The sequence below is a fragment of the Gymnoscopelus microlampas genome (assembly GCF_963454915.1).
Source record: "Gymnoscopelus microlampas genome assembly, chromosome: 4".
Lineage (NCBI taxonomy): Eukaryota > Metazoa > Chordata > Actinopteri > Myctophiformes > Myctophidae > Gymnoscopelus > Gymnoscopelus microlampas.
This window is the reverse complement of record NC_139941.1, coordinates 8,468,522-8,540,610: the sequence shown is the minus strand read 5'-3', so window position 1 is coordinate 8,540,610 and position 72,089 is coordinate 8,468,522.

Below are 72,089 nucleotides of genomic sequence, written 5' to 3'. Positions count from 1 at the left end.
AGTTCAACTTTTTATGTTTTTGTGTAAAATGGACACCCTGCTTCATCATTTGGTACCACCCAAATTTAGAACAAAAATGGGAAAGTTCTCATTCTACTGCTCTGCCACCAAAATGTGGAATGATGACATGTGTTATTGTGTTAATTGGGTGTGCTAGGTTGATTAATTGAATACATACAGTAGGACCGCAATGGAAACAAGGACCCAGGACATTTTTGTGTAATCCTTTTAGCCTTAATGTCTTACTGTACCATGTTCTGTTAACATATCTGACTAATGAAGTATTCAGTCAATCAATCAATCATACATACAAGAGCGTCGCACAAAAGTATTGAAAATAGCCGATCTACAAGCTCGTAGATCAGCTATTTTCACTATAATATATCTATATATTTTTTCAAATAATAATCAAAAGGGAACCGTTTTGTACATACAAGGTTTTCATCCGACTTCAATCAAAAACTGCCTATACGAACCCAAACACCCATTTAGACAGTTCAACTTATTTTACTCCTTTTTCTCTCTCTCTCTCTCTCTCCATTTATCTGCTCCAGATAAAGCTTACACAGCAGAGCGGTTGGAGTTATTTATCGGGGAAAAAGCCGCCGAAACGCTTCCTGAGTTCATGTGCGTGTGTCAGCACCTGCAGACCACACTGAAAGCCATCCAAATATACACCTCCATCACGCACAGACGCACGCACGCTCAGAGGTACGCACACACACGCACACACACACACACACACACACACACACACACACACACACACACACACACACACACACACACACACACACACACACTGTACACGTTTGTATTACCACATTGGAGGACAATAAAATCTTAGGGTGGCAATTTAAAAAATACCATGAATCTGAATTATGCTTAGTTAAATAATAACCCTAAATCCGACCAATTAATGTCTGATGCTAAACCTAACCCCAACCTGTGTCGTTTCCTAATTAAGTCTTAACTACCCAAATATTTTTCGGACAAGGAAAATGGTCCTCAAGACGACTATTTCTCAATTTCTGCAACAATTATGGGTACGTTTTGGCCCTGAAAAGTATAGCAATACAAGTGTGTGACACACACACACACACACACACACACACACACACACACACACACACACACACACACACACACACACACACACACACACACACACACACACACACACACACACACAACGTTGCTGGGACCTGGTGTACTGCTTGTGTTTAAAACAAAGTCTTTTTCACAACTTTTCACTATTGATGCCTTTTCTTTCTCTCTCTGCTGCTGCTGCTGCTGTTTTCTCTGGGCTAGAGCAACTTACACTTCGCAGCACGACGGTGTCCCGTGACTAAAATAGCAGATATACAAGCTCACAACACGTCGTGGATGCAACTCATTGTGAGCTTGTAGGTCTGCTATTAAAACATTATGGCTACAAATGGCATAATCCTGGATTATATTCATATAATATAATAACACAGGTGGGTATTTGAACTAGTTCATATTTTAAGTGAACTTTCCCAACGCTGCATTTACCAATTTTATAACGGGTCATTGTTATGAAGTGCTACGGTTGTTTTTATATTAACCCCTTGTATCCCAGCATCCATATTCTGGGCAGAACAATTAGATTTAGTGTAGACAGAACAAATAAGTACAGAGACAACTCAGGTCCAGTTTTGGAGGGTCTGGAGGGTTTATTATAGGGTATATATAATAATATAGGGTATTATAGTATGTATATAAGCTGTTTGAACTTGTACAATGTTTGTCATTGAATCAATAAGAGACACGTCTTTTAGTTTCCAAATAAGGAACAAAGTGCATCCCTTATCAGTTCAACATGTTTGGGGCTGTGTTTATAGTAACTACAGTCATCATATTGCGTTGCACGCACACGCACACACACACACACACACACACACACACACACACACACACACACACACACACACACACACACACACACACACACACACACACACACACACACACACACACCACCCAATGACTTTGAATGGTCTTTATAACAAGATAAAGATGAGAAATATTTGAAAATTAAATGATTAAATAGTACATTGTTTAGTGCACTAACTGGAGACACCGCCAGGCACCAACTTACTGTGATTGTATCATTATTACCTTGAACATTCATCATACAAGATAAAAGGAGAACAAAAAAAGAATCAATCAAGAAGGGTTTATTTGTCACTCACTTAGTATAATAACTGAAATATTGATGGGACATGTTCAGCAAAGACAGTGATAACACAACAATGCAATATAACAACTAGGTGTAATGAAGTTAAACATACCATGATGACAGGTATGGTATCTAATCTATAGCAGCAATAAGGAATATACAAGAAGTCAGAAGGCATACATATAAAAAACATACTAACTGGCTTCAACACCAGACACCACCTTACCTGTGTTTTCTAATCATTACTTTGAAAACTACATGCACCATGTGTGTGTTAACACATTATTAAATAGTGGTCTTCAAGTTGGTTAATCTTGCTGTGGGCCACCACTACAAGGACTTTGGTGTGAGCAGCATTCTCGTGCTGAGTGTTAACACACTAGTGTCCCAACATCTATAACGGCAATGTGAATATACATGCAATAGGTTCATAGCACCTCAGACTTAATAAAAAACTGCTTAAAAGAACAACAACAATGGGTCATCGTGTTGGATGTTTCTGATCCTTTCCAAAGAAGCGCTTGTCACAATGTTCACAATAATGTGTCATTGATGTGTGTGTGCATGACATTTTAGGCTGCTTAACTGCGTAACATTAATTCCTTATTGACCAAATTAGGATTTCTCTCCAGTGTGAATTCTCTGGTGTCTTTTAAGGCTGGACATCACAGAGAAGTGTTGACCGCACTGGTCACATCCATAGGGTTTCTCTCCAGTGTGAATTCTCTGGTGTGTTTTCAGGTTGGTCATTTTAGAGAAATGTTGACCACACTGGTCACACCCATAGGGTTTCTCTCCAGTGTGCATTCTCTGGTGTGTTTTAAGGGTGGAGATTATAGAGAAGTATTTACCACACTGATCACATCCATAGGGTTTGTCTCCAGTGTGAATTCTCTGGTGTGTTTTAAGGTTGGACATCGTAGAGAAGTGTTGTCCACACTGATCACATCCATAGGGTTTCTCCCCGTTGTGCATTCTCTGGTGTGTTTTAAGGTTGGACATCGTAGAGAAGTGTTGTCCACACTGATCACATCCATAGGGTTTCTCTCCAGTGTGCATTCTCTGGTGTGTTTTAAGCGTGAACATCGTAGAGAAGTTTTGACCACACTGGTCACATCCATAGGGTTTCTCCCCAGTGTGAATTCTCTGGTGTTTTTTAAGATGGGACATTTGAGAGAATTGTTGTCCACACTGCTCACATCCATAGAGTTTCTCTCCAGTGTGAATCCTCTGGTGTGTTTTAAGGTTGGACATCGTAGAGAAGTGTTGTCCACACTGATCACATCCATAGGGTTTCTCTCCGGTGTGAATTCTCTGGTGTCTTTTAAGGTGGGCCATTTGAGAGAATTGTTGACCACACTGGTCACATCCATAGGGTTTCTCTCCAGTGTGTATTCTCTGGTGTGTTTTGAGGTTTGCCATTTGAGAGAATTGCTGTCCACACTGATCACATCCATAGGGGTTCTCTCCAGTGTGAATTCTCTGGTGTGTTTTAAGGATGGACATCCTAGAGAATTGTTGACCACACTGGTCACATCCATATGGTTTGTCTCCAGTGTGCATTCTCTGGTGTGTTTTAAGGTTGGACACCGTAGAGAAGTGTTGACCACACTGATCACATCCATAGGGTTTCTCTCTGGTGTGAATTCTCTGGTGTGTTTTAAGGCTGGACATCTTAGAGAAGTGTTGTCCACACTGCTCACATCCATAGGGTTTCTCTCCAGTGTGAATTCTCTGATGCAATTCAAGCTTGGACATGCGACTGAAGCGATGTCCACACTGATCACAGCAGTGTTGTTTTGGTTTAGCCAAGCTTCTTTGCTCACTCACTGCTGGTAGCACAGGGAAGCCAGACTGATGATTCAACGCTGGATTGCAGGAAGACAAAGGAAATATGCTTGAGAGATGGGAATATATACATAATATATATATATATATATATATAGAGAGAGAGAGAGAGAGAGAGAGAGAGAGAGAGAGAGAGAGAGAGAGAGAGAGAGAGAGAGAGAGAGAGAGAGAGAGAGAGAGAGAGAGAGAGCAACAAACATGACAACAGACATAAAGAGTTGAAATGATCTACATCAAAGCTACAGGTCCTTTTGTTTCAATTAAAATGAAACACAAAGTATATTATTTTATTTTATTTTTTGTCCCACGATTTTGTAACCCTTTTTTCACCTGGTGCCAATTTGCTAAGTGGTCCTGGTCACTACACTCCCCCACCAGCCTAGGGAGGCCAGGGCAGAGCTCATGCCTGCTTCAATGCATGAGAGCCAACTGACCTTCTTGTCACCCGACAGGGGGGAGTTTCCCTGGTTGGACGTAGCGCGTGGAAGGAACACATTATTCCAACCAGTTCCCTGACCAGGGGGAGGCAGTATAGTGACGAGGATTACTACATGTTTTTGTGAGGGTATTAACTACTCTAGGAGACACTGGGAGAACATGCAAACTCCACACAGAGTAGGCCCTTTCGCCAACCCCCACCTAGGGTATGGACGCTGATGACACGGAGGAGAAGACACGCCCACAGCGTCCCCGGCGGGAATCGAACCAAGGACCTTCTAGCTGTGAGGCGACAGCGCTACCGACTGCGCCACCGTGCCCCCCCAACAAAGTATATTATTGAGACAAGTGATGAGTCTTGTCTCAATAATAATTCAACAAGTGATGAGAACTGCTCAATTAAGTAAAGTAAAGTAAAGTGATGACACATTTGTACGACTAAGCAGTGAAACTACAAGTAGAAAGTTGGTAGAGAAAGTAACATACCATTTTCTTTGGGTCCCTCCTGTTCAGCAGAACTGTCCCTGGTTGGGTTGAGAGAGCTCATCTTCCACTGAATTCTGGAGTCCACAGTCAGATATGATCAGAAATGATTGATATCCTGGAGGAGTTGTGGATAAATTACAACTACAAACTCTTCTTATACTAGAGAGCCTGGGGGTGGAGCCAGTAACTGCTCTGAATGATTGAACAAAGAGAACAATACAGCCATCTCTCCACCAATCACAACCTAACATACTTCTACATGACCCTACATGTGCTCCGCCCCTCCCTCCTCCCCCAGACATGCTCCATCCATGCAACCTTCTAGAAACTGTTGACTTTCTGTTACAAGAGAACCAAGAGCATCCATTTGTGGATGAATTGATTTGTAATCTTCATGTAATTCAAATATATCTTAATTCTTATAAGATTAATATAAAATATAGGAACATGACACCCTGTATTTATAAATACACATATTATTAAGTGCATGTACAGCAAATAGACAATCAGTATGTTCAGACTTAAACGATGTTGTATTCACTCATTAATGAATATATGAGTGAATATGAAATAATTCTCTCATCGGAGCCAGGTCTTAAGATGAGATGTACAATGTTCTGCTTATTAACCCCATGTGTCATGGTGAGAGGTCAAGGTGCCATAGCTGACCAATTGTCCAATTATTGTCAAGGCATTTTGCTGTCAAAGTTGTTTTCATTGAAGGATATTTAAGTGTTTTGTTGTTCTAAACCCTGGTGGTGGTGGTGGGCTGCTTTGTGAATGTAATGTGATGAATTAAGTTACCATAAACACATTACATAAATAGTTCACCTCAAACTATCTCTGATATGAAAAGTGAAATATAGATCTAATTTCACCTGTTTCTGTAATGGTCATCACTGCTAGCCATTTATCATGTCCTGCTTTCATTTACAATGAACAACTCTAGTCATGTCCGTGTGGATGAGTCTCTCTCATCTCAATCTAGCTACTCAAGCAGAGCCATTAAGATAGATAGAACATTCAAGTTAATATTTGACACGATTGCTGCAAATTCCTTCATAACAATACAACCTTGTGTGGTGGAGGAATAACTGCTTGCTATATTCTGTTCATAGTCTTCATTGTACATCACAGTATCTTAATGTATTTGGCAAACATCTTATGTTCTCTAGAATTACAAGGTCTTTAGAAATATCTCCCTCACCCACTTCACACCTGCACTGCAACATTCCTTTTGTCTTGTGAATGATGCTTAGCCGTCTTTAGAAAATGACCTATATCCATGCAAATGTGGTCATTGATTACATGATGAGTCATGATGGAATAATTTGACCCCCAAATAACAGGCTTTTGTGGATTAACATGGTCATATTTTGTTTCCAGAAGAACATTAGGGAATGCTAAAGTTAAACGTGTGTATACTGACCCTAACCTTATTTAGGGGAAATCAAGGAAGGGGATTCAGCTTTGTGTTCAAAGCTAAATGAGTTCTGTCAGTTCTGTCAAAAATCTGTTATTTTGACAATGTATTTCACTTGAGTATAGCTACCTTCTCTTTTAGTCTTTAGTCTGGTCTGATTCTCTACAGCACTGTTGTTATTGTTGTTGTTGTACAGTCTTACATTATGTGTCTCTCACATATCAGACATTGCAGGTCTAAACCCTAGTGGTGGTTTGCTACTAGAGAATGACACATGATTGCTGAAGTTAACATACATAGTTCACCTCAAACTATCTCAGATTTGAAAAGTATCACTTAAACCACATTGAGAACCATTGAAATATATAGTCCATTGAAGTTCCTAGAAACCTCAATTGTACGTGTTATGATTAGGGGTGTCACGATTCACTTACCTCACGATTCGATTCAAAATCGATTCCTAGGGTGCCGATTCGATTAAAATTGCGATTCTGCGATTAATTGATATTCGATTCGATTCGATTCTTTTTTTTTTTTTTTTTTTTTTTTAAATCGATTTTAATATTTTGAATCGATTTTTAAAATCGTGGCATTAAGAATCGCGATTTATTCATGAATCGATTTTTTTTGACAGGCCTAGTTATGATTGTTCCGAATTCCTTCAGAACAATACAACCTGGTGTGCTGAAGGAACTATTGCTTGCTATATCGTGTTTATAGTGTGTCAGTGTACATAACAGCATCTTAAGTTATTTGGCTAAATATATTATGTTCTATATAAGTACAAGGTATGTTATTGCTTCTTTAACATGTGATTACATTAAATTGCCAGAAACATAGTAAACTAACACATTGCAAACTGCATCTTGACTTTAAATGTTTACAAACAAGTCAAAAAAGAGACATAAATAGTCCATTGTGAGTGTATATGGGGTCCACTGCTATGGTTTAGAAGTAGTCACAGCATAGTAGTAGTATTAATAGTAGTACTAGTAGTAATCATTACATTGTTTAATCATTTGCTATTGTGTGTATGTTAACTACAGTATTGCTTTATCTGACTTCTCTGGTGTGATGTCCTCTTAAATTATACATAGATAATACATCAGCACCTTGTGTGTGTATACTATGCCCTCTACATATTTTGAATTAAGTTCCAATGTTGATGTCAACATTTAGATTTGCATTCTGGGTGATCACAAGTGGACATCTCTTAATACAGATGTAAATGTCTCAAAGAGGACAAACAATCACCTCCCCTCTCAGAGAGGGAAAGAAGGGTGAACATGTTTGACACCTCTTTGTTTGAACAGATCAAAGCTATGATCATGATGAGTCAGGCTATAAACATACAGCAAAGAGAAGATGTCTCACTTAACCACTTTGATAGATTTAACACATCATTTTTTAAAGTCTTAATAAATGTTAAATAATTTTCATATAAACCACAAACAAACTCAATATATACCAATATAAAAAGCATTTACAAATTAATTTCTCATTAAATTACATTATTTAATGATGAATACAATTTAGTAGAAATAATGTTTTAATGTATTTTAGATCATGTTTAAATGATTCTTAAATGTTCTACAATCATATACCAATGTATATGAATGGTTTGTCTATGATTAGTTATTTATCTACATATAGCTTATCCTACTATCCTACTATAATTCTAGTAACCTCTGTAGTGGTGGTGAGTACGTGAGTGAAGATACCCGGTTCTCCTCACTGGCTGAACCAATTGCTCTGATTTTGCACACAGCCATTGACCATTACCATCTGAACGCAACTGTGAAGCCCGTTTTTCAATTTAATCAAATCTCAGCTTCTTATTAGCGTTTTTGTGTCAAACACTGTCGCCATGGATACGGGGCTGCCCAGCTATGGGACGAACTGCCTCCCGGGTTGCCAGATCATGTGCGCATATCCCCCCACGGATGCGCTGCGCCGACCGGGTATGGTCTAGTACATATAACTCTAGTTACAAATGATTTAACAATCATTTAGAAATGTATACAGGTGGCTTATTCGTGAACAATTTACTAGTTACTAATACCTTATCAATACTTTTTTAACCATGGTTATAAATGATTTATTATCATTTACGGATTAAACAGAGTTTGTTCATGATTCATTAATTGTCTACAAACTGTTTATAAATGTGTTATAACGGGTCATTGTTATGAAGTGCTACGGTTGTTTTTATATTAACCCCTTGTATCCCAGCATCCATATTCTGGGCAGAACAATTAGATTTAGTGTAGACAGAACAAATAAGTACAGAGACAACTCAGGTCCAGATTTCTAAGTCTGGAGGGTTTATTATAGGGTATAAATAATAATATAGGGTATTATAGTATATGTATATGAGCTGTTTGAACTTGTAAGATGTTTGTCATTGAATCAATAAGAGACTTGTAATGGTCTTTATAACAAGATAAAGATAGGAAACATTTGAAAATTAAATTATTAAATAGTACATTGTTTAGTGCACTAACTGGAGGCACCGCCAGACACCAACTTATCGTGATTGTATCATTATTACCATGAACATTCGTCATACAAGAAATAAGGAGAACACAAAAAGAATCAATCAAGAATGGTTTATTTGTCACTCACTTAGTACAATAACTGAAATATTGATGGGACATGTTGCACCACGTGTGTGTTAACACATTATTAAATAGTGGTCTTCAAGAGACAAGAAGGTGGCCGCACACTTGACACTTTGGCTACCACTGTGTGTCTCTTGAAGACCACTATTTAGTTTATTCTGCCATAGGTCACCACTACAAGGACTTCGGTGTGAGTAGCATTCTAGTGTAGAGTGTTAACACACGTGTGTCCCAACATCTATAACGGCAATGCGAATATACATGTAATAGGTTCATAACAGCTCAGCAGACTTAAAAAAACAACAATGGGTCATCGTGTTGGATGTTTCTGATCCTTTCCGAAGAAGCGCTTGTCACAATGTTCACAATAATTTGTCATTGATGTGTGTGTGCATGACATTTTAGGATGCTTAACTGTGTAACATTAATTCCTTATTGACCAAATTAGGATTTCTCTCCAGTGTGAATTCTCTGGTGTCTTTTAAGGCTTGACATCACAGAGAAGTGTTGACCGCACTGGTCACATCCATAGGGTTTCTGTCCAGTGTGATTTATCTGGTGTTTTTTCAGGTTGGCAATTTGAGAGAAGTGTTGACCACACTGGTCACACCCATAAGGTTTCTCTCCAGTGTGCATTCTCTGGTGTGTTTTAAGGGTGAACGTTGTAGAGAAGTATTGACCACACTGATCACAGCCATATGGTTTCTCTCCAGTGTGAATTCTCTGGTGTGTTTTAAGATGGGCCATTATAGAGAAGTGTTGACCACAATGACCACATCCATAGGGTTTCTCTCCAGTGTGAATTCTCTGGTGTGTTTTAAGGATGGACATCCTAGAGAATTGTTGTCCACACTGATCACATCCATAGGGTTTCTCTCCAGTGTGCATTCTCTGGTGTCTTTTAAGGTGGGCCATTTGAGAGAAGTGTTGAACACACTGGTCACATCCATATGGTTTCTCTCCAGTGTGCATTCTCTGGTGTGTTTTAAGGTTGGACATCGTAGAGAAGTTTTTACCACACTGGTCACACCCATAAGGTTTCTCTCCAGTGTGCATTCTCTGGTGTGTTTTAAGGTTGGACATTGTAGAGAAGTGTTGACCACACTGGTCACACCCATAAGGTTTCTCTCCAGTGTGCATTCTCTGGTGTGTTTTAAGGGTGAACGTTGTAGAGAAGTATTGACCACACTGATCACAGCCATATGGTTTCTCTCCAGTGTGAATTCTCTGGTGTGTTTTAAGATGGGCCATTATAGAGAAGTGTTGACCACAATGACCACATCCATAGGGTTTCTCTCCAGTGTGAATTCTCTGGTGTGTTTTAAGGATGGACATCCTAGAGAATTGTTGTCCACACTGATCACATCCATAGGGTTTCTCTCCAGTGTGCATTCTCTGGTGTCTTTTAAGGTGGGCCATTTGAGAGAAGTGTTGAACACACTGGTCACATCCATATGGTTTCTCTCCAGTGTGCATTCTCTGGTGTGTTTTAAGGTTGGACATCGTAGAGAAGTTTTTACCACACTGGTCACACCCATAAGGTTTCTCTCCAGTGTGCATTCTCTGGTGTGTTTTAAGGTTGGACATCGTAGAGAAGTGTTGACCACACTGGTCACACCCATAAGGTTTCTCTCCAGTGTGCATTCTCTGGTGTGTTTTAAGGGTGAACGTTGTAGAGAAGTATTGACCACACTGATCACATCCATAGGGTTTCTCTCCAGTGTGAATTCTCTGGTGTGTTTTAAGATGGGCCATTATAGAGAAGTGTTGACCACACTGATCACATTCATAGGGTTTCTCTCCAGTGTGTATTCTCTGGTGTGTTTTGAGGTTTGCCATTTGAGAGAATTGTTGTCCACACTGATCACATCCATAGGGTTTCTCTCCATTGTGAATTCTCTGATGCAATTCAAGCTTGGACATGCAACTGAAGCGATGTCCACACTGATCACAGCAGTGTTGTTTTGGTTTAGCCACGCTTCTTTGCTCATTCACTGTTGGTAGCACAGGGAAGCCAGACTGGTGATTCAACACTGGATTGCAGAAAGACAAAGGAAATATGCTTGAGAGATGGGAAGAGAGAGAGATGGGAAGAGAGAGAGAGAGAGAGTTTTTGTCCCACGATTTTGTAACCATTTTTTCACCCGGTGCCAATTTGCTAAGTGATCCTGGGCACTACACTCCCCCCACCAGCCTAGGGAGGCCAGGGCCGAGCTCATGTCTCCTTCAATGCATGAGAGCCAACTGACCTTCTTGTCACCCGACAGGGGGGAGTTTCCCTGGTTGGACGTAGCGTGTGGAAGGAACACGTTAGTTAACTCCACACAGAGTAGGCCCTTTCGCCAACCCCCACCTAGGCGCTGATGACGCGGAGGAGAAGACACGCCCACAGCGTCCCCGACGGGAATCGAACCCAGGACCATCTAGCTGTGAGGCGACAGCGCTACCGACTGCGTGCCCCCCAACAAAGTATATTATTGAGACAAGTGATGAGTCTTGTCTCAATAATAATTGAGCAAATGATGAGAACTGCTCAATTAAGTAAAGTAAAGTAAAGTGATAACACATTTGTATGACTAAGCAGTGAAACTACAAGTAGAAAGTAGGTAGAGAAAGTAACATACCATTTTCTTTGGGTCCATCCTGTTCAGCAGAACTGTCCCTGGTTGGGTTGAGAGAGTTCATCTTCCACTGAATTCTGGAGTCCACAGTCAGATATGATCAGAAATTATTGATATCCTGGAGGAGTTGTGGATAAATTACAACTACAAACTCTTCTTATACTAGAGAGCCTGGGGGTGGAGCCAGTAACTGCTTTGAATGATTGGACAAAGAGAACAATACAACCATCTCTCCACCAATCACAACCTAACATACTTCTACATGACCCTACATGTGCTCCGCCCCTCCCTCCTCCCCCAGACATGCTCCATCCATGCAACCTTCTAGAAACTGTTGACTTTCTGTTACAAGAGAACCAAGAGCATCCATTTGTGGATGAATTGATTTGTAATCTTCATGTAATTCAAATATATCTTAATTCTTATAAGATTAATATAAAATATAGGAACATGACACCCTGTATTTATAAATACAAATATTATTAAGTGCCTGTACAGCAAATAGACAATCAGTATGTTCAGACTTAAACAATGTTGTATTCACTCATTAATGAATATATGAGTTAATATGAAATAATTCTCTCATCGGAGCCAGGTCTTAAGATGAGATGTACAATGTTCTGCTTAATAACCCCATGTGTCATGGTGAGAGGTCAAGGTGCCATAGCTGACCAATTAGATGTTTTATTGTCAAGGCATTTTGCTGTCAAAGTTGTTTTCATTGAAGTATATTTAAGTGTTTTGTTGTTCTAAACCCTGGTGGTGGTGGGCTGCTTTGTGAATGTAATGTGATGAATTAAGTTACCATAAACACATTACATAAATAGTTCACCTCAAACTATCTCTGATATGAAAAATGAAATATACATCTAATTTCACCTGTTTCTGTAATGGTCATCACTGCTAGCCATTTATCATGTCCTGCTTTCATTTACAATGAACAACTCTAGTCATGTCCGTGTGGACTAGTCTCTCTCATCTCAATCTAGCTACTCAAGCAGAGCCATTAAGATAGATAGGCCATTCAGGTTCATATTTGACACGATTGCTGCAAATTCCTTCATAACAATACAACCTGTTGTGGTGAAGGAATAACTGCTTGATATATTCTGTTCATAGTCTTCATTGTACATCACAGTATCTTAATTTATTTGGCAAACATCTTATGTTCTCTAGAATTACAAGGTATTTAGAAATATCTCCCTCACCCACTTCACACCTGCACTGCAACATTCCTTTTGTATTGTGAATGATGCTTAGCCGTCTTTAGAAAATGACCTATATCCATGCTAATGTGGTCATTGATTACATGATGAGTCATGATGGAATAATTTGACCCCAAATAACAGGCTTTTGTGGATTAACAGGGTCATATTGTGTTTCCAGAAGAACATTAGGGAATGTTAAAGTTACACGTGTGTATACTGACCCTAACCTTATTTAGGGGAAATCAAGGAAGGGGATTCAGCTTTGTGTTCAAAGCTAAATGAGTTCTCTCAGTTCTGTCAAAAATCTGTTATTTTGACAATGTATTTCACTTGAGTATAGCTACCTTCTCTTTTAGTATTTAGTCTGGTCTGATTCTCTACAGAACTGTTGTTATTGTTGTTGTTGTTGTTGTTGTTGTTGTTGTTGTTGTTGTTGTTGTTGTTGTTGTACAGCCTTACATTATGTGTAAGACTTTACAACTGTGTCTCTCACATAACATACATTGCAGGTCTAAACCATAGTGGTGGTTTGCTACTAGAGAATGACACATGATTGCTGAAGTTAACATACATAGTTCATCTCAAATCTCGGATTTGAAAAGTATCATTTAAACCACATTGAGAACCATTAAAATATATAGTCCATTGAAGTTCCTAGAAACCTCAATTGTACGTGTTATGATTGTATAATTCAACAAGTGATGAGAACTGCTCAATTAAGTAAAGTAAAGTAAAGTGATGACACATTTGTACGACTAAGCAGTGAAACTACAAGTAGAAAGTTGGTAGAGAAAGTAACATACCATTTTCTTTGGGTCCCTCCTGTTCAGCAGAACTGTCCCTGGTTGGGTTGAGAGAGCTCATCTTCCACTGAATTCTGGAGTCCACAGTCAGATATGATCAGAAATGATTGATATCCTGGAGGAGTTGTGGATAAATTACAACTACAAACTCTTCTTATACTAGAGAGCCTGGGGGTGGAGCCAGTAACTGCTCTGAATGATTGAACAAAGAGAACAATACAGCCATCTCTCCACCAATCACAACCTAACATACTTCTACATGACCCTACATGTGCTCCGCCCCTCCCTCCTCCCCCAGACATGCTCCATCCATGCAACCTTCTAGAAACTGTTGACTTTCTGTTACAAGAGAACCAAGAGCATCCATTTGTGGATGAATTGATTTGTAATCTTCATGTAATTCAAATATATCTTAATTCTTATAAGATTAATATAAAATATAGGAACATGACACCCTGTATTTATAAATACACATATTATTAAGTGCATGTACAGCAAATAGACAATCAGTATGTTCAGACTTAAACGATGTTGTATTCACTCATTAATGAATATATGAGTGAATATGAAATAATTCTCTCATCGGAGCCAGGTCTTAAGATGAGATGTACAATGTTCTGCTTATTAACCCCATGTGTCATGGTGAGAGGTCAAGGTGCCATAGCTGACCAATTGTCCAATTATTGTCAAGGCATTTTGCTGTCAAAGTTGTTTTCATTGAAGGATATTTAAGTGTTTTGTTGTTCTAAACCCTGGTGGTGGTGGTGGGCTGCTTTGTGAATGTAATGTGATGAATTAAGTTACCATAAACACATTACATAAATAGTTCACCTCAAACTATCTCTGATATGAAAAGTGAAATATAGATCTAATTTCACCTGTTTCTGTAATGGTCATCACTGCTAGCCATTTATCATGTCCTGCTTTCATTTACAATGAACAACTCTAGTCATGTCCGTGTGGATGAGTCTCTCTCATCTCAATCTAGCTACTCAAGCAGAGCCATTAAGATAGATAGAACATTCAAGTTAATATTTGACACGATTGCTGCAAATTCCTTCATAACAATACAACCTTGTGTGGTGGAGGAATAACTGCTTGCTATATTCTGTTCATAGTCTTCATTGTACATCACAGTATCTTAATGTATTTGGCAAACATCTTATGTTCTCTAGAATTACAAGGTCTTTAGAAATATCTCCCTCACCCACTTCACACCTGCACTGCAACATTCCTTTTGTCTTGTGAATGATGCTTAGCCGTCTTTAGAAAATGACCTATATCCATGCAAATGTGGTCATTGATTACATGATGAGTCATGATGGAATAATTTGACCCCCAAATAACAGGCTTTTGTGGATTAACATGGTCATATTTTGTTTCCAGAAGAACATTAGGGAATGCTAAAGTTAAACGTGTGTATACTGACCCTAACCTTATTTAGGGGAAATCAAGGAAGGGGATTCAGCTTTGTGTTCAAAGCTAAATGAGTTCTGTCAGTTCTGTCAAAAATCTGTTATTTTGACAATGTATTTCACTTGAGTATAGCTACCTTCTCTTTTAGTCTTTAGTCTGGTCTGATTCTCTACAGCACTGTTGTTATTGTTGTTGTTGTACAGTCTTACATTATGTGTCTCTCACATATCAGACATTGCAGGTCTAAACCCTAGTGGTGGTTTGCTACTAGAGAATGACACATGATTGCTGAAGTTAACATACATAGTTCACCTCAAACTATCTCAGATTTGAAAAGTATCACTTAAACCACATTGAGAACCATTGAAATATATAGTCCATTGAAGTTCCTAGAAACCTCAATTGTACGTGTTATGATTAGGGGTGTCACGATTCACTTACCTCACGATTCGATTCAAAATCGATTCCTAGGGTGCCGATTCGATTAAAATTGCGATTCTGCGATTAATTGATATTCGATTCGATTCGATTCTTTTTTTTTTTTTTTTTTTTTTTAAATCGATTTTAATATTTTGAATCGATTTTTAAAATCGTGGCATTAAGAATCGCGATTTATTCATGAATCGATTTTTTTTGACAGGCCTAGTTATGATTGTTCCGAATTCCTTCAGAACAATACAACCTGGTGTGCTGAAGGAACTATTGCTTGCTATATCGTGTTTATAGTGTGTCAGTGTACATAACAGCATCTTAAGTTATTTGGCTAAATATATTATGTTCTATATAAGTACAAGGTATGTTATTGCTTCTTTAACATGTGATTACATTAAATTGCCAGAAACATAGTAAACTAACACATTGCAAACTGCATCTTGACTTTAAATGTTTACAAACAAGTCAAAAAAGAGACATAAATAGTCCATTGTGAGTGTATATGGGGTCCACTGCTATGGTTTAGAAGTAGTCACAGCATAGTAGTAGTATTAATAGTAGTACTAGTAGTAATCATTACATTGTTTAATCATTTGCTATTGTGTGTATGTTAACTACAGTATTGCTTTATCTGACTTCTCTGGTGTGATGTCCTCTTAAATTATACATAGATAATACATCAGCACCTTGTGTGTGTATACTATGCCCTCTACATATTTTGAATTAAGTTCCAATGTTGATGTCAACATTTAGATTTGCATTCTGGGTGATCACAAGTGGACATCTCTTAATGCAGATGTAAATGTCTCAAAGAGGACAAACAATCACCTCCCCTCTCAGAGAGGGAAAGAAGGGTGAACATGTTTGACACCTCTTTGTTTGAACAGATCAAAGCTATGATCATGATGAGTCAGGCTATAAACATACAGCAAAGAGAAGATGTCTCACTTAACCACTTTGATAGATTTAACACATCATTTTTTAAAGTCTTAATAAATGTTAAATAATTTTCATATAAACCACAAACAAACTCAATATATACCAATATAAAAAGCATTTACAAATTAATTTCTCATTAAATTACATTATTTAATGATGAATACAATTTAGTAGAAATAATGTTTTAATGTATTTTAGATCATGTTTAAATGATTCTTAAATGTTCTACAATCATATACCAATGTATATGAATGGTTTGTCTATGATTAGTTATTTATCTACATATAGCTTATCCTACTATCCTACTATAATTCTAGTAACCTCTGTAGTGGTGGTGAGTACGTGAGTGAAGATACCCGGTTCTCCTCACTGGCTGAACCAATTGCTCTGATTTTGCACACAGCCATTGACCATTACCATCTGAACGCAACTGTGAAGCCCGTTTTTCAATTTAATCAAATCTCAGCTTCTTATTAGCGTTTTTGTGTCAAACACTGTCGCCATGGATACGGGGCTGCCCAGCTATGGGACGAACTGCCTCCCGGGTTGCCAGATCATGTGCGCATATCCCCCCACGGATGCGCTGCGCCGACCGGGTATGGTCTAGTACATATAACTCTAGTTACAAATGATTTAACAATCATTTAGAAATGTATACAGGTGGCTTATTCGTGAACAATTTACTAGTTACTAATACCTTATCAATACTTTTTTAACCATGGTTATAAATGATTTATTATCATTTACGGATTAAACAGAGTTTGTTCATGATTCATTAATTGTCTACAAACTGTTTATAAATGTGTTATAACGGGTCATTGTTATGAAGTGCTACGGTTGTTTTTATATTAACCCCTTGTATCCCAGCATCCATATTCTGGGCAGAACAATTAGATTTAGTGTAGACAGAACAAATAAGTACAGAGACAACTCAGGTCCAGATTTCTAAGTCTGGAGGGTTTATTATAGGGTATAAATAATAATATAGGGTATTATAGTATATGTATATGAGCTGTTTGAACTTGTAAGATGTTTGTCATTGAATCAATAAGAGACTTGTAATGGTCTTTATAACAAGATAAAGATAGGAAACATTTGAAAATTAAATTATTAAATAGTACATTGTTTAGTGCACTAACTGGAGGCACCGCCAGACACCAACTTATCGTGATTGTATCATTATTACCATGAACATTCGTCATACAAGAAATAAGGAGAACACAAAAAGAATCAATCAAGAATGGTTTATTTGTCACTCACTTAGTACAATAACTGAAATATTGATGGGACATGTTGCACCACGTGTGTGTTAACACATTATTAAATAGTGGTCTTCAAGAGACAAGAAGGTGGCCGCACACTTGACACTTTGGCTACCACTGTGTGTCTCTTGAAGACCACTATTTAGTTTATTCTGCCATAGGTCACCACTACAAGGACTTCGGTGTGAGTAGCATTCTAGTGTAGAGTGTTAACACACGTGTGTCCCAACATCTATAACGGCAATGCGAATATACATGTAATAGGTTCATAACAGCTCAGCAGACTTAAAAAAACAACAATGGGTCATCGTGTTGGATGTTTCTGATCCTTTCCGAAGAAGCGCTTGTCACAATGTTCACAATAATTTGTCATTGATGTGTGTGTGCATGACATTTTAGGATGCTTAACTGTGTAACATTAATTCCTTATTGACCAAATTAGGATTTCTCTCCAGTGTGAATTCTCTGGTGTCTTTTAAGGCTTGACATCACAGAGAAGTGTTGACCGCACTGGTCACATCCATAGGGTTTCTGTCCAGTGTGATTTATCTGGTGTTTTTTCAGGTTGGCAATTTGAGAGAAGTGTTGACCACACTGGTCACACCCATAAGGTTTCTCTCCAGTGTGCATTCTCTGGTGTGTTTTAAGGGTGAACGTTGTAGAGAAGTATTGACCACACTGATCACAGCCATATGGTTTCTCTCCAGTGTGAATTCTCTGGTGTGTTTTAAGATGGGCCATTATAGAGAAGTGTTGACCACAATGACCACATCCATAGGGTTTCTCTCCAGTGTGAATTCTCTGGTGTGTTTTAAGGATGGACATCCTAGAGAATTGTTGTCCACACTGATCACATCCATAGGGTTTCTCTCCAGTGTGCATTCTCTGGTGTCTTTTAAGGTGGGCCATTTGAGAGAAGTGTTGAACACACTGGTCACATCCATATGGTTTCTCTCCAGTGTGCATTCTCTGGTGTGTTTTAAGGTTGGACATCGTAGAGAAGTTTTTACCACACTGGTCACACCCATAAGGTTTCTCTCCAGTGTGCATTCTCTGGTGTGTTTTAAGGTTGGACATTGTAGAGAAGTGTTGACCACACTGGTCACACCCATAAGGTTTCTCTCCAGTGTGCATTCTCTGGTGTGTTTTAAGGGTGAACGTTGTAGAGAAGTATTGACCACACTGATCACAGCCATATGGTTTCTCTCCAGTGTGAATTCTCTGGTGTGTTTTAAGATGGGCCATTATAGAGAAGTGTTGACCACAATGACCACATCCATAGGGTTTCTCTCCAGTGTGAATTCTCTGGTGTGTTTTAAGGATGGACATCCTAGAGAATTGTTGTCCACACTGATCACATCCATAGGGTTTCTCTCCAGTGTGCATTCTCTGGTGTCTTTTAAGGTGGGCCATTTGAGAGAAGTGTTGAACACACTGGTCACATCCATATGGTTTCTCTCCAGTGTGCATTCTCTGGTGTGTTTTAAGGTTGGACATCGTAGAGAAGTTTTTACCACACTGGTCACACCCATAAGGTTTCTCTCCAGTGTGCATTCTCTGGTGTGTTTTAAGGTTGGACATCGTAGAGAAGTGTTGACCACACTGGTCACACCCATAAGGTTTCTCTCCAGTGTGCATTCTCTGGTGTGTTTTAAGGGTGAACGTTGTAGAGAAGTATTGACCACACTGATCACATCCATAGGGTTTCTCTCCAGTGTGAATTCTCTGGTGTGTTTTAAGATGGGCCATTATAGAGAAGTGTTGACCACACTGATCACATTCATAGGGTTTCTCTCCAGTGTGTATTCTCTGGTGTGTTTTGAGGTTTGCCATTTGAGAGAATTGTTGTCCACACTGATCACATCCATAGGGTTTCTCTCCATTGTGAATTCTCTGATGCAATTCAAGCTTGGACATGCAACTGAAGCGATGTCCACACTGATCACAGCAGTGTTGTTTTGGTTTAGCCACGCTTCTTTGCTCATTCACTGTTGGTAGCACAGGGAAGCCAGACTGGTGATTCAACACTGGATTGCAGAAAGACAAAGGAAATATGCTTGAGAGATGGGAAGAGAGAGAGATGGGAAGAGAGAGAGAGAGAGTTTTTGTCCCACGATTTTGTAACCATTTTTTCACCCGGTGCCAATTTGCTAAGTGATCCTGGGCACTACACTCCCCCCACCAGCCTAGGGAGGCCAGGGCCGAGCTCATGTCTCCTTCAATGCATGAGAGCCAACTGACCTTCTTGTCACCCGACAGGGGGGAGTTTCCCTGGTTGGACGTAGCGTGTGGAAGGAACACGTTAGTTAACTCCACACAGAGTAGGCCCTTTCGCCAACCCCCACCTAGGCGCTGATGACGCGGAGGAGAAGACACGCCCACAGCGTCCCCGACGGGAATCGAACCCAGGACCATCTAGCTGTGAGGCGACAGCGCTACCGACTGCGTGCCCCCCAACAAAGTATATTATTGAGACAAGTGATGAGTCTTGTCTCAATAATAATTGAGCAAGTGATGAGAACTGCTCAATTAAGTAAAGTAAAGTAAAGTGATAACACATTTGTATGACTAAGCAGTGAAACTACAAGTAGAAAGTAGGTAGAGAAAGTAACATACCATTTTCTTTGGGTCCATCCTGTTCAGCAGAACTGTCCCTGGTTGGGTTGAGAGAGTTCATCTTCCACTGAATTCTGGAGTCCACAGTCAGATATGATCAGAAATTATTGATATCCTGGAGGAGTTGTGGATAAATTACAACTACAAACTCTTCTTATACTAGAGAGCCTGGGGGTGGAGCCAGTAACTGCTTTGAATGATTGGACAAAGAGAACAATACAACCATCTCTCCACCAATCACAACCTAACATACTTCTACATGACCCTACATGTGCTCCGCCCCTCCCTCCTCCCCCAGACATGCTCCATCCATGCAACCTTCTAGAAACTGTTGACTTTCTGTTACAAGAGAACCAAGAGCATCCATTTGTGGATGAATTGATTTGTAATCTTCATGTAATTCAAATATATCTTAATTCTTATAAGATTAATATAAAATATAGGAACATGACACCCTGTATTTATAAATACAAATATTATTAAGTGCCTGTACAGCAAATAGACAATCAGTATGTTCAGACTTAAACAATGTTGTATTCACTCATTAATGAATATATGAGTTAATATGAAATAATTCTCTCATCGGAGCCAGGTCTTAAGATGAGATGTACAATGTTCTGCTTAATAACCCCATGTGTCATGGTGAGAGGTCAAGGTGCCATAGCTGACCAATTAGATGTTTTATTGTCAAGGCATTTTGCTGTCAAAGTTGTTTTCATTGAAGTATATTTAAGTGTTTTGTTGTTCTAAACCCTGGTGGTGGTGGGCTGCTTTGTGAATGTAATGTGATGAATTAAGTTACCATAAACACATTACATAAATAGTTCACCTCAAACTATCTCTGATATGAAAAATGAAATATACATCTAATTTCACCTGTTTCTGTAATGGTCATCACTGCTAGCCATTTATCATGTCCTGCTTTCATTTACAATGAACAACTCTAGTCATGTCCGTGTGGACTAGTCTCTCTCATCTCAATCTAGCTACTCAAGCAGAGCCATTAAGATAGATAGGCCATTCAGGTTCATATTTGACACGATTGCTGCAAATTCCTTCATAACAATACAACCTGTTGTGGTGAAGGAATAACTGCTTGATATATTCTGTTCATAGTCTTCATTGTACATCACAGTATCTTAATTTATTTGGCAAACATCTTATGTTCTCTAGAATTACAAGGTATTTAGAAATATCTCCCTCACCCACTTCACACCTGCACTGCAACATTCCTTTTGTATTGTGAATGATGCTTAGCCGTCTTTAGAAAATGACCTATATCCATGCTAATGTGGTCATTGATTACATGATGAGTCATGATGGAATAATTTGACCCCAAATAACAGGCTTTTGTGGATTAACAGGGTCATATTGTGTTTCCAGAAGAACATTAGGGAATGTTAAAGTTACACGTGTGTATACTGACCCTAACCTTATTTAGGGGAAATCAAGGAAGGGGATTCAGCTTTGTGTTCAAAGCTAAATGAGTTCTCTCAGTTCTGTCAAAAATCTGTTATTTTGACAATGTATTTCACTTGAGTATAGCTACCTTCTCTTTTAGTATTTAGTCTGGTCTGATTCTCTACAGAACTGTTGTTATTGTTGTTGTTGTTGTTGTTGTTGTTGTTGTTGTTGTTGTTGTTGTTGTTGTTGTACAGCCTTACATTATGTGTAAGACTTTACAACTGTGTCTCTCACATAACATACATTGCAGGTCTAAACCATAGTGGTGGTTTGCTACTAGAGAATGACACATGATTGCTGAAGTTAACATACATAGTTCATCTCAAATCTCGGATTTGAAAAGTATCATTTAAACCACATTGAGAACCATTAAAATATATAGTCCATTGAAGTTCCTAGAAACCTCAATTGTACGTGTTATGATTGTTCCGAATTCCTTCAGAACAATACAACCTGGTGTGCTGAAGGAACTATTGATTGCTATATTGTGTTTATAGTGTGTCAGTGTACATAACAGCATCTTAAGTTATTTGGCTAAATATCTTATGTTCTATATAAGTACAAGGTGTGTGATTGCTTCACTAACACCAAGTGTCTTCCATTGTATTACATTAAATTGCCAGAAACATAGTAGACCAACACATTGCAAACTGCATCTTGACTTTAAATGTTTACAAACAAGTAAAACAAATAGACATAAATAGTCCATTGTGAGTATATATGGGGTCCACTGCTATGGTTTAGAAGTAGGCTAGTCACAGCATAGTAGTAGTATTAATAGTACTACTAGTAGTAATCATTCAATGGTTTAATAATATGCTATTGTGTGTATGTTAACTACAGTATTACTTTATAAAGTAAACAGTTCATGGCCAGGTTATTGACCACAACAATTTAGGCACACTGTGTATTTGACAACTTAACCAGAATTTACAGTTTAAAAGTAATTAACTAGACTAACTGTACCTATAAAATGTTTGGACTACATAATCAACATTACGTTTTGCACTTGGAACTCTTTAGGAGCAACAAGGGACCACTGCAACCCTATGGATCACATCCATAGGGTTTCTGTTGGTTTACTCACAACCAACAGACATAAACACACTGTTGTTAGGGTTTAGTTCAAAACATGTATTTGACAGAAACACTAAATATGTATTAGTCTGTTATGCAACTAAAAGTACTAGTGATTCTCTGATGGAATTCAATATATGAATGTATTAATATGAAAGGCCCCAGGGTTCATTAAAGGCTGTGTGCCCATCATTATTACATGTAATGTAGTCAATAGAAAGGGTAGAACCAGCTTTCTATGACTGATCACAAACACACTTTTTTTTGTTACCAACACACTCTTCTCTGGTGGCTTCTCTGGTGCGATGTCCTCTTCAATTATACATAGATAATACATCAGCACCTTTAATGTGTATACTATGTCCTCTACATATTTTGATTCAAGTTCCAATTTGAAGTCAATCTTTAGATTTGCATGCTGGGTGATCACAAGTGGACATCTCTTAATACAGATGTAAATGCCTCAAAGAGGACAACAATCACCTCCCCTCTCAGAGGGGGAAAGAAGGGTGAACATGTTTGACACCTCTTTGTTTGAACAGATCAAAGCTATGATCATGATGAGTCAGGCTATAAACATACAGCAAAGAGAATATGTCACTGTATGTCTCACTTAACCACTTTGGTAGATTTAACACATCATTAATTATTAAGTCTTAATACATGTTAAAGAGATTGCCTATAAACCACAAAGAAACTCAATATATGCCAATATAAAAAGCATTTACAAATGAATTCCTACTCGTTACATTATTATTTAATGATGAATACAATTTAGTAGAAATAATGTTTTAATGTATTTTACATCATGTTTAAATGATTATTAAGTGTTCTACAATCATATACCAATGTATATGAATGGTTTGTCTATGATTAGTTAATTATCTACATATAGCTTATTATTATATAACTCTAGTTACAAATGATTTAATAATCATTTACAAATATATACAGATGACTTATTCATGAACAACTTACTACTTACTAATACCTTATAAATACTTTTTTAACCATGGTTATAAATAAGTTATTATAATTTACGGATTTAAACAAAGATTTTGTTCATGATTCATTAATTTTCTACAAACTGCTTATAAATGTGTTATAACGGGTCATTGTTATGAAGTGCTACGGTTGTTTTCATATTAACCCCTTGTATCCCAGCATCCATATTCTGGGCAGAACAATTAGATTTAGTGTAGACAGAACAAATAAGTACAGAGACAACTCAGGTCCAGTTTTCTAAGTCTGGAGGGTTTATTATAGGGTATACATAATAATATAGGGTATTATAGTATGTATATAAGCTGTTTGAACTTGTAAGATGTTTGTCATTGAATCAATAAGAAACACGTATTTTAGTTTCCAAATAAGGATCCCTTATCAGTTCAACATGTGTGGGGTTGTGTTTATAGTAACTAAAGTCATCATATTGTGTGTGTGTGTGTGTGTGTGTGTGTGTGCCCACACACACACACACACACACACACACACACACACACACACACACACACACACACACACACACACACACACACACACACACACACACACACACACACCACCAAATGACTTTGAATGGTCTTTATAACAAGATAAAGATAAGACATATTTGAAAATTAAATGATTAAATAGTACATTGTTTAGTGCACTAACTGGAGGCACCACCAGACAGCAACTTACTGTGATTGTATCATTATTTGTCATACAAGAAAAAAAAGGAGAACAAAAAAAGAATCAATCAAGAAGGGTTTATTTGTCACTCACTTAGTACAATGACTGAAATATTGATGGGACATGTTCAGCAAAGACAGTGATAACACAACAATGCAATATAACAACTAGGTGTAATGAAGTTAAACATACTATGATGACAGGTATGGTATCTATAGCAGCAATCAGGAATATACAAGAAGTCAGAAGGCATACATATAAAAACCAATTTGCACGAACTGGCTTCAACACCAGACACCACATTACCTGTGTTTTCTAATCATTACTCGCCAGTGTGCATTCTCTGGTGTGTTTTAAGGTTGGCCATTTGAGAGAAGTGTTGTCCACACTGATCACATCCATAGGGGTTCTCTCCAGTGTGAATTCTCCGGTGTGTTTTAAGGTTGGACATTGTAGAGAAGTGTTGTCCACACTGATCACATCCATAGGGTTTCTCTCCAGTGTGCATTCTCTGGTGTGTTTTCAGGCTGGCCATTTGAGAGAAGTGTTGACCACACTGATCACATCCATAGGGTTTCTCTCCAGTGTGCATTCTCTGGTGTGTTTTAAGGGTGAACATCGTAGAGAAGTCTTGACCACACTGGTCACATCCATAGGGTTTCTCTCCAGTGTGAATTCTCTGGTGTTTTTTAAGGGTGGCCTTCGCAGAGAAGTGTTTTCCACACTGATCACATCCATAGGGTTTCTCGCCAGTGTGCATTCTGTGGTGTGTTTTAAGGTTGGCCATTTGAGAGAAGTGTTGTCCACACTGATCACATCCATAGGGGTTCTCTCCAGTGTGAATTCTCCGGTGTGTTTTCAGGTTGGCCATTTGAGAGAAGTGTTGACCACACTGGTCACATCCATAGGGTTTCTCTCCAGTGTGCATTCTCAAGTGGACATCTCTTAATACAGATGTAAATGCCTCAAAGAGGACAACAATCACCTCCCCTCTCAGAGGGGGAAAGAAGGGTGAACATGTTTGACACCTCTTTGTTTGAACAGATCAAAGCTATGATCATGATGAGTCAGGCTATAAACATACAGCAAAGAGAATATGTCACTGTATGTCTCACTTAACCACTTTGGTAGATTTAACACATCATTAATTATTAAGTCTTAATACATGTTAAAGAGATTGCCTATAAACCACAAAGAAACTCAATATATGCCAATATAAAAAGCATTTACAAATGAATTCCTACTCATTACATTATTATTTAATGATGAATACAATTTAGTAGAAATAATGTTTTAATGTATTTTACATCATGTTTAAATGATTCTTAAGTGTTCTACAATCATATACCAATGTATATGAATGGTTTGTCTATGATTAGTTAATTATCTACATATAGCTTATTATTATATAACTCTAGTTACAAATGATTTAATAATCATTTACAAATGTATACAGATGACTTATTCATGAACAACTTACTACTTACTAATACCTTATAAATACTTTTTTAACCATGGTTATAAATAAGTTATTATAATTTACGGATTTAAACAAAGATTTTGTTCATGATTCATTAATTTTCTACAAACTGCTTATAAATGTGTTATAACGGGTCATTGTTATGAAGTGCTACGGTTGTTTTCATATTAACCCCTTGTATCCCAGCATCCATATTCTGGGCAGAACAATTAGATTTAGTGTAGACAGAACAAATAAGTACAGAGACAACTCAGGTCCAGTTTTCTAAGTCTGGAGGGTTTATTATAGGGTATACATAATAATATAGGGTATTATAGTATGTATATAAGCTGTTTGAACTTGTAAGATGTTTGTCATTGAATCAATAAGAAACACGTATTTTAGTTTCCAAATAAGGATCCCTTATCAGTTCAACATGTGTGGGGTTGTGTTTATAGTAACTAAAGTCATCATATTGTGTGTGTGTGTGTGTGTGCCCACACACACACACACACACACACACACACACACACACACACACACACACACACACACACACACACACCACCAAATGACTTTGAATGGTCTTTATAACAAGATAAAGATAAGACATATTTGAAAATTAAATGATTAAATAGTACATTGTTTAGTGCACTAACTGGAGGCACCACCAGACAGCAACTTACTGTGATTGTATCATTATTTGTCATACAAGAAAAAAAAGGAGAACAAAAAAAGAATCAATCAAGAAGGGTTTATTTGTCACTCACTTAGTACAATGACTGAAATATTGATGGGACATGTTCAGCAAAGACAGTGATAACACAACAATGCAATATAACAACTAGGTGTAATGAAGTTAAACATACTATGATGACAGGTATGGTATCTATAGCAGCAATCAGGAATATACAAGAAGTCAGAAGGCATACATATAAAAACCAATTTGCACTAACTGGCTTCAACACCAGACACCACATTACCTGTGTTTTCTAATCATTACTCGCCAGTGTGCATTCTCTGGTGTGTTTTAAGGTTGGCCATTTGAGAGAAGTGTTGTCCACACTGATCACATCCATAGGGGTTCTCTCCAGTGTGAATTCTCCGGTGTGTTTTAAGGTTGGACATTGTAGAGAAGTGTTGTCCACACTGATCACATCCATAGGGTTTCTCTCCAGTGTGCATTCTCTGGTGTGTTTTCAGGCTGGCCATTTGAGAGAAGTGTTGACCACACTGATCACATCCATAGGGTTTCTCTCCAGTGTGCATTCTCTGGTGTGTTTTAAGGGTGAACATCGTAGAGAAGTCTTGACCACACTGGTCACATCCATAGGGTTTCTCTCCAGTGTGAATTCTCTGGTGTTTTTTAAGGGTGGCCTTCGCAGAGAAGTGTTTTCCACACTGATCACATGCATAGGGTTTCTCGCCAGTGTGCATTCTGTGGTGTGTTTTAAGGTTGGCCATTTGAGAGAAGTGTTGTCCACACTGATCACATCCATAGGGGTTCTCTCCAGTGTGAATTCTCCGGTGTGTTTTCAGGTTGGCCATTTGAGAGAAGTGTTGACCACACTGGTCACATCCATAGGGTTTCTCTCCAGTGTGCATTCTCTGGTGTGATTTAAGGGTGGATATTGTAGAGAAGTGTTGACCACGCTGATCACATCCATAGGGTTTCTCTCCAGTGTGCATTCTCTGGTGTGCTTTAAGGGCGGACAGCATAGAGAAGTGTTGTCCACATTGGTCACATCCATAGGGTTTCTCTCCAGTGTGAATTCTCTGGTGTGTTTTAAGGGTGTCCATTCTAGAGAAGTGTTGACCACACTGATCACATCCATAACGTTTCTCTCCAGTATGAATTTTCTGGTGTGTTTTAAAGCTGGATATTAGAGAGAAGTGTTGTCCACACTGATCACATCCATAGGGTTTCTCTCCAGTGTGAATTCTCTGATGTATGTTAAGCTTGGACATACAACTGAAGCGTTGTCCACATTGATCACAGCAGTGTCGTGTTGGTTTTGCCAAGCTTCTTTGTTCTTTCACTGCTGGTAGCACAGGGAAGCCAGACTGATGATTCAACACTGGATTGCAGAAAGACAAAGGAAATATGCTTGAGAGATGAGTTTTGCATATATATATATATATATATATATATATATATATATATATATATATATATATATATATATATATATATATATATATACATAAAGAGAGAGAGGGAGAGAGATCAAATGAGCAAACAGACATAAAGAGCAGAAATGATCTACATCAAAGCTACAGGTCCTTTTTTCAATTAAAGTGTAACACAAAGTATATTACTGAGACGAGTGATGAGAAATGCTCAATTAAAAACTAAAGTGATAACATATTTGTACGACTGTCCCTGGTTGGGTTGAGAGAGTTCATCTTCCACTGTATTCTGGAGTCCACAGTCAGATATGATCAGAAATGATTGATATCCTGGAGGAGTTGTGGATAAATTACAACTACAAACTCTTCTTATACTAGAGAGCCTGGGGGTGGAGCCAGTAACTGCTCTGAACGATTGGACAAAGAGAACAATACAACCATCTCTCCACCAATCACAACCTAACATACTTCTACATGACCCTACATGTGCTCCGCCCCTCCCTCCTCCCCCAGACATGCTCCATCCATGCAACCTTCTAGAAACTGTTGACTTTCTGTTACAAGAGAACCAAGAGCATCCATTTGTGGATGAATGGTTTTGTAATCTTCATGTAATTCAAATTGTCAATTGTCCTAATTCTTATAGGATTAATATAAAATATATGAATATAACAACCTGTATTTATAAATGAAGATTTATAAATTGAAGTATATTTAAGTGTTTTGTTGTTCTAAACCCTGGTGGTGGTGGGCTGCTTTGTGAATGTAATGTGATGAATTAAGTTACCATAAAAACACATTACATAAATAGTTCACCTCAAACTATCTCTGATACGAAAAGTGAAATATACATCTAATTTCACATGTTTCTGTAATGGCCATTTATCATGTCCTGCTTTCATTTACAATGAATAACTCTAGTGATGTCCGTGTGGATGAGTCTCTCTCATCTCAATGTAGATACTCAAGCAGAGCCATTAAGATAGATAGGCCATTCAAGTTCCTATATTACACAACCTGGTGTGGTGAAGGAATAACTGCTTGATATATTCTGTTCATAGTCTTCATTGTACATCATAGCATCTTCATTTATTTGGCAAACATCTTATGTTCTCTAGAATGACAAGGTCTTTAGAAATATCTCCCACACCCACGTCACACCTGCACTGCAACATTCCTTTTGTCTTGTGAATGATGCTTAGCCGTCTTTAGAAAATGACCTATATCCATGCAAATGTGGTCATTGATTACATGATGAGTCATGATGAGACAGGGATAATTTGAACCCAAATAACAGGCCTTTGTGGATTAACATGGTCATATTTGTCATATAACTATTGCTTGCTATATTGTATTTATAGTGTGTCATTGTAACAGCATCTTAAGTTATTTGGCAAAACATATTAACTCATTCAGTGCCAGCCTTATTTCAAGCTTGTTGATCCCTGTGCCAGCCGATTCCAGCATTTTTACTCATCTTTCCTGACCCACAGAATATGTTGTGCTATGACAAAAACAATAAACAATATCTCAAAATAAAGATTAGACTCTCTGCTTTAGCCATGAAAAAAAAGTGAGTTGCTAGCATGTTCCGTTCTGTAGTTATCGGCCGATGAATACAACATGGTTTGACCAAAAACAGCCCTTTTGAAAGAGAAACCTGAGATAAATGGATTTTAGTGAAGGAAACTCTCTGAAGCAGAAATCACTGTTTAGCCTTTTATTTTAGACCTCAGCGACATCAGATATTATTGATATATTTCTTTTTCAAACAAATTATAAAAAAAAAAGAAAAAAAAAAGTGGTTTTTTTTCAGTCTTTTCATTGTTTTAGTCAGCAAAGCTCAGCTTTGCGTGATACAGTGCAAAGCATTCCCCCTTATGCAGGGGCACCTCACAGGCTTTGCAGTAGAACTTGGTCTCCCTACGCAGCTTGTTTTTTGAGCAGACCCTGCAGCGTTTCCCTGGGTGCTTCTTACGGGGGGTCGACATAAGCCGAATAGGAAAATGGCCTTCCATGTTCTTGGCAGACAGCCTGGTCTGAGGGTCAAGGTGTGGCACCCTAGGATCCCGTGCAGGTCGTGTTGGGGCGGTCCATGCCTTGATGATACTGAACAGGAATTTCAGCATTGTATTGTATTCGCCCTGTGGCTGTTTGACTCTGTACATAGTCCAGGGGCCAACACTGATATTTTCACAAATTGGTACCACCTAAGGTGACCGTAAAGTTTTTGTATTTTTGTCTTCCTACATGTCTCTAGTTTATATTTTGGTATGATAACCCTTCCAATCTTGTAGCTTAATGGCAGTTATCACTACCTACCGGCTAATGTATCCGGTAGGAGACACAAAGTACAATCTTTGTGTCTCCTACCCCGGGCATCAAATTATTGCGACAAAAAAACAAAATATATCCATGTATTCAAGGCTTCATGGGGTGTGCAATTGATAACTTCTCAGATTTTTGGTGTTTGCAAAAAGACTGCTTTCCATAAGCTTGTAAAAGTTTACCCTCCTTCGGTCTAGGGTGGTCATAGCTGAATGGGTAGAGAGTCCCCCTGGGAAACTTAAAGGAGGAGTTCACCCAAAAAAAGTATTTATTTTCTATCAATTGCACACCCCATGAAGCCTTGAATACATGGATATATTTTGTTTTTTGTCGCAATATTTTGATGCCCGGGTGTATTTCCGGTAGGAGACACAAAGATTCTACTTTGTGTCTCCTACCGGATACATTAGCCGGTAGGTAGTGATAACTGCCATTAAGCTACAAGATTGGAAGGGTTATCATACCAAAATATAAACTAGAGACATGTAGGAAGACAAAAATACAAAAACTTTACGGTCACTTAGGTGGTACCAAAATATGGCCTGGCCCCTGGACTAACAGTACAAAGGCATTATACACACATATTTGGAACATGTACACAACAAATTTGTTGGTCCATTTGCTGGACTTCCTCGTGAACGGGTAATAGGCTATGTTCTGATCCATTTTGTCAACGCCATTCATTTCGGCGTTGTACTCCACAACACAAACCGGCTTCATTCTTGGCACCTTCTCTGTACAGCCTCTCTGCCATACCTGCACCTCTTCCATCTCATCTAGGTGGAGTGTCGTCACCATTCGGACCACATTTGTATCCCGCCATGCTAAGACCATCACCCCAGGCTGGTGAAGCGCAAGCCTTTCCCCCACGGGCAGGTCAGAAGTGGACAACTCGCGTATGGCCAGTGGTTCGCCTCGTTTTTTTCTCAGTGTACCGCACACGTGGGTCTTCATTTTCAGGAGCTTACGGCACAATTTCACCGAGTTGTAGTAGTTGTCCATATAAAGACGGTATCCAAAACCTTTAAGGCCATCTAGGAGAGAGGTCACCGTTGTTGCTAGGCAAACACTTTGTCCCTTACCACAGTATGGCCTCAAATTATAGCAATAGCCGGTCTTGGAGTCACAGAGGATGTATGACTTTATTCCATATCGTATCGGCTTTTGGGGATTGTACACTCTGAAGCTAAGTCTTCCTCTCCACAGCAAAGTGCCTTCGTCGATTGAGATGTTGACATCTGGCTGGAAAAGTTCCTGGAATTTTGTGACCAGGTAGTCCAAAATAGGGCGGATCTTGAACAATTTGTCTTTACGTTGTTCTCGTGTTATATTTGTGTTATCAATGAAGTGCAGGAATCTCAGTATGAGCTGAAATCTGTTTCTGGACATGGTCTTGTTGAAGTAGGGGGTAGACTTTACTTCATCTGTTGACCAGTACATGTGATACTCAGGCTTCAGAATTATTCCAGTGAGAAACAAGAGCCCTAGGAATGCTTTTAGTTCCTCCACTGTGACATCTGCCCAAGCGCGTACTCTAGAGTGTGGGTACATGTCCTTTATCTTCTGAATGGACTGTTCTGCATACATGTTCGTCTGATCAACTATGATTTGAAGCAGCTCATCAGTCAGGAATAACTCCAGGAAGTCGAATGTTTGATCTGACTCCAAATCAGCAGCAGCATTGAGAAGTCCTGGCTCTGCAGTAAATGGAATATGTTGTGGCTGCCAATCCTTCTCATCCATGCCATACCAGCAGTCCTCAATCTCCTCATCCAGGTCACCACGGCCACGGCCACGGCCACGCCCACGGCCACGCCCACGCCCACGCCCACGCCCCTTCTGTTGCTGTGGTCGACCTGTACATTACAAAAATACATAATTACCATAAAATACATAATCCATGCATTTACCATACAATACATTTACATTACATACAAAAAAATACACGTTTTGTTCTCACCTCGATTTGTTCTGCCAACAGGTGGTGTAGCACTGAAACAGGACTGTGCATCCATCGGCTCAGTATCTGAAATCACAATACAATATCAAATGGTTATGATAAATATATGTACACAAAATCAAATCAAGTATTTACACTGTCTCTGGGCCATGCCTTTAGACACATTTAGAATGAATGAGAGACTTTTTACAGTTGCTGTGTGGATTTTTAGTAAATGATAAAGCATTGAACAATCAATAGGATACACATTTATTTGTCCACTTGTTTCAAGCTGGCTTGGGTTGTGAAAATGTATCTGTATTGATTGATTTATTGAATACTTTATTTTAGCAGTTTGCAAAAAAAGCACATTTCAATACAAGGTCAGCTAAGAGGATTTAGAACCCAAGAAAGCCTATGGCTTGTTTCCATTTTTTTTGTAAGAAAAAAGAAAATTCTTACCACTGTCACCACTGTCACCACATAACAACTCCATGAGATCAGGTTCGGGCCGTTCAGACGGAGGGCGCCTCTCCTCAAAAGCTGCGTCTACAACCACAGTACACAAAAGGCATTTAGCAAACATGATAAAAATATCTTCTTATACACATATGTATGTGCGCCTGCTTGTATATTTGATAGCAGATCTACAAGCTAGTACATATAAATACATTCATTTCATTTCATCTCAAACACGATAAAAATGTCTTCTTACTGAGTTATTACTGAGTCAATGAAGGATAGATTTACCCGGACATATATGTGTGTGCGGCTGTGCGCCTGCTTGTATATTTGATAGCAGATCTACAAGCTCACTAGTAGGTGCACACAGTAACATATCCGGGGGCAACAACATGTGGTTCCTAGACTTCAGTTCCTACCTACTGCATAGCAATACACTCACCATGATAGTCCTCTCTCATCGGGACCCACTCTTCGTCCATCATCTCCAGATCGGACGCAGAGGCTTGTGAATTATATGGACTCTCCGCATATTCACGTCGACTGGTCTGTCTCTCACTGCGACGGGGCCTGGCGGAACCGGCAGCCACACTCTCAGGATACCCGGGGGAAGCGACGTTAGCGAGCATAGTTAGTCCCGAGGGCGGCGTGGAAGTGTGTTGCTCAACAACACCCTCCTCGCCATCAGAGAGGTCTGATCCCGTGTCTAAAGGATCTGACACGACGGGACGAAGGAGCGGCATCGTTTCGAACAGGGTACGCTGGCGAGACGATCCTGGAGCCATACTGGGCCCTGGGGCCGTCCTCGACCCTGGAGCTGAACGTCGTGGAGGACGGCGTGTGCAACCGCCGCGCTTTGTCTTCGCTAGCACCTTCGACATGTTGTTGTTGTTGTTGGGCGTAGACTACTAACTGGATCACTAGCCTACTACTACACTACACTATGGATGAATATACTTACAACTGGATCACCACAACTACACGATGGATGGCTATATCTACTTACTGGATCACTACAACTACACTATGGATAACTATACTTACTCGATCACTACAACGGCTACTTCTACACTATGGATAACTATACTTACTCGATCACTACAACGGCTACTTCTACACTATGGATGACTACTTACTGGATCACTACAACGGCTACTTCTACACTATGGATGACTACTTACTGGATCACTACAACGGCTACTTCTACACTATGGATGACTATACTTACTGGATCACTACAACGGCTACTTCTACACTATGGATGGCTACACTTACTTCTCAACTCAAACTCAATACTATCAATAATCTCTCTCAAAATGACTGCTTCTCTCTCCGTTCTTACCTACGCCCACGATCAGGTAACGTACGCCACTCTCCTTTATAGACTTTTGTTTTGATCACGTGGATGACGGCGATTTCAGGGTTCCTTTGATCACAAAAGCCCAATCTAAGTTGTTTTGGTTAGGTGGCTGGCCTGATGTTGGGTCTTCTTTGATGTTAGAAACCTCAAAGCAGTTGTTTGGATCACGTGGTTGATGTTGTGATTTCACGTCCCCTTTGATAGCCGAACGTTTATATATAACTCTGTCACAGAAGCACCAAACAAACTTTTTTATTTTTAGTTCTTTATTTAGGGTTACTCTAACCCACATATGTTGTTATGGTCATGGGGTCACTCTGACCCTTATAACTTTTGTTCCTTTCATCACATCAACCCCATATTCAGTGACAGGTTGGGTAAGAGGGTCAGCTAATGTTTAGACAAATAAAGCCTAGAGCCGTCAAAAGGCGTCATTGGCATGAATGGCGCACTGAAAACAGCCGCCAAAAGGCGTCAATGGCACTAAATGAGTTAAGTACAAGGTATTTTATCGCTTCCCTAACACCCAGTGTCTTCCATGTGATTACATTAAATTCCGAGAAACACAGTAAACCAACACATTGCAAACTGCATCTTGACTTTAAATGTTTATTACAAACAAGTCAAAATACACAAATAGTCCATTGTGAGTGTATATGGGGTCCACTGCTATGGCTTAGAAGTAGTCACAGCATAGTAGAAGTATTAATAGTAGTACTAGTAGTAATCATTACATTGTTCAATTGTTTAATAATTTGCTATTGTGTGTGTTAACTACATTATTACTTTATATAGTAAACAGTTCATGGCCAGGTTCTTGGCCACAGCAATTTAGGCACACTGTGTATTTGACAAATGAACCAGAATGTATTATATAAAAGTAATTAACTAGACTAACTTTACTTATAAAATGTGTGGACTACATAATCAACATCACTTTTTGCACTTGGAACTTTTTAGGAGCAACGAGGGACCACTGCACCTTGGTTTACTCACAACCAACAGACATAAACACACTGTTGTTAGGGTTTAGTTCAAAACATGTATTTGACAGAAACACAAACACTAAATATTCATTAGGCTACTATGCAACTAAATGTACCGGCGATTCTCTGATGGAATTTAAAAAAAAAGATTTCTCAACCTTTTCTTTTTCTAGTATTAGGTTTCCTGAAAAAAAAATCAATATTCTAATTCCTTCATTATTTATCCTAGACAAGTACTTTTTGTGTCTAACCCTATGTTTTGGAGGCCTAGGAATCCATTGGACTTGTCCAAAGTGCAGAGATAAAATTAGATAATTGTGAAATCCAATATTTTGTTTGTGACTCTATTAAAACCCTCTGAAATGGTCACCCGTTTCAAGTTAACTTAACTAATTATATAATAAATGTCCAACTAGTTAGTTATATTTCCTTTTAACTTCAAGATATCCTCAAAACACAACAAAACTAAGTCACATTTTCAGTAATTCAGAAGGTGGTGGCACTACACCGGCGGCGGCCATCTTTTACATTTCTAGTGGTCTGATTTTCGTAAACTTTTGATATATTATTAAGTACACGTGATACTACAATACAATAAACCACTGAGAAACCTTTTGTTCCACTTTTTTTGGGGTCAAACCATATTTGCACCCGCCTATAACCCCGTATTGCTCACAGAGCACCGACTCCCCAAGCTAATGGCTGCTCACTGCTCCTAGTTGTTATAGGATGGGTAAATGCAGTGGACATGTATTGTGGAATGAATTTGACCCCAAATAACAGGCTTTTGTGGATTAACATGGTCATATTTTGTTTCCAGAAGAACATTAGGGAATGTTAAAGTTACACGTGTGTATACTGACCCTAACCTTATTTATGGGAAATCAAGGAAGGGGATTTGGGTTTGTGTTCAAAGCTAAATAAGTTCTGTCAGTTCTGTCACTTGAGTATAGCTACCTTCTCTTTTAGTCTGGTCTGATTCTCTACAGAACTGTTGCTATTGTTGTACAGTCTTACAGTATGTGTAAGGCTGTACAACTGTGTCTCTCACATAACAGACATTGCAGGTCTAAACCCTAGTGGTGGTGTGCTACTAGAGAATGACACATGATTTCTGAAGTTTACATAGTTCATCTCAAACTATCTCAGATTTGAAAAGTATCATTTAAACCACATTGAGAACCATTGAACTATATAGTCCATTGAAGTTCCTAGAAACCTCAATTGTACGTGTTATGATTGTTCCGAATTCCTTCAGAACAATACAACCTGGTGTGCTGAAGGAACTATTGCTTGCTATATTGTGTTTATAGTGTGTCAGTGTACATAACAGCATCTTAAGTTATTTGGCTAAATATATTATGTTCTATATAAGTACAAGGTATGTTATTGCTTCTTTAACATTTGATTACATTAAATTGCCAGAAACATAGTAAACTAACACATTGCAAACTGCATCTTGACTTTAAATGTTTACAAACAAGTCAAAAAATAGACATAAATAGTCCATTGTGAGTGTATATGGGGTCCACTGCTATGGTTTAGAAGTAGTCACAGCATAGTAGTAGTATTAATAGTAGTACTAGTAGTAATCATTCAATTGTTTAATTACTAGAAGCTCGCCCCCGCTACGCGGGGGCTCGCGTCTAGCCCGCGGCCACGCCCACGTAGCGCCCGCGGCCACTTGGCAACTCATATAAGTGGCGTAGCGTCATGAGGGCCAGTGGGGCCGTGGCTCGGTCAGTGAAGACCCTGTAGTGCGGATGATATGTGGCATAGAGGGGCAGATTGTAAATCCCCAGAGGAAACATCCGTGGGCTACCATTGGTTCAGCGATGTGTGCGGTCGCCCTGCGGCCCCTCCTCCTCCACCAATGTGCAGTATTGAGAGCCCTGACGTCACAACAATTGGAGCGATGGGCACTGCACTCTGGTTGGTTAGGGTACACCTAGGGCCCAGGTAGAACCCAGTTAAAGCCTGCATGGGCAAACCCAGTTAGGACCCGCCTTGGTCCCACATAAACATGGCTAGTTGGGGCCCACCTAAGGGCCAGGTAGAAGCTACTTATAGCCTGCATGGGCATCGCAGTTGGGACTGAAGTGGATGCCGCTGACATTGCTGACATGGGGTCCATATGGTTTAGCCCACCTTGAAACCATATGGGAACTACGCTGGCATGCTGGCTGGAATGCAAACGCTGCATCATACCTGTAGTGTTTAGTTTGATGTTGTGTGTGTAGCAGATATACCTGCAGTGTGTAGACCAATGTCCATGTGAAAGTCAATGCCCAGCAGTGTTTTTTTTTCTCCAGCAGAGTTTCTAGTGTCTCTGTCTCTCTCTGGAAGAGGTTGCACATGAACTCTGCAGCCGCACTGAGGCGCTCCAACACAAACACTCTGACATTAAGCTGCTTCACACAACAAACATCAGCACCACGCTGCTGTTTGTCCAAAAGACACAATATCTCCTCTCCGACCGACGTCATGTGTTCATGTATCGACAGCCGTACAGACTCCTTTTGACACATTTTACCTCGTTTATCCAGCTCTCACTGACTCTCCACATCGGGCTGTTATAGCGCCACCATGAGGCTGATTAGAGAAATCTCAAGTGGAATTTCTTCCTCGGCATAGTGGGAATGTGGGTGCAAAGTTGCACGGAAAGTGCATGCTGTGTTCATAATGTGAGGCATTTTGGTCCAAACGGAGCAGTCCTGCAGACTTTGGAAGCCATTTTAGCCAATCAGGATGGAATATGAAAAATCTGAAAGAGCCTTTTTTTTTAATGACTGTGGAGATACTGTGTACCGATTTGCGTGATGTTTGGGCAAAATATGTAGGAGTACTGTGAGAAAATGTGTTTATCAAAAAGCGGCCTCCTGGTGGCACTGTAACAGGGCCATGTGAAAGAAACCCAGCCAGCACGCCCACGTGGGTCCCACATGGGCCCCATGTGGGCATCCCATATGGGCCCCATGTGGGCATCCCATATGGGCCCCATGTCGGCATGTCAGCGGGCCCCACATGGGTCCCATCTGGGATGCCCACATGGGGCCCATGTGGGCTCCACATGGGCCCCACATGGGCCCCATGTGGGCTTTAGGTGGGTTCTACCTGGGCCCCACATGGGCCCCACATGGGCCCGAAGTGGGCTTTAGGTGGGTTCTACCTGGGCCCCACATGGGCCCCATGTGGGCTTTAAGTGGGTTCTACCTGGGCCCCACATGGGCCCCATGTGGGCTTCCCATATGGGCCCCATGTCGGCATGTCAGCGGGCCCCACATGGGTCCCATCTGGGATGCCCACATGGGGCCCATGTGGGCTCCACATGGGCCCCACATGGGCCCCATGTGGGCTTTAGGTGGGTTCTACCTGGGCCCCACATGGGCCCCATGTGGGCTTTAGGTGGGTTCTACCTGGGCCCCACATGGGCCCCATGTGGGCTTTAGGTGGGTTCTAACTGGGCCCCAGGTGGGCCCCAACTAGGCAAGTCTATATGGGACTGAGGTGGGTCCTAACTGGGTTTGTTTGTGCAATGGTTCCAATAGATTAAGCAGCAAATATGAACCGTGTTAATTCTTGTAAACACACCTAAAGTAAAGTTTTACCAGGATGAAAATAGACAATATATATTTTGACACATTTATTAAAAACATTATTACAAGATAATGAAAATACAATGACAATAAAAATGGGAATAAAGATAGCAGCAGTCTAAAGGTGCAGGAAAAGATGGCACACATCAAATGTAAATACAGTATATACATACAAATTGTACGCTTAAAATGCAAACAAATATTTCCACAATGCTCCACGAACGCTCTGCGTCCTCCTGGTGGGGGCTCCTCACTGGAGTGACCACACAAATGTGTGTGGGGAGGAATCAATTGGCATAACGACTAAATTGGGGAGAAAAAAGGTTAAAAAAAAGAATTGGCTCTAATTTAGGAAAATATTTTAAAAAAAGCAGCAGTGTAAATGTGCAGGAAGAGAAGGCACACACATCAAATGTGCAGGTGTACATACAGTATATACATAACAAATTGTACACTTAAAATGCAAACAAATATTCTCACAATCCTCCACAGAGACTAATATCAGAACAAAATATAAGAATAACAATGGTCCAAAAAATAAAAATAGTGTGCATCAAAATCTTCCATTGTCCATGTAACAGGGCTGAGGGATTCTGAGATCCAGTTTCATGTTGCAGATGAATCTGGGCCCTCTGTGCGTGTGGGTGTCTTTTGAGCCCATTGTCTATGTAACAGGGCTGAGGGATTCAGTCTATTGAGCCTTTCTGTTTAAATCCCCAGTGACAGAACCAACCAAGCATTGTGCTGCTAAGGGGAGAGAAAGAGAGACAGAGACATTTTCTACTGGGGTGGTGCATCATCCAGTTGTGGAAGCTGTCTCTGAGCTCAAACTTTGTTTCCACCTCTATCACGAGCCCCAGTGAACCACTTTGAGAGAGCCTTCTCTGCATCCTTGTGTTCTTCAGTCCTCCTAATAGAAATGACAAGAAGCCAACTGTTAAAATTATAGAATTATGAAACTTTCCATTACTGTATATGCTGTGGCATGCCTTCTACTGGTATACATCAAATGTGTTGCCAAATTACATTTAAAGTTAGCATACTATAATGATTCACCAAGACAAGCAGGACGAATGCCCAAACTGAGCAGCATAAAACAGCATGAAAATAAAGTTTAGCTTGAGAACAGAGTAATGCACAATCTACTACTTAAAGAGAGCAGTCCACCATTTAAATATTTACTTACTTAGTTATGAAAGCAGAAATCCATCACAAGGCAATCCTCCTCTCTGCTTTGCTGCCTTTGACTGACTTGCCTTTGTCAGTTTAAATTTGAATTTAGTGGACACAAAGAGGGGGCCTTTAGGACCCAAAACAATCAGGACCTTTAGCTGTCCTTAGAAATGCCTGAGCAAATGAACAATAAATAAATAACAATAAAATACTAACTGAAAACTAAATACAATGGCCTTGCCTGTCTTAAGTAAAGTGTGTAATAATGCATACAAGCAAACTTTACCAGCCTTTATCAACATAACCTGTGCTGATGTAAACATACGACTTTCTAAATGAACACCCGAGCTCTCTCTCTCTCTCTCTCTCTCTCTCTCTCTCACACACACACACACACACACACACACACACACACACACACACACACACACACACACACACACACACACACACACACACACACACACACACACACACACACACACACACTCTCTCTCTCTCTCTCTCTCTCTCTCTCTCTCTCTCTCTCTCTCTCTGTCTGTCTGTCTGTCTGTCTGTCTGTCTGTCTGTCTGTCTGTCTGTCTGTCTGTCTGTCTGTCTGTCTGTCTGTCTGTCTGTCTGTCTGTCTGTCTGTCTTTCTAAAAGGAAGACATGTGTGTCCCCACTGCTGCCTAAGCTAAGGCTATTTTTTTTTATTTTTTACTTTTCTGACTAATCCATATTACAATGAAAAAATAAAACTAACATTTAAAGAAATAAATAAACTAAACCACCAACCTCTCCAACCTATCTGGCTTTGATACTTTGCATACCCATTGTTTCATTGTTGCTATCTGTGTGTGCCCCCCACACGGTCACAGAGACACAGCCATTAACAGGCAGTCAGGGGGGAAGGGAATTAGTCTGGATTTGACCAGGAGAATACACATATGCTTTGACTTGAAGCAAAACATTTACTGTAACTGAAAGAAAGCAGAAAGCTCTGAATCCACACGCTTATGAACAAATTGTATTATCCCTATCACAAATGACACATTTATACTCAAATCTAAGAAAAAGGGAGTTGGGTAGCTGCCCCTTTAACCACTTAAACCCTTAGTAAACTTGTACTTGGGTTTGCTCTTTTTCACCCCTCTACACCAAACCTCTTTGCCAAAAATAGCCGATCTACAAGCTTGAAGATTGTTTTTTTAGCCAGGGATCATTTTAATGGTTACCAGTTAAACGGTTAACAGTTAACCTGCCATAGCCATCCAAGTGGGCTTGCCCGCTTCTAACCCATGCCGGTTAGCCCACATACAGCCCACGCGGGACCCAAGTGGGCTTGCCCGCTTCCAACCCATGCCGGTTAGCCCACATGCAGCCCACGCGGGAACCAGTGGGCTTGCCCGCTTCCAACCCACGCCCAGTTAGCCCACATGCAGCCCACGCGGGACCCAAGTGGGCTTGCCCGCCTCAAACCCATGCCGGTTAGCCCACATGCAGCCCACGCGGGACCCAAGTGGGCTTGCCCGCTTCCAACCCACGCCCAGTTAGCCCACATGCAGCCCATGCGGGACCCAAGTGGGCTTGCCCGCTTCAAACCCATGCCGGTTAGCCCACATGCAGCCCACGCGGGACCCAAGTGGGCTTGCCCGCTTCCAACCCACGCCCAGTTAGCCCACATGCAGCCCATGCGGGACCCAAGTGGGCTTGCCCGCTTCAAACCCATGCCGGTTAGCCCACATGCAGCCCACGCGGGACCCAAGTGGGCTTGCCCGCCTCAAACCCATGCCGGTTAGCCCACATGCAGCCCACGCGGGACCCAAGTGGGCTTGCCCGCTTCCAACCCACGCCCAGTTAGCCCACATGCAGCCCACGCGGGACCCAAGTGGGCTGGCCCGCTTCCAACCCACGCCCAGTTAGCCCACATGCAGCCCACGTGGGACCCTCATAATTTGCCCAGTTCAAGCCCATGCCCACTTGGTACCCAAGTAGCCCACCTTGTACCCATATGGGACCCAAGTGGGCGTGCTGGCTGGGAATAGGGCAGAGGTTCTGAATTGGCATCCAGGGAGTGTGTGTGCACAGTTTCGCTGCGATCAAGTCAACGATGTGAGAGATTAGCTATCACAGACGGACGGACAGGGGGTGAAACATAGTCTTGCGCCATGCCTTTCGGCCTGGCGGAGACAATAAAAAAACGAAAGTAAAGGAAATGACCATTTCTGCAACGAAAGTAGTCAACAAACTATACTATAAAAACATGGGCCACATTGTCAAATAATCTAAGAAAGAGGCAATCATGTAGAAAATAGCCGATCTACAAGCTTACAAAGCCTCTCAACGTGAGGCGTTTCGAACTTGTAGATCGGCTATTTTCACAATATTTACTTGTGGAACGGAGTCAAACAGAATGGGGGGGTCCCCAGATCAAGTACGTTTATTTGGGGGGGGGGGGGGGGGGCGGCCTGAAAGGGTTGATAAGCACTGATCTAATCTGAGCGAAATTATCTGAATTTACTACATGACCATAATGCAGCCTCACATGCGTAGCACGGGGCGGTCCTGCCATTACGTTAGTTACTGTAGTTGCTGTGGAGCGACATAGTTCTCCAGAAGACACACACAAACATACACCATCTGCAATGGACTAACTGAGCAGCAATATTGACATTCACCACACGAACGTGCATTGTTGACAAAGTGATTGCACAGCCGCTGCAGGCATGACAACCACGTTAGCGTTAGCGACATGGCAGCTATCACAGCGCCCTGTCCGTCGTCGCTGCGACTGACTGTGATTAGCCTGGGTGCCAGCCTGCTTCGCTACGTTCGGCGGATTGTTTTTTCTTTCTGGAGAGTGAAAAAAAGTCCGCCGAACGCAGCGAAGCAGGCTGGCACCCAGGCTAGACTGTGATGGCTACAGCCATAGATATATAAACACTACAGCAAGCTCTCTGAGATGCCATTGTCTGGAGACTGCTCTTAGCGTGACACGACCAATGAGAGTGAGCGCTGTAGTTGTTGCTAAGATACGGTGGCGTCTCTGCCCCATAGCTTGTAGATCTCTCACGCATGATTGGCGTAGGCTGCGTTGCCAGGTCTGACTGTTTGTATAAGCGATTGTGGGCTTATTTGGGTGCACTTTTGGGCTCGTCGTTTCCATAGACCACGGCAGTGCTTATTTCTTTCCCGTGACCGATGTGGCAAGAGAAGGTGCAAAACGAACCATCCGGAAGTAGATTGCGAGATGAAATATATAGCACTTTTTGATTATTAGAGAAGGAGACACATGTGAAGGTGGAAAATGAAATGTAGTAGATTATATAGTTTTTCATGAGGGATTTTTGTAGCAAGTTGTGAGAGAATTGGGCTACTCCTGTGGGCGGGGGGCTGATTAGAACCATTGGGGTTTGAAAGGAGACGCTCTCTGTTTGAGTGGAAAGATTTGCTATTGTGTGTATGTTAACTACAGTATTACTTTATCTGACTTCTCTGGTGTGATGTCCTCTTAAATTATACATAGATAATACATCAGCACCTTGTGTGTGTATACTATGCCCTCTACATATTTTGAATTAAGTTCCAATGTTGATGTCAACATTTAGATTTGCATTCTGGGTGATCACAAGTGGACATCTCTTAATACAGATGTAAATGTCTCAAAGAGGACAACAATCACCTCCCCTCTCAGAGAGGGAAAGAAGGGTGAACATGTTTGACACTCTTTGTTTGAACTGATCAAAGCTATGATCATGATGAGTCAGGCTATAAACATACAGCAAAGAGAAGATGTCTCACTTAACCACTTTGGTAGATTTAACACATAATGTTTTTAAGTCTTAATAAATGTTAAAGAATTTTCATATAAACCACAAACAAACACAATATATACCAATATAAAAAGCATTTACAAATGAATTACTCATTAAATTACATTATTTAATGATGAATACATTTTAGAAGAAATAATGTTTTAATGTATTTTAGATCATGTTTAAATGATTCTTAAATGTTCTACATCATTCACCAAATGTATATGAATGGTTTGTCTCTGATTAGTCATTTATCTACATATAGCTTATACATATAACTCTAGTTACAAATAATTTAACAATCATTTAGAAATGTATACAGGTGGCTTATTCATGAACAATTTACTACTTACTAATACCTTATAAATACTTTTTTAACCATGGTTATAAATGATTTATTATCATTTACGGATTAAACAAAGAGTTTGTTCATGATTCATTAATTGTCTACAAACTGCTTATAAATGTTTTATAACGGGTCATTGTTATGTAGTAGTAGTATTAATAGTAGTACTAGTAGTAATCATTCAATGGTTTAATAATTTGCTATTGTGTGTATGTTAACTACAGTATTACTTTATAAAGTAAACAGTTCATGGCCAGGTTATTGACCACAACAATTTAGGCACACTGTGTATTTGACAAATTATCAAGAATGTACAGTTTAAAAGTAATTAACTAGCCTAACTGTACCTATAAAATGTTTGGACTACATAATCAACATCACGTTTTGCACTTGGAACTCTTTATATACATAGATAATACATCAGCACCTTTAATGTGTATACTATGACCTCTACATATTTTGATTCAAGTTCCAATTTGAATTCAATCTTTAGATTTGCATGCTGGGTGATCACAAGAGGACATCTCTTAATACAGATGTAAATGCCCCAAAGAGGACAACAATCACCTCCCCTCTCAGAGAGGGAAAGAAGGTTGAACATGTTTGACCTCTTTGTTTGAACTGATCAAAGCTATGATCATGATGAGTCAGGCTATAAACATACAGCAAAGAGAATATGTCACTGTATGTCTCACTTAACCACTTTGGTAGATTTAACACATCATTAATTATTAAGTCTTAATACATGTTAAAGAGATTGCCTATAAACCACAAATAAACTCAATATATGCCAATATAAAAAGCATTTACAAATGAATTCCTACTCATTACATTATTATTTAATGATGAATACAATTTAGTAGAAATAATGTTTTAATGTATTTTACATCATGTTTAAAATCATTCTTAAGTGTTCTACAATCATTTACCAATGTATATGAATGGTTTGTCTAGTTATTTATCTACATATAGCTTATTAGTATATAACTCTAGTTACAAATGATTTAATAATCATTTACAAATGTATACAGATGATTTATTCATGAAAAACTTACTACTTACTAATACCTTATAAATACTTTTTTAACCATGGTTATAAATGATTTATTATCATTTACGGATTAAACAAAGAGTTTGTTCATGATTCATTAATTGTCTACAAACTGCTTATAAATGTTTTATAACGGGTCATTGTTATGTAGTAGTAGTATTAATAGTAGTACTAGTAGTAATCATTCAATGGTTTAATAATTTGCTATTGTGTGTATGTTAACTACAGTATTACTTTATAAAGTAAACAGTTCATGGCCAGGTTATTGACCACAACAATTTAGGCACACTGTGTATTTGACAAATTATCAAGAATGTACAGTTTAAAAGTAATTAACTAGCCTAACTGTACCTATAAAATGTTTGGACTACATAATCAACATCACGTTTTGCACTTGGAACTCTTTATATACATAGATAATACATCAGCACCTTTAATGTGTATACTATGACCTCTACATATTTTGATTCAAGTTCCAATTTGAATTCAATCTTTAGATTTGCATGCTGGGTGATCACAAGAGGACATCTCTTAATACAGATGTAAATGCCCCAAAGAGGACAACAATCACCTCCCCTCTCAGAGAGGGAAAGAAGGTTGAACATGTTTGACCTCTTTGTTTGAACTGATCAAAGCTATGATCATGATGAGTCAGGCTATAAACATACAGCAAAGAGAATATGTCACTGTATGTCTCACTTAACCACTTTGGTAGATTTAACACATCATTAATTATTAAGTCTTAATACATGTTAAAGAGATTGCCTATAAACCACGAATAAACTCAATATATGCCAATATAAAAAGCATTTACAAATGAATTCCTACTCATTACATTATTATTTAATGATGAATACAATTTAGTAGAAATAATGTTTTAATGTATTTTACATCATGTTTAAAATCATTCTTAAGTGTTCTACAATCATTTACCAATGTATATGAATGGTTTGTCTAGTTATTTATCTACATATAGCTTATTAGTATATAACTCTAGTTACAAATGATTTAATAATCATTTACAAATGTATACAGATGATTTATTCATGAAAAACTTACTACTTACTAATACCTTATAAATACTTTTTTAACCGTGGTTATAAATAAGTTATTATAATTTACGGATTTAAACAAAGAGTTTGTTCATGATTCATTAATTGTCTACAAACTGCTTATAAACAACTAGATTTAGTTTAGACAGAACAAATAAGTACAGAGACAACTCAGGTCCAGTTTTCTAAGTCTGGAGGGTTTATTATAGGGTATATATAATAATATAGGGTATTATAGTATGTATATAAGCTGTTTGAACTTGTAAGATGTTTGTCATTGAATCAATAAGAGACACGTATTTTAGTTTCCAAATAAGGAACAAAGTGCATCCCTTATCAGTTCAACATGTGTGGGGTTGTGTTTATAGTAACTACAGTCATCATATTGTGTGTGTGTGTGTGTGTGTGTGTGTGTGTGTGTGTGTGCCCGCGCACCCGCGCACACGCGCACACACACACACACACACACACACACACCACCCAATGACTTTGAATGGTCTTTATAACAAGATAAAGATAAGACACATTTGAAAATGTAATGATTAAATAGTACATTGTTTAGTGCACTAACTGGAGGCACCGCCAGACACCAACTTACTGTGATTGTATCATTATTTGTCATACAAGAAAAAAAAGGAGAACAAATCAATCAAGAAGGGTTTATTTGTCACTCACTTAGTACAATGACTGAAATATTGATGGGACATGTTCAGCAAAGACAGTGATAACACAACAATGCAATATAACAACTAGGTTTAATGAAGTTAAACATACCATGATGACAGGTATGGTATCTATAGCAGCAATCAGGAATATACAAGAAGTCAGAATGCATACATATAAAAAGCAATTTGCACGAACTGGCTTCAACACCAGACACCACATTACCTGTGTTTTCTAATCATTACTTTGAAAACTACACGCACCACATGTGTGTTAACACATTATTAAATAGTGGTCTTCAAGATAGTGAAGACCACTATTTAGTTTATTCTGCCGTGGGCCACCACTACAAGGACTTTGGTATGAGTAGCATTCTCGTGCAGAGTGTTAACACACTAGTGTCTCCTCAATTAAAAACTTGAAAAGTACAGTGATAACACATTTGTACGACTAAGCAGTGAAACTACAAGTAGAAAGTAGGTAGAGAAAGTAACATACCATTTTCTTTGGGTCCATCCTGTTCAGCAGAACTGTCCCTGGTTGGGTTGAGAGAGTTCATCTTCCACTGAATTCTGGAGTCCACAGTCAGATATGATCAGAAATGATTGATATCCTGGAGGAGTTGTGGATAAATTACAACTACAAACTCTTCTTATACTAGAGAGCCTGGGGGTGGAGCCAGTAACTGCTCTGAATGATTGGACAAAGAGAACAATACAACCATCTCTCCACCAATCACAACCTAACATACTTCTACATGACCCTACATGTGCTCCGCCCCTCCCTCCTCCCCCAGACATGCTCCATCCATGCAACCTTCTAGAAACTGTTGACTTTCTGTTACAAGAGAACCAAGAGCATCCATTTGTGGATGAATGGATTTGTAATCTTCATGTAATTCAAATATATCTTAATTCTTATAAGATTAATATAAAATATAGGAATGACACCCTGTATTTATAAATACACATATTATTAAGTGCCTGTACAGCATATAGACAATCAGTATTTTCAGACTTAAACGATGTTGTATTCACTCATTAATGAATATATGAGTGAATATGAAATAATTCTCTCATCAGAGCCAGGTCTTAAGATGAGATGTACAATGTTCTGCTTATTAACCCCATGTGTCATGGTGAGAGGTCAAGGTGCCATAGCTGACCAATTAGATGTTTTATTGTCAAGGCATTTTGCTGTCAAAGTTGTTTTCATTGAAGTATATTTAAGTGTTTTGTTGTTCTAAACCCTGGTGGTGGTGGGCTGCTTTGTGAATGTAATGTGATGAATTAAGTTACCATAAACACTTACATAAATAGTTCACCTCAAACTATCTCTGATATGAAAAGTGAAATATAGATCTAATTTCACCTGTTTCTGTAATGGTCATCACTGCTAGCCATTTATCATGTCCTGCTTTCATTTACAATGAACAACTCTAGTCATGTCCGTGTGGATGAGTCTCTCTCATCTCAATCTAGCTACTCAAGCAGAGCCATTAAGATAGATAGAACATTCAAGTTCATATTTGACACGATTGCTGCAAATTCCTTCATAACAATACAACCTGCTGTGGTGAAGGAATAACTGCTTGATATATTCTGTTCATAGTCTTCATTGTACATCACGGTATCTTAATTTATTTGGCAAACATCTTATGTTCTCTAGAATTACAAGGTCTTTAGAAATATCTCCCTCACCCACTTCACACCTGCACTGCAACATTCCTTTTGTCTTGTGAATGATGCTTAGCCGTCTTTAGAAAATGACCTATATCCATGCAAATGTGGTCATTGATTACATGATGAGTCATTATGGAATAATTTGACCCCAAATAACAGGCTTTTGTGGATTAACATGGTCATATTTTGTTTCCAGAAGAACATCAGGGAATGTTAAAGTTACACGTGTGTATACTGACCCTAACCGTATTTAGGGGAAATCAAGGAAGGGGATTCAGCTTTGTGTTCAAAGCTAAATGAGTTCTGTCAGTTCTGTCAACAATCTGTTATTTTGACAATGTATTTCACTTGAGTATATCTACCTTCTCTTTTAGTCTTTAGTCTGGTGTGATTCTCTACAGAACTGTTGTTATTGTTGTACAGTCTTACATTATGTGTAAGACTGTACAACTGTGTCTCTCACATAACAGACATTGCAGGTCTAAACCCTAGTGGTGGTTTGCTGCTAGAGAATGACACATGATTGCTGAAGTTAACATACATACTAGTTCACCTCAAACTATCTCAGATTTGAAAAGTATCATTTAAACCACATTGAGAACCATTGAAATATATCGTCCATTGAAGTTCCTAGAAACCTCAATTGTACGTGTTATGATTGTTCCGAATTCCGTCAGAACAATACAACCTGGTGTGCTGAAGGAAGTATTGCTTGCTATATTGTGTTTATAGTGTGTCAGTGTACATAACAGCATCTTAAGTTATTTGGCTAAATATATTATGTTGGTGTGTTTTATATTTTTATTGAATTTTAAGAATTTTCCACATACAACATCTTACAAACATACTCGTAACAAAACAGAACAAACATGGTCACACAGATGGGGGGGGGTCCTCCAGTTCCATTATTCATCAATGTTGTTAATATAAAAACGAATAGAAAGTACAGAAGATATTCAAGAATAGAAAATAGTCAGGCACTTAAGACAGGTCATCTCACACATATAGCTCATGGTACAACGGCATCTCACTCATATAGTTCATCTCACACATATAGCTCATCTCACACATATAGCTCATCTCACACATATAGCTCATCTCACACATATAGCTCATGAAACAGCGGCATAGTCCTCAAGGTCCTATCTGAGGGGTGGGTTCACAATGCATTGCCCTTTTTGTAGGATCCGAGAGATTTCGGCGGGGAAATAGGTTATTAGTGGGGCCCACAGTGTCAGAAACATGGCTTTGTTGCCTCTGTGTACTGCACACAGTCTTTCGTGGGGTAATACTCCAATAATAAGAATTTGTCGAATAACTTGAATATCTTTAGAAGGGAGTCCCAAAATGAAGGCTCCCGGATCCTTCTTTATTTTAACCTTAAAGATGTCACTTAACTCCCGTGCCACAGAGCCCCAGAAACTAGATATCCACTTACATTCCCAAAAGTAGTGGTGGTAGGTTCCAAGGTCTGTGTGACATTGGAGATCTTGAGCGGTCCATTTTGTTTAGTAACACAGGTGTGATGTGCAGTCTGTGAAAGATTTTATACTGTGTTTTTCTTAGTCTATTACAGGTGAACACATTTTTGACAGAATCGATGGCCTCTTGCCAGTCGTCCTCAATATATTCATTGTTGAAATCGCTCTCCCACTTACGGATGGATTGTACCTCCAGGGAGTCCAACGAGTACAACAAGGAATAAAAGGATGAGATGAAATGTGATACATCACTATGTTTGCATAGGAGGTCCTCCACTTTGCTATATAGGGAACCAGGTTGTGGGGGCAACCGTAGTGTATTAATATAGTGGTGTATTTGCAAAAAACAAAAAAAATGTTCCCTTGGGAGATTGAATTGCGTCTGTAACTGATGAAACGACATCAACACACCATCCTTAAATAGATCACCCAGTACTCTAAGCCCTCGAAAGTGCCAGGTCTTGAAGATTGCCGAGCTAGATCCTGGGCCGAGTTCATGATTACTAGAGATGGGTGTTAACAGTGACCTTAGGTCTCCTCTACCTACGTAGGTGCTAATCTGTCGCCATATTCTTATTGCTTCTTTAACATGTGATTACATTAAATTGCCAGAAACATAGTAAACTAACACATTGCAAACTGCATCTTGACTTTAAATGTTTACAAACAAGTCAAACAAGAGACATAAATAGTCCATTGTGAGTGTATATGGGGTCCACTGCTATGGTTTAGAAGTAGTCACAGCATAGTAGTAGTATTAATAGTAGTAGTAAAGTAGTAATCATTCAATTGTTTAATCATTACTTGCGCCTGTGAAGCAGCGCAAGTACTGTATTCAGGGTCGTCATGTCGAAAGGAGTACACAACATATACACAACGTATATTAGTTATATAGTAGTATATTAGTTATATAGTAAGTATATTAGTTATATAGTAGTATATTAGTTATATAGTAGTTTATTAGTTATATAGTAGTGTATTAGTTATATAGTAGTATATTAGTTATATAGTAGTGTATTAGTTATATAGTAGTATATTAGTTATATAGTAGTATATTAGTTATATAGTAGTGTATTAGTTATATAGTAGTATATTAGTTATATAGTAGTGTATTAGTTATATAGTAGTGTATTAGTTATATACTAGTATATTAGTTATATAGTAGTATATTAGTTATATATTAGTGTATTAGTTATATAGAAGTATATTAGTTATATAGTAGTATATTAGTTATATAGTAGTGTATTAGTTATATAGTAGTGTATTAGTTATATAGTAGTGTATTAGTTATATAGTAGTATATTAGTTATATAGTAAGTATATTAGTTACATAGTAGTATATTAGTTATATAGTAGTGTATTAGTTATATACTAGTATATTAGTTATATACTAGTATATTAGTTATATATTAGTGTATTAGTTATATAGTAAGTATATTAGTTATATAGTAGTATATTAGTTATATAGTAGTATATTAGTTATATAGTAGTATATTAGTTATATAGTAGTGTATTAGTTATATACTAGTATATTAGTTATATAGTAGAATATTAGTTATATAGTAGTGTATTAGTTATATAGTAGTATATTAGTTATATAGTAGTATATTAGTTATATAGTAGTATATTAGTTATATTATTAGTTATATACTAGTATATTAGTTATATAGTAGTGTATTAGTTATATATTAGTGTATTAGTTATATACTAGTATATTAGTTATATAGTAGAATATTAGTTATATAGTAGAATATTAGTTATATAGTAGTATATTAGTTATATAGTAGTATATTAGTTATATAGTAAGTATATTAGTTATATAGTAGTATATTAGTTAAATAGTAGTATATTAGTTATATAGTAGTATATTAGTTATATAGTAGTGTATTAGTTATATAGTAGTGTATTAGTTATATAGTAAGTATATTAGTTATATAGTAGTGTATTAGTTATATAGTAGTATATTAGTTACATAGTAGTATATTAGTTATATAGTAGTATATTAGTTATATAGTAAGTATATTAGTTATATAGTAGTATATTAGTTATATAGTAGTATATTAGTTATATAGTAGTGTATTAGTTATATACTAGTATATTAGTTATATAGTAGAATATTAGTTATATAGTAGAATATTAGTTATATACTAGTATATTAGTTATATAGTAGTATATTAGTTATATAGTAGTATATTAGTTATATAGTAAGTATATTAGTTAAATAGTAGTATATTAGTTATATAGTAGTGTATTAGTTATATAGTAAGTATATTAGTTATATAGTAGTGTATTAGTTATATAGTAGTGTATTAGTTATATAGTAGTGTATTAGTTATATAGTAGTGTATTAGTTATATAGTAGTGTATTAGTTATATAGTAGTATATTAGTTATATAGTAGTATATTAGTTATATAGTAGTGTATTAGTTATATAGTAGTATATTAGTTATATAGTAGTATATTAGTTATATAGTAGTATATTAGTTATATAGTAAGTATATTAGTTATATAGTAGTATATTAGTTATATAGTAGTATATTAGTTATATAGTAGTATATTAGTTATATATATATACAGAGATATAATTATTATATATATATATATAGTCTCATCCGCCATCGTCCTAGTATTTTATAGGCACTATGCACATATGTCACGTGAAGTCAAACCAATCAAATTAAGCTTCGGCACTGGCATGAACAAATAGGCATAGGATTGATGACATCACTATTATGTCATGAATACAAAGAAAGATGATATATATACATTGTAAAATATATTAATTCACATTGATGACTAACGTTTAATGCAGATAAGGTCAGATGCTCACACTGGACATCTGGGCACACGAGTTTCTAGACATCAGGCACACCGGATGAGACCCTCTGAGACGCTCCGCTCTGAGACGCTCCGCTCTGAGACGCTCCGCTCTGAGACGCTCTGCTCCGCTCCACTCTGAGACGCTCTGCTCTGAGACGCTCCGCTCCGCTCTGCTCTGAGACGCTCTGCTCTGAGACGCTCCGCTCTGAGACGCTCTGCTCCACTCCGCTCTGAGACGCTCTGAGATGCTGTGCTCCACTCCGCTCTGAGACGCTCCGCTCTGTTCCGCTCCGCTCTGAGACTGCTCTGCTCCGCTCCGCTCCGCTCCGCTCTGCTCTGAGACGCTCTGCTCTGAGACGCTCCGCTCTGAGACGCTACGCTCTGCTCTGAGACGCTCTGATCTGAGAGGCTCTGCTCCGCTCCGCTCTGAGACGCTCCGCTCTGAGACGCTCCGCTCTGAGACTGCTCCGCTCTGAGACGCTCTGCTCTGAGACGTTCTGAGACGCTCTGCTCTGAGACGCTCCGCTCTGAGACGCTCCGCTCTGAGACGCTCTGCTCCGCTCTGCTCTGAGACGCTCTGCTCCGCTCCGCTCTGAGACGCTCCGCTCTGCTCCGCTCCGCTCTGAGACTGCTCTGCTCTGAGACTGCTCTGCTCTGAGACGCTCTGCTCTGAGACGCTCCGCTCTGCTCTGAGACGCTCCGCTCTGAGACGCTCCGCTCTGAGACGCTCTGCTCCGCTCCGCTCTGAGACGCACACTGGACATCTGGGCACACGAGTTTCTAGACATCAGGCACACCGGATGAGACGCTCTGAGACGCTCCGCTCTGAGACGCTCTGCTCTGAGACGCTCCGCTCTGAGACTCTCTGCTCCGCTCCACTCTGAGACGCTCTGCTCTGAGACGCTCCGCTCTGCTCTGAGACGCTCCGCTCTGCTCTGAGACGCTCTGCTCTGAGACGCTCTGCTCTGAGACGCTCCGCTCTGAGACGCTCTGCTCCGCTCCGCTCTGAGACGCTCTGAGATGCTCTGCTCCACTCCGCTCTGAGACGCTCCGCTCTGAGACGCTCCGCTCTGAGACGCTCCGCTCCGCTCTGAGACGCTCTGCTCTGAGACGCTCCGCTCTGAGACGCTACGCTCTGCTCTGAGACGCTCTGATCTGAGACGCTCTGCTCCGCTCCGCTCTGAGACGCTCCGCTCTGAGACGCTCCGCTCTGAGACTGCTCCGCTCTGAGACGCTCTGCTCTGAGACGTTCTGAGACGCTCTGCTCTGAGACGCTCCGCTCTGAGACGCTCCGCTCTGAGACGCTCTGCTCCGCTCTGCTCTGAGACGCTCCGCTCTGAGACGCTCTGCTCCACTCCGCTCTGAGACGCTCCGCTCTGAGACTGCTCCGCTCTGAGACGCTCTGCTCTGAGACGTTCTGAGACGCTCTGCTCTGAGACGCTCCGCTCTGAGACGCTCCGCTCTGAGACGCTCCGCTCTGAGACGCTCTGCTCCGCTCTGAGACGCTCTGCTCTGAGACGCTCCGCTCTGAGACGCTCTGCTCCGCTCCACTCTGAGACGCTCTGCTCTGAGACGCTCCGCTCAGCTCTGCTCTGAGACGCTCTGCTCTGAGACGCTCCGCTCTGAGACGCTCTGCTCCGCTCCGCTCTGAGACGGTCTGCTCCGCTCCGCTCTGAGATGCTCCGCTCTGAGACGCTCTGCTCCACTCCGCTCTGAGACGCTCCCCTCTGAGATGCTCCGCTCCGCTCTGAGACGCTCTGCTCTGAGACGCTCTGCTCTGAGACGCTCTGCTCTGAGACGCTCCGCTCTGCTCTGAGACGCTCTGATCTGACACGCTCTGCTCCGCTCCGCTCTGAGACGCTCCGCTCTGAGACGCTCCGCTCTGAGACTGCTCCGCTCTGAGACGCTCTGCTCCGCTCCGCTCTGAGACGTTCTGCTCCGCTCCGCTCTGAGACGCTCTGCTCTGAGACGCTCTGCTCCGCTCTGCTCTGAGACGCACCAGACTTGATGTAGTCCTCCGATGAGTAAAGGTATTTACTTGCGACTGTGTGTCTATTTGTGTCAGACCACCGTCCACATCGGTGGTCAGATGCTCACACTGGACAGGGCAGGGCAAAGGGCTCCACAGGGCAGGAGACCACAAGACTTGATGATTTACTTGGTATTTACTTGCGCCTGTGTACCACAATACCACAGGCAGGAGAGCACCAGACTTGATGTAGTCCTCCGATGAGTAAAGGTATTTACTTGCGCTTGTGTGTCTATTTGTGTCAGACCACCGTCCACATCCCACAGTAGAATCATACCCAAGTAGGCTGCAGCACTCAACATGCCATGGTGCTTGGCATGTCCATGTCCTTGGGATGTCCATTTCAGATTCACATGTCCTGCCATCGCCAAGATAGTAAATCTTCAGGGGATGATGAACAATAAGAGGGACAAAGAAGGGCATTTAAAATGCTGAATTATTTTGATGATCACTGCTTTTATGATGCTAATTAATCTGAGTAACTGGTCAAGGACCTCTTCAAATCACCTTTCGCCTCATAATGAGTGTGTAGTGAAAAGAACTTCTTTTCAGGGGCAAAACAGTGCCTTTTTAAGGGCAGAACAGGGAGGAAAAAAATGCCTTTTCAGGGCACTTTAAGGGAAAGAACAGTTCAGTAACTACTAAAGTTCAGTAACTACTACAGATGGTCACACTGGAGATCTGGGCACACGAGTTTCTAGACATCAGGGCACACCGGATAAGTGGGCATACGAACATGTGCACACACAAGATGAATCGGCACAAGGACATATGTCACACAAGATGACTGGGCACACGGCCAAGAGTTCACAATACCACAGGCCAGAAGAGCACCAGACTTGATGTAGTCCTCCGATGAGTAGGGTTAGGGCACCAAATACAGAACATGAACGACTACTTGACGAAGACTGTATAACAGAAATAGAACGACCAATGGAACAACAAGACTTGGATGACAATGCACAACTTCTAATGAGAAGGCCTACACAAACAACAAACAACCTTTACAGTGCTGAGATAAAGAAATTTCACATGCTTCACCATGATTATTGTAAAATGATGAGATCTCTAAACATTGAACAAAGGGAAATGATAGACTATCATCGTAAGTGGTGTAAGAAGACAATATTAGATTTAAAGGGAGGAAAGGTACCTACTCCCTATCATATATTCCTTAGTGGTCCAGGAGGAGTAGGTAAAAGTCATTTAATTAAACTTATAGATTATGACACTAAGCGATTGCTTAGATTGGCTGGACATACTGATCCTGAAGATATTATTTGTTTATTGACAGCACCTACTGGAGTTGCTGCTTTTAACATTGGTGGAATGACAATACATTCAGCATTTTGTTTAAAACCATTAAGATTTGGATTTAATTATTTACCATTGTCAAATGAAAAACTTCCTATTTTAGAGAAACAATTCCAGAATCTACAGTTATTAATTATAGATGAAATATCCATGGTTGGTGCAGACACTTTACTGCATATATACAGACGACTTTCTGAAATTAAGAAGACAAAATCATCAGATCTTAATGAATTTAATCCATTTGGGAATATATCCGTATTAGCGGTAGGAGATCCTTTTCAGTTACCACCAGTAAGACAAAACTATATATTTCATGAGACTAGGGATAAAATGGCAAACATTTGTGGAAATGGATGGGATTTATTTAAGTTATTTGAATTACATGAGATAACAAGACAGAAAAACGACAAGCCTTTTGCAGAACTGTTAAATAGAGTTAGAGAAGGTAATATAACAGATGATGATGTAAATATTTTGAAAACTCGACAGATAACTACTGACCAAATTGATGATCTGCAAGACATTCTTCATGTATATGCTATCAATAATTATGTCAATGAGCATAACTCCAAGAGACTTCATTGTTTAGATAAACACATCTTTCATATAAAGGCAAAGGATAAATGCAAAGATGATGACACAATGCTATTGAAGTTGGCTTCTACATCAGGCAAATTTAGTGATAAAGGAGGTCTAAGTAAAGTATTTTCTATTGCTATTGGTGCTAAAGTTATGCTTACTGTAAACATTGATGTCACTGATGGTTTAGTAAATGGTGCTAGAGGATTTGTTGAACATATTGATTTCAATAGACAACTGCAAGATGTTCATGCCATACTTGTAAAGTTTGAAAATGTTTTTGTTGGAGTAAATGCCAAATCCAGAAGTGTTTACAAAAACAATTACCCAAATGCTGTTCCTATTTTCAAATATGAATCAATACTTTATCATGGAAGGCATAAGGCTGTATCAACTAGAAGAATTCAATTTCCTTTGTCATTAGCATGGGCTTTAACAATTCATAAAGTTCAAGGTCTGACTGTAAATAAAATTCTTGTATCTATGAAAGGATCACGTTTTAATACCGGACAAGCTTATGTAGCATTCAGTAGAGTGAAGAATTTGAATGACTTGTATATAACAGACTTCAACCAAGAGAAAATCAAGGTAAACATACATGTACAAAAGGAAATGAAGAAATTACGTGAAACATCCCTCAGAATATCATCTCCGACTTCATTTTTTCTACGACCATTAACACAAACCTTGAAAATTGGATTATTAAATGTTAATGGTTACTTACAACATTTAGATGACATAAGGTCAGATCACAACATACAAATGTTAGATATTATTGCTTTGACTGAAACACATTTAAAAAGTGATCATTGTTTTTCTACCATGGAATTATCAGGATTGAACTATAACATTTTGAGAAAAGATAGATTAAAAGCAAAAGGAGGTGGCTTAATGTTTTTAACTACAAAAAGTTATGAGATACACAAAGAAGAATTAATTTTGGATAATGATTGGTCTAAAACCTTAGAATATTTAAGCATTGTTTTACATTTTGGTATGAAACTTCGTATGATACTTATTTACAGAGAATCAAAGATGAAATTTAACATTTTTAAGAACACAATGACATCAATGTTAAAAAATATATCTACAACACAAACTCTCATTCTTGGAGATTTTAATGATGACCTTTTAAAGACCAAAGATGAACATATAGACACACTTTTTTCAACTTTTAATTTTAAACAATTAGTACATTCTCCAACAACAGATCAAGGAAGTCTTTTAGATCATGTGTACTACAACAATGATCAAGAAAATAATATAACTATTGAAGTCAAAGACACATATTATTCAGATCATGACTTAATTACAATAAATGTATCTACAAACCAAGAAAATGTTGTACTTGATATTAACTGAACTATTTTTTTTTGATAATTACTACATTACCATACTATACTTGAAACACTGTTTTTTTTTTTTTTATTTCTATATATTTTTTTTGTACTAGCACTGAATTTTTTTTATTTAACTTTTGACAATATTTTAAAAATAACATTTGTTTGTTTACTATCTTTATTTCCGTTTTTTTTCTCAAGGCGCAAGTTAGCAATTGACAGATTGCAGTCTTGTTTGTTATTGTGTGTACTGTATGTTAACTACAGTATTACTTTATCTGACTTCTCTGGTGTGATGTCCTCTTAAATGATACATAGATAATACATCAGCACCTTGAATGTGTATACTATGCCCTCTACATATTTTGAATTAAGTTCCAATGTTGATGTCAACATTTAGATTTGCATTCTGGGTGATCACAAGTGGACATCTCTTAATACAGATGTAAATGTCTCAAAGAGGACAACAATCACCCCCCTCCCCAGAAGGGTGAACATGTTTGACACCTCTTTGTTTGAACAGATCAAAGCTATGATCATGATGAGTCAGGCTATAAACATACAGCAAAGAGAAGATGTCACTGTATGTCTCACTTAACCACTTTGGTAGATTTAACACATAATTTTTAAGTCTTAATAAATGTTAAAGAATTTTAATATAAACCACAAACAAACTCAATATAAAAAGCATTTACAAATGAATTACTCATTAAATTACATTATTTAATGATGAATGCAATTTAGTAGAAATAATGTTTTAATGTATTTTAGATCATGTTTAAATTATTCTTAAATGTTCTACATCATTCATCAATGTATATGAATGGTTTGTCTCTGATTAGTCATTTATCTACATATAGCTTATACATATAACTCTAGTTACAAATAATTGACACACACACACACACACACACACACACACACACACACACACACACACACACACACACACACACACACACACACACACCACCCAATGACTGTGAATGGTCTTTATAACAAGATAAAGATAAGAAATATTTGAAAATTATATGATTAAATAGTACATTGTTTAGTGCACTAACTGGAGGCACCGCCAGGCACCAACTTACTGTGATTGTATCGTTATTTGTCATACAAGAAAACAGGAGAACAAAAAAAGAATCAATCAAGAAGGGTTTATTTTTCACTCACTTAGTACAATATCTGAAATATTGATGGGACATGTTCAGCAAAGACAGTGATAACACAACAATGCAATATAACATCTAAGTGTAATGAAGTTAAACATACCATGATGACAGGTATGGTATCTAATCTATAGCAGCAATAAGGAATATACAAGAAGTCAGAAGGCATACATATAAAAAGCAATTCATACTAACTGGCTTCAACACCAGACACCACCTTACCTGTGTTTTCTGATCATTACTTTGAAAACTACATACACCACGTGTGTGTTAACACATTATTAAATAATGGTCTTCAAGTTAGTTAATCTTGCTGTGGACCACCACTACAAGGACTTTGTTGTGAACAGCATTCTCGTGCTGAGTGTTAACACACTAGCGTCCCAACATCTATAACGGCAATGCGAATATACATGCAATAGGTTCATAACAGCTCAGCAGACTTAATAAAAAACTGCTTAAAAGAACAACAATGGATCATTGTGTTGGATGTTTCTGATCCTTTCCAAAGAAGCGCTTGTCACAATGTTCACAATAATGTGTCATTGATGTGTGTGTGCATGACATTTTAGGATGCTTAACTGCGTAACATTAATTCCTTATTGACCAAATTAGGATTTCTCTCCAGTGTGAATTCTCTCGTGTCTTTTAAGGCTGGACATCACAGAGAAGTGTTGACCACACTGGTCACATCCATAGGGTTTCTCTCCAGTGTGAATTCTCTGGTGTGTTTTCAGGTTGGTCATTTTAGAGAAATGTTGACCACACTGGTCACACCCGTAGGGTTTCTCTCCAGTGTGCATTCTCTGGTGTGTTTTAAGGGTGGATATTATAGAGAAGTATTTACCACACTGATCACATCCATAGGGTTTCTCTCCAGTGTGTATTCTCTGGTGTGTTTTAAGGTTGGCCATTTGAGAGAATTGTTGTCCACACTGATCACATCCATAGGGTTTCTCTCCGTTGTGCATTCTCTGGTGTGTTTTAAGGTTGGCCATTTGAGAGAAGTGTTGACCACACTGATCACATCCATAGGGTTTCTCTCCAGTGTGCATTCTCTGGTGTGTTTTAAGGGTGAACATCGTAGAGAAGTCTCGACCACACTGGTCACATCCATAGGGTTTCTCTCCTGTGTGAATTCTCTGGTGTATTTTAAGAGTGGCCATCTGAGAGAAGTGTTGTCCACACTGATCACATCCATAGGGTTTCTCTCCAGTGTGCATTCTCTGGTGTGTTTTAAGGGTGAACATCGTAGAGAAGTGTTGTCCACACTGGTCACATCCATAGGGTTTCTCTCCAGTGTGAATTCTCTGATGTGTTTTAAGCTTGGACATGCAACTGAAGCGTTGTCCACACTGATCACAGCAGTGTCGTTTTGGTTTAGCCAAGGTTTTTTGTTCTTTCACTGCTGGTATTACAGGGAACCCAGACTGATGATGATTCAACACTGGATTGCAGAAAGACATAGGAAATATGGTTGGGATGGGTATATATATATATAGAGAGAGAGAGAGAGAGAGAGAGAGAGAGAGAGAGAGAGAGAGAGAGAGAGAGAGAGAGAGAGAGAGAGAGAGAGAGAGAGAGAGAGAGAGAGAGAGAGAGAGAGAGAGAGAGAGAGAGAGAGAGAACAAGAAACATGCTGAGAAAACAAATAAGGAAATAGACATAAAGAGCAAAAATTATCTACATCAAAGCTACATGTCCTTTTTTTCTCAATTAAAATGAAACACAAACTATAATATTGAGACAAATGATGAGAACTCCTCAATTAAAAATTTGAAAAGTATAGTGATGACACATTTGTATGACTAAGCAGTGAAAGTAAAAGTAGAAAGTAACATACCATTTTCTTTGGGTCCCTCCTGTTCAGCAGAACTGTCCCTGGTTGGGTTGAGAGAGTTCATCTTCCACAGAATTCTGGAGTCCACAGTCAGATATGATCAGAAATGATTGATATCCTGGAGGAGTTGTGGATAAATTACAACTACAAACTCTTCTTATACTAGAGAGCATGGGGGTGGAGCCAGTAACTGCTTTGAATGATTGGACAAAGAGAACAATACAACCATCTCTCCACCAATCACAACCTAACATACTTCTACATGACCCTACATGTGCTCCGCCCCTCCCTCCTCCCCCAGACATGCTCCATCCATGCAACCTTCTAGAAACTGTTGACTTTCTGTTACAAGAGAACCAAGAGCATCCATTTGTGGACGAATTGATTTGTAATCTTCATGTAATGACACCCTGTATTTATAAATACACATATTATTAAGTGCCTGTACAGCAAATCGACAATCAGTATTTTCAGACTTAAACGATGTTGTATTCACTCATTAATGAATATATGAGATATGAAATACTTCTCTCATTGGAGCCAGGTCTTAAGATGAGATGTACAATGTTCTGCTTATTAACCCCATGTGTCATGGTGAGAGGTCAAGGTGCCATAGCTGACCGTTTATTGTCAAGGCATTTTGCTGTCAAAGTTGTTTTCATTGAAGTATATTTAAGTGTTTTGTTGTTCTAAACCCTGGTGGTGGTGGGCTGCTTTGTGAATGTAATGTGATGAATTAAGTTACCATAAACACATTACATAAATAGTTCACCTCAAACTATCTCTGATATGAAAAGTGAAATATAGATCTAATTTCACCTGTTTCTGTAATGGTCATCACTGCTAGCCATTTATCATGTCCTGCTTTCATTTACAATGAACAACTATAGTCATGTCCGTGTGGATGAGTCTCTCTCATCTCAATCTAGATACTCAAGCAGAGCCATTAAGATAGATAGAACATTCAAGTTCATATTTGACACGATTGCTGCAAATTCCTTCATAACAATACAACCTGGTGTGGTGAAGGAATAACTGCTTGATATATTCTGTTCATAGTCTTCATTGTACATCACAGTATCTTAATTTATTTGGCAAACATCTTATGTTCTCTAGAATTACAAGGTCTTTAGAAATATCTCCCTCACCCACTTCACACCTGCACTGCAACATTCCTTTTGTCTTGTGAATGATGCTTAGCCGTCTTTAGAAAATGACCTATATCCATGCAAATGTGGTCATTGATTACATGATGAGTCATTATGGAATAATTTGACCCCAAATAACAGGCTTTTGTGGATTAACATGGTCATATTTTGTTTCCAGAAGAACATTAGGGAATGTTAAAGTTACACGTGTGTATACTGACCCTAACCGTATTTAGGGGAAATCAAGGAAGGGGATTCAGCTTTGTGTTCAAAGCTAAATGAGTTCTGTCAGTTCTGTCAACAATCTGTTATTTTGACAATGTATTTCACTTGAGTATATCTACCTTCTCTTTTAGTCTTTAGTCTGGTCTGATTATCTACAGAACTGTTGTTATTGTTGTACAGTCTTACATTATGTGTAAGACTGTACAACTGTGTCTCTCACATAACAGACATTGCAGGTCTAAACCCTAGTGGTGGTTTGCTGCTAGAGAATGACACATGATTGCTGAAGTTAACATGCATACTAGTTCACCTCAAACTATCTCAGATTTGAAAAGTATCATTTAAACCACATTGAGAACCATTGAAATATATAGTCCATTGAAGTTCCTAGAAACCTCAATTGTACGTGTTATGATTGTTCCGAATTCCGTCAGAACAATACAACCTGGTGTGCTGAAGGAAGTATTGCTTGCTATATTGTGTTTATAGTGTGTCAGTGTACATAACAGCATCTTAAGTTATTTGGCTAAATATATTATGTTCTATATAAGTACAAGGTATGTTATTGCTTTTTTTTTTTGTTTTTTTTTTGTGTGTTTTATATTTTTATTGAATTTTAAGAATTTTCCACATACAACATCTTACAAACATACTCGTAACAAAACAGAACAAACATGGTCACACAGATGGGGGGGGTCCTCCAGTTCCATTATTCATCAATGTTGTTAATATAAAAACGAATAGAAAGTACAGAAGATATTCAAGAATAGAAAATAGTCAGGCACTTAAGACAGGTCATCTCACACATATAGCTCATGGTACAACGGCATCTCACTCATATAGTTCATCTCACACATATAGCTCATCTCACACATATAGCTCATCTCACACATATAGCTCATGAAACAGCGGCATAGTCCTCAAGGTCCTATCTGAGGGGTGGGTTCACAATGCATTGCCCTTTTTGTAGGATCCGAGAGATTTCGGCGGGGAAATAGGTTATTAGTGGGGCCCACAGTGTCAGAAACATGGCTTTGTTGCCTCTGTGTACTGCACACAGTCTTTCGTGGGGTAATACTCCAATAATAAGAATTTGTCGAATAACTTAAATTGTAACGGTGTCAAATGAATCTCTTTAGAAGGGAGTCCCAAAATGAAGGCTCCCGGATCCTTCTTTATTTTAACCTTAAAGATGTCACTTAACTCCCGTGCCACAGAGCCCCAGAAACTAGATATCCACTTACATTCCCAAAAGTAGTGGTGGTAGGTTCCAAGGTCTGTGTGACATTGGAGATCTTGAGCGGTCCATTTTGTTTAGTAACACAGGTGTGATGTGCAGTCTGTGAAAGATTTTATACTGTGTTTTTCTTAGTCTATTACAGGTGAACACATTTTTGACAGAATCGATGGCCTCTTGCCAGTCGTCCTCAATATATTCATTGTTGAAATCGCTCTCCCACTTACGGATGGATTGTACCTCCAGGGAGTCCAACGAGTACAACAAGGAATAGAAGGATGAGATGAAATGTGATACATCACTACGTTTGCATAGGAGGTCCTCCACTTTGCTATATAGGGAACCAGGTTGTGGGGGCAACCGTAGTGTATTAATATAGTGACGTATTTGCAAAAAACAAAAAAAATGTTCCCTTGGGAGATTGAATTGCGTCTGTAACTGCTGAAACGACATCAACACACCATCCTTAAATAGATCACCCAGTACTCTAAGCCCTCGAAAGTGCCAGGTGAAGATTGCCGAGCTAGATCCTGGGCCGAGTTCATGATTACTAGAGATGGGTGTTAACAGTGACCTTAGGTCTCCTCTACGTAGGTGCTAATCTGTCGCCATATTCTTATTGCTTCTTTAACATGTGATTACATTAAATTGCCAGAAACATAGTAAACTAACACATTGCAAACTGCATCTTGACTTTAAATGTTTACAAACAAGTCAAACAAGAGACATAAATAGTCCATTGTGAGTGTATATGGGGTCCACTGCTATGGTTTAGAAGTAGTCACAGCATAGTAGTAGTATTAATAGTAGTAGTAAAGTAGTAATCATTCAATTGTTTAATCATTGTCTCCGCCAGGCCGTAAGGCATGGCGAGAGAGTATGTTTTACCCTCCGTCCGTGTGTCCGTCCGTCCGTGTGTCCGTCCGTGTGTTACCACCAAATCTCCGGCACCGTTGGCCCGGTCGCTGCGAAACTGTGCACACACACTCCCTGGATGCCAATTCAGAACCTCTGCCTCAAATTTTTCACATGGGCCTGTTATAGCGCCACCAGGAGGCCGATTTGTGCAAAACCCATTTTTTCACATTATTCCTACAGTTTTTAACCAAACGTCATGCAAATCGGTACACAGTATCTCTATAGTCATGTGATCAACCCTGATCTGTCCGATTTCCCATATTCCATCCTTATTGGTTAAGGTTGCCATCCAAAGTTTGCAGGATTGGTCCGTTTTGAACAAACTGCCTCAAACCATGAACGCAGCATGCGATTTCCATGAAATTTCACACGCACATTCCCACTAGGCCGAGGAAGAAATGCCACCCTTTTCACATTGGCCTGTTATAGCGCCACCAGCAGGTCTAATTTAGCAAAACACATTTTTGGAACAAAATGCTTCAAATCATGAATGCAGTGTCCGATTGCCGTGAACGACCTAAGAATAAATGGCACCCTTTTCACATTGGCCTATTATAGCGCCACCAGGAGGCCACAATAACGTATCTGACCTGGCGGAGACCTGTGCTCCGAGGAGCACTTTATCTAGTTTGCTATTGTGTGTACTGTATGTTAACTACAGTATTACTTTATCTGACTTCTCTGGTGTGATGTCTTCTTAAATGATACATAGATAATACATCAGCACCTTGAATGTGTATACTATGCCCTCTACATATTTTGAATTAAGTTCCAATGTTGATGTCAACATTTAGATTTGCATTCTGGGTGATCACAAGTGGACATCTCTTAATACAGATGTAAATGTCTCAAAGAGGACAACAATCACCTCCCCTCTCAGAGGGGGAAAGAAGGGTGAACATGTTTGACGCCTCTTTGTTTGAACTGATCAAAGCTATGATCATGATGGGTCAGGCTATAAACATAGAGCAAAGAGAAGATGTCACTGTATGTCTCACTTAACCACTTTGGTAGATTTAACACATTGTTTATTAAGTCTTAATACGTGTTAAAGAGATTTCCTATAAACCACAAAGAAACTCAATATATACCAATATAAAAAGTATTTACAAACAAATTCCTACTCATTAAATGACATAATTTAAAGATGAATAAAATTGAGTAGAAATAACGTTTTAAATGATTCTTAAATGCTCTACAATCATTTACCAATGTATTTGAATGGTCTTTATAACAAGATAAAGATAAGAAATATTTGAAAATTAAATTATTAAATAGTAATACTAACTGGAGGCACCGCCAGACACCAACTTACTGTGATTGTATTATTACCTTGAACATTCGTCATACAAGAAAAACAAAAAACAACAAAAAAATATCAATCAAGAAGGGTTTATTTGTCACTCACTTAGTACAATAACTGAAATATTGATGGGACATGTTCAGCAAAGACAGTGATAACACAACAATGCAATATAACAACTAGGTGTAATGAAGTTAAACTAACCATGATGACAGGTATGGTATCTAATCTATAGCAGCAATCAGGAATATACAAGAAGTCAGAAGGCATACATATAAAAAGCACTTAGTTCTAACTGGCTTCAACACCATTAGTGTTTTCTAATCATTACTTTGAAAACTACATGCACCACGTGTGTGTTAACACATTATTAAATAGTGGTCTTCACTATTTGTTGGCCGCACACTTAACACTTTGGCTACCACTGTGTGCAGCCACCTTCTTGTCTCTTGAAGACCACTATTTAGTTTATTCTGCCATGGGCCACCACTACAAGGACTTTGGTGTGAGTAGCATTCTCGTGCAGAGTGTTAACAAAATAGTGTCCCAACATCTATAACGGCAATGTGAATATACATGTAATAGGTTCATAGCAGCTCAGCAGACTTAAATAAACAACTGCTTAAAAGAACAACAATGGGTCATTGTGTTGGATGTTTCTGATCCTTTCTAAAGAAGCGCTTGCCACAATGTTCACAATACTTTGTCATTGATGTATGTGTGCATGACATTTTAGGCTGCTTAACTGCATAACATTAATTCCATATTGACCAGTACAAATTAGGATTTCTCTCCTGTGTGAATTCTCTGGTGTCTTTTAAGTTGGGCCATTTGAGAGAATTGTTGTCCACACTGGTCACACCCATAGGGTTTCTCTCCAGTGTGAATTCTCTGGTGTTTTTTAAGGTGGGACATTTGAGAGAATTGTTGTCCACACTGCTCACATCCATAGGGTTTCTCTCCAGTGTGCATTCTCTGGTGTGTTTTCAGGCTGGCCATTTGAGAGAAGTGTTGACCACACTGATCACATCCATAGGGTTTCTCTCCAGTGTGAATTCTCTGGTGTGTTTTAAGGTTGGACATCATAGAGAAGTGTTGTCCACACTGGTCACATCCATAGGGTTTCTCTCCTGTGTGAATTCTCTGGTGTTTTTTAAGAGTGACCATCTGAGAGAAGTGTTGTCCACACTGGTCACATCCATGGGGTTTCTCTCCAGTGTGTATTCTCTGGTGTGTTTTAAGGGTCGACAGCACAGAGAAGTGTTGACCACACTGGTCACATCCATAGGGTTTCTCTCCCGTGTGAATTCTCTGGTGTTTTTTAAGGGTGGCCATCTCAGAGAAGTGTTGTTCACACTGGTCACATCCATAGGGTCTCTCTCCAGTGTGAATTTTCTGATGCCTTTTAAGCTTGGACGTGCAACTGAAGCGTTGTCCACACTGGTCACATCCATAGGGTTTCTCTCCGGTGTGCATTCTCTGGTGTGTTTTCAGGTTGGCCATTTCAGAGAATTGTCGTCCACACTGTTCACATCCATATGGTTTCTCTCCGGTGTGAATTCTCTGATGCCTTTTAAGCTTGGACATGCAAATGAAGCGTTGTCCACACTGATCGCAGCAGTGTCGTTTTGGTTTAGCCAAGCTTCTTTGTTCATTCACTGCTGGTAGCACAGGGAAGCCAGACTGATGATTGAACACTGGATTGTAGACAAAGGGGAAATATGATTGAGAGATGGGAATATATATATATATATATATATGTATGTATGTATGTATGTATGTATGTATGTATGTATGTATGTATGTATGTATGTATGTATGTATGTATGTATGTATATGTATATATGTGTATATATATGTATGTATATGTATATATATGTATATATATGTATGTATATGTGTATGTGTGTGTGTGTGTGTGTATATATATATATTGCAAACAAGCAACATTCCCCAAAGACACCAAATGAGCAAACAGATATAAAAAGCAGAAATGATCTACATCAAAACTACTGTCCATTTTTTCCAATTAAAATGAAACACAAAGTATAATATTGAGACAAGTGATGAGAACTACTCAATTAAAAACTTGAAAAGTAAAGCACATTTGTTCGACTAAGCAGTGTAACTAAAAGTAGAAAGCAGGTAGAGAAAGTAACATACCATTTTCTTTGGGTCCCTCCTGTTCAGCAGAACTGTCCCTGGTTGGGTTGAGAGAGTTCATCTTCCACTGAATTCTGGAGTCCACAGTCAGATATGATCAGAAATGATTGATATCTTGGAGGAGTTGTGGATAAATTACAACTACAAACTCTTCTTATACTAGAGAGCCTGGGGTGGAGCCAGTAACTGCTCTGAATGATTGGACAATGGAGAACAATACAACCTCTCCACCAATCACAACCTAACATACTTCTACATGAACCTACATGTGCTCCGCCCCTCCCTCCTCCCCCAGACATTCTCCATCCATACAACCTTCTAGAAACTGTTGACTTTCTGTAACAAGATAACCAAGAGATTTGTGGATGACTTGATTTGTAATCTTCATGTAATTCAAATATATCTTAATTCTTATAAGATGAATATAAAATATATGAATATAACACCCTTTATTTATAAATGAAGATGTATAAATTGAAGTATTTAAGTGCTTAGCCGTCTTTAGAATATGACCTATATCCATGCAAATGTGGTCATTGATTACATGATGAGTCATTATGGAATAATTTGACCCCAAATAACAGACTTTTGTGGATTAACATGGTCATATTTTGTTTCCAGAAGAACATTAGGGAATGTTAAAGTTACACGTGTGTATACTAACCCTAACCTTATTTAGGGGGAACCAAGGAAGGGGATTTGGCTTTGTGTTCAAAGCTAAATGAATTCTGTCAGTTCTGTCAAAAATCAGTTATTTTGACAATGTATTTCACTTGAGTATAGCTACCTTCTCTTTTAGTCTTTAGTCTGGTCTGATTCTCTACAGAACTGTTGTTATTGTTGTACAGTCTTACAGTATGTGTAAGACTGTACAACTGCTTCTCTCACATAACAGACATTGCAGGTCTAAACCCTAGTGGTGGTTTGCTACTAGAGAATGACACATGATTGCTGAAGTTAACATACATAGTTCACCTCATATCTCTGATTTGAAAAGTATCATTTAAACCACATTGAGAACCATTGAAATATATAGTCCATTGAAGTTCCTAGAAACCTCAATTGTACATGTTATGATTGTTCCGAATTCCTTCAGAACAATACAACCTGGTGTGCTGAAGGAACTATTGCTTGCTATATTGTGTTTATAGTGTGTCAGTGTACATAACAGCACCTTGAGTTATTTGGCTAAATATATTATGTTCTATATAAGTACAAGGTGTGTGATTGCTTCACTAACACCAAGTGTCTTCCATTGTATTACATGAAATTGCCAGAAACATAGTAGACCAACACATTGCAAACTGCATCTTGACTTTAAATGTTTACAAACAAGTAAAAAAAAATAGACATAAATAGTCCATTGTGAGTATATATGGGGTCCACTGCTATGGTTTAGAAGTAGGCTAGTCACAGCATAGTAGTAGTATTAATAGTAGTACTAGTAGTAATCTTTCAATGGTTTAATAATTTGCTATTGTGTATGTTAACTACAGTATTACTTTATAAAGTAAACAGTTCATGGCCAGGTTATTGACCACAACAATTTAGGCACACTGTGTATTTGACACATTATCAAGAATGTACAGTTTAAAAGTAATTAACTAGACTAACTGTACCTATTTAAAATATTTGGACTACATAATCAACATCACGTTTTGCACTTGGAACTCTTTAGGAGCAACAAGGGACCGCTGCAACCCTATGGATCACATCCATAGGGTTTCTGTTGGTTTACTCACAACCAACAACAGACATAAACACACTGTTGTTAGGGTTTAGTTCAAAACATGTATTTGACAGAAACACTAAATATGTATTAGTCTGTTATACAACTAAAAGTACTAGTGATTCTCTGATGGAATTCAATATATTAATGTATTAATATGAAAGGCCCCAGGGTTCATTAAAGGCTGTGTGCCCATCATTATTACATGTAATGTAGTCAATAGAAAGGGTAGAACCAGCTTTCTATGACTGATCACAAACACACTTTTTTTTTGTTACCAACACACTCTTCTCTGGTGACTTCTCTGGTGACTTCTCTGGTGCGATGTCCTCTTAAATTATACATAGATAATACATCAGCACCTTGAATGTGTATACTATGACCTCTACATATTTTGATTCAAGTTCCAATTTGAAGTCAATCTTTAGATTTGCATGCTGGGTGATCACAAGTGGACATCTCTTAATACAGATGTAAATGTCTCAAAGAGGACAACAATCACATCCCCTCTCAGATACGATACGATAATACTTTATTGTCAGTTCACACTGAAATTTGTCTTGCGACCCAGAAGCCATGTATGCAACAATAAACAGTTCACACATTTGACATGACACAAGAAAAACAAAACACGATACAAAATACATACATAAAGACATACAAAGACAAGAACAATGTCCACCTCTCAGCCTACCCTTGGCCTATAAATCCTGATTAAGCCTCAGTGTCGTCTGATGGACAAAGGACCTCTTCAGTTTGACCTTATTGTATGTAGGAACACCGTATCTCCTTCCTGAAGGCAGCAACCTATATTCTCCATACAAAGCATGGCTAGTGTTTGAAGTGATATTCCTTGCCAACCTTATCATACTATCATTATACGTAGTTGTATAAAGCCTCTGAAGTGGCTGTCCAACAATCTTTGAACAAATGTTCAGTTGCTGCAGCAGTTGTGACTTTAAGGCTACAGACAGACATCCATACCAGGTGGTACTACAGTACTTTCTCAGAGGGGGAAAGAAGGGTGAACATGTTTGACACCTCTTTGTTTGAACAGATCAAAGCTATGATCATGATGAGTCAGGCTATAAACATACAGCAAAGAGAATATGTCACTGTATGTCTCACTTAACCACTTTGGTAGATTTAACACATCATTAATTATATACATGTTAAAGAGATTGCCTATAAACCACAAAGAAACTCAATATATGCCAATATAAAAAGCATTTACAAATGAATTCCTACTCATTACATTATTATTTAATGATGAATACATTTTAGTAGAAATAATGTTTTAATGTATTTTACATCATGTTTAAATGATTCTTAAGAGACAACAAGGTGGCTACCTTCTTGTCTGATGAAGACCACTATTTAGTTTATTCTGTCGTGGGCCACCACTACAAGGACTTTGGTATGAGTAGCATTCTCGTGCAGAGTGTTAACACACTAGTGTCCCAACATCTATAACGGCAATGTGAATATACATGTAATATGTTCATAACAGCTCAGTAGACTTAATAAACAACTGCTTAAAAGAACAACAATGGGTCATCATTTTGCATGTTTCTGTTTTCTAAAGAAGCGCTTGTCACAATGTTCACAATTTGTCATTGATGTGTGTGTGCATGACATTTTGGGCTGCATAACTGTGTAACATTATTTCCATATTGACAAAATTAGGATTTCTGTCCAGTGTGAATTCTCTGGTGTCTTTTAAGGCTGGACATCACAGAGAAGTGTTGACCACACTGGTCACATCCATAGGGTTTCTCTCCCGTGTGAATTCTCTGGTGTCTTTTAAGGCTGGCCATTTGAGAGAATTGTTGTCCACACTGATCACATCCATAGGGTTTCTCTCCAGTGTGCATTCTCTGGTGTGTTTTAAGGGTGAACATCGTAGAGAAGTCTTGACCACACTGGTCACATCCATAGGGTTTCTCTCCAGTGTGAATTCTCTGGTGTGTTTTAAGGCTGGACATCGTAGAGAAGTGTTGACCACACTGATCACATCCATAGGGTTTCTCTCCAGTGTGAATTCTCTGGTGTGTTTTAAGGTTGGACATTGTAGAGAAGTGTTGTCCACACTGATCACATCCATAGGGTTTCTCGCCGTTGTGCATTCTCTGGTGTGTTTTCAGGCTGGCCATTTGAGAGAAGTGTTGACCACACTGATCACATCCATAGGGTTTCTCTCCAGTGTGCATTCTCTGGTGTGTTTTAAGGGTGGACATCA